The following is a 72,089-nucleotide window of genomic DNA, read 5'->3' as shown; positions in this document are numbered from 1 at the left end:
CACTCGCTTTCTGTTAAGTCGATATGATTTACAAACAACCACCATGTATCAGAAATTTCGAACCATCACTGCCCCATGACGATTTCGTTCTTTTGATTATTTGAGGTATCTAGTTACATAACCTATTGTCTTATATTAAAACTTGATTTTCCGACGATGGGGGTTAGATCGGAGAAGACTACCTCATGAGGGGTGGGAAGTCTTAAAATAGATCACAATTCTTGTCACTATGTTTGCAAGTTTCGGTCAGTAAATAATATTTCTATTAAACTATGTTAATAAATAATTGATAACTTTTAAATAAACAAATATTGTTTCTATTCAATAAATAATCTAGTGAACAAGAATATATGTGTTTGTATGTGAATTCGTTGAGTTGCAAATCTATTTTGCATATCATATGATGAATAGAGTTTACTGTATGATGAAACCCCTTCAAAGACAACATGTAGGTTTTGTTTTTCATAGGAAAGATTGTGTTAAAGAAAAGAATAAAATATTCTTTTAATAGATTGAATGATTAATATAAATCTATATAATTTTGAATGTGCAAGAAACTGATGTCAGTCGAGTAAAATAAATAGATATTAAGATATATCCTTAATTCTACAAAGTGTATTAATGTTTAGAACCCTCCATCGTCGGAATATTAATCTATACATCGTAACCTAAGTTTCACGAATCTAATTCAAGATAATTAAAATATAGGTTTTTGTATTCGTTAAAGACAACTTCATTTGTTTTCGCTTATGTTTTGCTGGGCTAAACTAAGGTACGGATTCTGTTTCTTTTCATCATAGTATAAATTTGTTTCCGTTACTTTGTAGCACGGATTTTGTCATCATCGGTCAGTCTTCATTATGTTATTGTGATATCTTTTAGTCTTTTTGAAAATTGTCCATTAGCTCTCTTTATGTTGGTATTGTCTGTGTTGATTATTAGTATGTTATAGCATGCCATGCCTCAAACTTGTACTCATGGTCGCATGCTCCTGTTGGTAATCAATTTTAGTTGTCTGTAAATTATTTACATGACCTAAGCTTTTGTATTCTGTCACCCGAGCGTTTCTGACTTGTCGTTTGGGCGTCAACGACATAAACACTTTTCGTGACAGTGCGTAATCAAAATCACGACGTCTCTGGCTTGTGCTTGTGTAGCACCTTGGCCCCTTAGAGGCGTATAGATCGATCCTAGTTCTGTTTCTGACTTCAGACTTTTGGGGGATGGAATAATGAGTGCACGCCGCACTCACCATCTCATTGGTGCATAGAGTAGCTACATGTGTACCCCTCTGTTTCTGGCTCTGGGTGCTTCTGTGTTACACGACTTATTTTGTTGATATATCTGTCGTGTAAGTTGTATATGTTTTAGTCTTTGAATATGTTTTTTTCTGATTATGTTATGATAAGTTATGTGTGCATCTGATTATACGTAATCCGATTATGGTTCCGATTGTGTACCGGATTATGTTTCTGATATGTTCATTATTTGATTCTGTTATGTATTAGTTATATGTGTTTTGACTCAGTATCTGTATCGGTTTGTGTCACTCCCGTCTCAGTATCAGTTCGATTTGGATTCAGATTTCGTGTTATACGTTTAGTTTGTATCCGTCAGAATCTTTGTTTAGTATTTGATCCAGGGTCTGTTCTATATTTGTCATCGAATCATGTCTTTGTTTCATGTCGATTGTCCAGATCATTTCAAGAAACTTTATAAGGATTAAATTTTTACACTTTTAAACATAGGTTCTCTAATTTATTTTGTTTATTAAATATAATCTCCAAAAACTATGAAAACAAGTATCTTGATTAAATAGTAACTTTTGAAATATGACAAACTAACAGATAGTGATTTTAATCCAAACATTTATTTAAAAATAATATTTTTGGATGTTCATTTCTTTTAAACGTTATAGGATTTTTAAACCATATTTAAAATGTTTTGGTCAATGTATTTGTTTTTGTTTTTGTTTTTGTTTCTGTATCGGTTTCCCATGTCGGTTTTCAAAATTTATAATAAGTATTTTGTTTAGAAATCTAGGTTATTCAACTTACTCTACTTTTTATATATAAGGTTTTCAAAGTTAGAAAATTGTTATCTTTGTGTAATAACGATTTGCTATTAAATACGATAAATTATTATATTTTGATAAATTTAAATATTCAATTAAGAAAATAGTTTTGCCAAGTACCGCATATTTAAAATAATAGCATTATTAAATGATTAAATGAATACGTTTATACAAGAAAAAAAACGGTTTTAGTCACCATGGTCAACAATGTATAAGTCTCTACATCGGTTTTGTGTTGGGTTCGGAATCGGTCATATATATGACCGATTTCTGTTTCTGTATCAGTGTCCGTTACAGTTTCAGATCAGTTCGTGTATCAGTTTTTGTATGAGTCTTGTGTCTGCATCTGTTTACAGTACCCGTGTCAGTAATCGTTTCAGTTTAGTCTCAGTTATGTTATGTTGTGTTATGCTTCCGCTGATATGACTTTACTTGTACTGTTGATTTCTCCGTTACTGAGCAATTTTAGGCTCAGCCGTATTTTTCTTTTTGTGTTTTTCCTATTTGTTTTACAGGTAATATGGGATGATTTGGGATTTCAGTGAGGAGCGTTAGAAAGTTGCTGGCCAAGATTCTTTATTTCAGTAATGTAATAAATGTAATTAGGATCTTTCATTTAATGTTATGGATTGGTTTTAGTTCTGATATTTGTAAGAGTGACACGTCAGCCCTAGTGGGGTTGGGGTGTTACACATGTGATAGTGATCTCGCTAAACAAATTCCAATGTGTTGGTCATGCTGGTCAAAAACATTTAGAATCAAGCATGATTATCACACACCGCTAAACATGGGTGATGAAATCAAGAACACGAGTTCGGTGAAACAGAGTTTTTTCCTAAACTAGTGTTTGTGGAAAAAGTATTTACCATTTTAGTGTTCTTTAAAAACTATTTACTAAAATAGTGTTTTCCTTATAATTTGTGTTTACTTTTTTATTTTCTAACCAAGATATTATAATTTTTTATTGTTTTTTTTTTCTTTCAACGCTTCGTTATCCCATTTAATTTTTTTATAATACTCTTTTGGGTAAATTACATTTTTTGTCATTTATGTTTGTATTGAATTGCAATGGATAGCCTTTAACTTCAATAATTACAGTCAGAATCCTTTATTTTGAAAACCCATTACACCCTTGGTCCTTTAACACTAACATGGTTAATTTTAAACATTAAGTCATATCATGTGCACATCATGTGAGGGCATTTATGTCTTTTCACAGCTTGTTTCTTCCTTCCTTGTAAAACCCCTGTTTCACCATCAAACCCTTGTTTATAACACCCACCACACCAGATCGCCGCCACCACCACACCAATATCACAGACACTACCGCCATACCACCACCATCTGTAAAATCACATATCTGTCTATTTCGGCAACCACCACCGCCAACACTCCTGCACCACCATCATCATATCACAACAACACTCCTAAACCATCATGAGCAAATATTCATCTGTAAAAGACAATGATGGTCTCTTTTTCTTAATTTAGTCAGCTAGAATCGACGGAGCCAAATGTTTAGGGAAAATAAAATCGATTTAAAACTGATTAAATGCAGGTAGAGAAAAAAAAACTATAAGTTGAAAAACAAGTGAACAACACTGATATCTACGACATTTACTTGACAATGCTACTGTGATAAACTGACATTGCAAATAATTTCATAAGAAGAGAGAAATATGAACAATCATCTGGAATTCGAAGAGCAATGGACAAAATCGAAGTGTATGATCGTAACAAAAACGTTAACCGATTATCATTTTACAAGCATACGATCAGCTGCCAGCCAAATAAGGAAAAAAAGTTAGATAAACAAGTGAACAACAACAGTGATTGAGTGATATCTACTACGTTTACATGACAATCCCACCACAAACACCTCCAATACCTCAGTTGCCTCTTGATTTATGTAATACTTTAGCAGATTTAAGTGATGGAACCAAAATCCCTCCAAAATCGATGCTTGCGGCCAACAAAAAAACCCATAGTGTGGCAGATTTTTTGGAGCCGTCCACAAGTTTGGATGAATCAACAACCCACATCTCTGATTCAGGTGGGAATCAAGCTGCTGGCTCTCTCTCCCTCCAATTTGGGCAAAGCTGCTAACTTCTAGCGCAGCCTAAGAAGTCGAAGTCGGGACCAAGGTTGGCGACGGTGGCTAGGGCGGAGGATTTGACGGAGGTGTAAACGGGTTCGGGTTCAAGTTTTGGGGGTGAAGTGACAGAGAGGTTGCAGCAGAAATATGAGGGTAGACAGAGGTGGGGTGGTGGTGGGTGGGAAGAGGTGGTGGTGGTGGTGGTGGCAGATTGCCTTGAGTTGCAGAGAGAGTGTATTGTAGGTGGAGGTGGGTGGGAAGGGGTGGTGGGTGTGAGTGGTTGATTTATAAATATAAAATATATTTTCTTGAGTTTTTCTTTTTTTAAATATATATTTTATTAAGTAAATAGGTAAAATTACAAAATTACCCTTAAGTGAATAGTCTTAACAAAAGAATTTAACCTAGTTAGTGGTAAAGGACGAAAGGTGTAATGAGTTTTCCAAATAAAGGATTATGACTGTAATTATTGAAGTTAAAGGCTATCGATTGCAATTCAATACAAACATAAATGACGAAAAGGGTAATTTACCCTACTCTTTTTTTATTTAACCAGATTAATAATATTTAGCAATCAACTCTTTATACGTACAAGCCTTTCTAATTGTTTTTTTTTTTCAAATACAACTATAAGAATCATGTTATATAAATTTGTACAATCAAACTAGAAGCATAAATTTTTTGATCAAACATTAAAATTGGCCAGCTAGTGGTCTTAATATCAAATACAAACTAAAAACATATTCATTCCATTTCGTAGTTTATTGAGAGCAAGAACGGTCATTCTTTTCTCGTTTTGAATTATATGTTCTAAAATAACTCTTTATGACTTAGTTTGAATAACAGTAAACCCTATATTTTTATAAATATATTTAATTGTTGTTGTTGTTGTTCAAACCCGCTTGAATAGTAGTTGTTTTTTATTGGTTAAGTTTTCGCTTTTCAGTTTTTATAACAAAGTAGTGCTTATTTTCATCTACATTTCAATGAAAGTTTCGTTTAAAACGAAGTTGTGTGTGATAATGTACAAGTTGTCTAAAACATAGACGAATAAGTCATTAAGCTTTTCTAGTTTTTTTATTTCCTTTTTACGTGGGTTTGTTACCATTTCGACTTAGCTATTCTTTTCTCCCATAATGTTTTACGTTTTGGTCTATATTTAGTGAATTAACACAACGTTCAAATTTTTTGTCCGGTTTAACATATAGCCTCGTTTTAATGTACGGGTTCTTTATACTAATTAAAATACATCATCACTTAATCATTCATAGTCACGTGGCATTGAAAAATTTAATAAATATTAAAAAATGAACTTTAATGATCTTCCAAATAAAAATACCAAGAGTAACAATCAAAATTACTTTTGCTTTCCATTAAGAAAAGGTAAAAATGCAAAGTAACTGTGAAGTGACACAATTCATATCATTCCATTTGATAGACGTTAGCAGACGATTCTTCTAAGGGTCTAACGAGTGGTTAAACACTTGAGAGTGTGTCATGTCAAAGTGGTAAACTATGCTCAAAAGTGTTGCCAATGGTTTAGACACTTGGTGAAGTGATAAACTATTCTTTAAAAAAAAAAGAAAAAAGGTGTGATTGGTTAAGATTGGAATGGACCCCACCCCACACTACCCTCTCTCTCTCACATACACTCCCTCCCCGCATTGGCATTGGCATGCCATCACCGAACGACAATGAAACCGCAACGGCAAAGGGGTCGGCAACGGTGTTGTCGCGCGACAATACCCTTTGCCACTCCCCATTGCCGCACCACTCCGTATACCCTAAGGCTATCCAATATGGTTTCACAGTTTCACTTTATATCGCGCTCATATTATAAAATAACTGCTACTTCACTGGCATATAATCATCTTACTTTCCTTTACTTTCTTTCACTATATTATACTTTGGTTTCACTCTTTTCACTCCACATCACCACACCCCAATCATTTTTTAATCATCATCGATTTATTTAAGTCTTATTTTTTATAATTCATATGTTTATTTATTTACTTACTTATTTATTTAAATAAAACATTTAGATGTCTAAAAAAGGAAGTATCGAACAACCACATAAATATTATACATACTTAAGCCCTAATAAAAACATATTACACAACCCTAATTAAACAATTACACAAACCTATATTAAATATAACACAAACCTAACTAAAACCTATTAAACATAAAATTTTAAGGCATAGCTAAAAAGCCCTAATACATCCCATCCCAATCATATAGGTTGGATCTGGAGATGACACGCAACGATATCACGACCGTCCTACCTCGCATCTCAATTACCGCGTCCGAAGGCAGGAGATGGAGGATACGGTTCTTCGTCCACCCTAGATATGTATTTCTCACCCGGGTCGGTTTCATACCCTTCAGCCCGATGGCTATAAATTGTGTTGGATAGAGGTTTATGGGTGGAGAGTTTGTAAGTTTGTTTGTGTAACACCTCGTAAAATCACGTCCAAGGATGTGTTGACATGTGTACTAAACTCTAATGAAGTGAAACGTTGACTATTAGGGACTAATTTTGCGAAAAAATCAAAAACTTTGAATGTGTAAGGACTGAAAGTGTCAATGTGCACAAACTAAGCCTCTGAATAACCTTACACGGTATTCGTATTCATAGATAAGCCACTTGTTGATCAAGAGGAACCATTTGCGTAATTATTTGAAAGTTTGCGCGACAAAGGGTTAAAAGCGTCAACACGTTAATTCTTACCTCTGAGTGACCTTTTAACAAACCCGGAGCATTATTATATCTGATTGTATTCTGCGGAATACATAATATTGGCCATATAGGGCTTTAATGCCGATAAATGATTATACGCACTAGTTTGTGCGTTAAAAGGGTTAAAAGTGTCAACATGTTAATTCTTACCTCTGAGTGACCTTTTAATGAACCCGAAGCATCGTGATGTTTGATAATACTCTCAAGAATGCCTATTATGAATAACATAGGGCTTTGACGCAATAAAATGATAATGCGCGCAAATTTGCGCGTTAGAGGGACCAAAAGCGTCAAACTTTAAAACTACACCTTCGAGCGACCATTTAAGCGAACCGGAATAAACTGTAGTGTCGTAATATCCCATCATACTCTTGCGAATGCTTATTATTAATCTTGAAAGGCTTTTATGCCATTTTGCGTTAAAACGCACAAGTTCGCAAATTAAAGGGTTAAAAGAGTCAATATGTCAAACTATACCTCTGACTGGCCCTTTTAACGAATCGAGAAGTTTAAGATGCTTAGTTATACTCTTAGATGTGCCTAATATTGGAAATACAAGGCCTTTTGTGCTAGAAACATCGTTACGTAAGAGTTTGGAAGTATACGGGCCAAAAGTGACAACAAATGAAAGATCATGTGTGTTGTACAGGTCCTTACGGACCGTATACAGGACCCATATGGTCCGTATACAACTTACCAGCTCCAGAAAATTGTGTGCAGCCATGGTTTGTTACCTTATCTCACATTGTTGGTGCACTACATCTGCTGATTACGTCTTGTATCGAGTCATTGTTTTAGAACGTTAGATCTGGGCTCGAAATACGAGAAATAGTGAGATTGTATAGGTGATAGATGGTTGGATCGCTCTTAGAGTCAAATTAGGTTGTTGGATCGCCTTTTAGGTCACTTAGTGCTTGGGCCGCTCGAACGGACATGCTGGTCCGCTCGAACGACAAACAAGCTGGACCGCTCATGTGACATCATGTGTGGACCGCTTATTGGGCCTGTCCAATAAGCGAGTCCAGATCTTTATAAATACCTTTAGGGCGATTCCAGTTGTAGTGGTTGTAACAGTTGCGTAGAAATCGTGCCGAGGTTCTGCCGGTGCGAGATTTGAGCTGTAAACGTTTGAAGTCAATAAACAAGTAGTTAAAAGTGATTTGCCTGCTGTTTCTACCTTAGTTTCTTGTTATTCCGCACCTGAAACCAAGGAGAAAGCCTCTGAACGACTTGTTCGGGTCATCACACGATCCTACACACATAATTCGAACCTAGGGGCTTGTTGCTTGTTTTGGACACCTGTTAGGACACATGTACTGATCTTAAGAAGCCCCTAAACACTTGTTGATCATCCAATCATCCTCCAAACACTACAAATAGAGGTGGGTTCTTGCTCAAAACTTGCACCTCTTCTTGATTCTTGCTATCTTCTCAATTCTGGAGGGTCCTGAGCATTTGGCAACCACCATTGAGTAATCTTTAGTCCTTAGGACCAGTTGTAAGTGTTCCTTTCGTGATTAGTTATTTTATTTGGCTTTTAAAGCCGAAAAGTCAAGTGTTTACGATAAATGCTTTGACTTTTAGTTAGACCGTAAATGGTCAAGCCATTGTTCGCTACGAACATGGCTACGTGATCGTAATTAGGTAGGTGTTAAACCCTCAAAAGGGCACCTTCTAAGAATCAAGTTTGCTTGGTCAATTGACGAGTCAACCAAATATTGTTTTAAAAAGTCAACGGGTCAGTTTTTGAAATAAGTACGATATGAGTTTAGAAATGTTCTAAAATACGTTTTATCACTTAAACAACTTGGTAATAATTATTAGAACATGTGTAAACATGTTCGGCTCGTCAATTCCAGTTTTAGGGTCGGTTCGCAACCGAAAGTCCCGAAGTTTGACTTCTTCCTTGACTTTCGATTATGAACAGAATTAGATTAGTTTGCTACTGATTTTAGGTTCCGTTATGATCGTAATATAATGTAGCATAACCCTATAAGGTTATATTACACGATCATACTAGAAATCCAAGTTTTGCGCATGTTCCGTTATTATGCTTAATTTTGACTATTATGCCCTTATGGTCTAAAAACAAGATTTTTAAATATATGAGCATGCAAATAACTTAGTTACTGATATATAAACATGTCTGGATTAATTTGACATAATTTTCTGGTCTCAAATTAATGTTATGCAATATATCGTAAAACTTAACTTTTTTTAATTAAATTACGCTTTTGTGCATAAATCATGTTTAAACCTATGTTTTGGCACCAAACTCATTACCTACTGTTAAGATATTATTTTTAGGGATTTTTGGAATGTTGGGTCAGATTATATACTAACCATAACTTAGAGTTCTTGTATAAATTCGATAATTGACGATAATGCCCTTTTTGTTAATAAAATGAGATTTACATATGATTAACATGCCAAACCATTTCCTACTGGTTTTATATGAAAAGTAAAATATTTTAAACATTCAAGGCTAATCAAAATCTCAGAATTTCATAAACATCGCAAATATCGTCAATTGTCGACTTTTACGCTACTTAGGTGCATAGTATAGTTTAAAACCATATTTAGCACCCAAGACTTGTTACCTACTGAATTTATAAATAAATTTTAATACTTTTACAGTAGATATAAGTCATAAACTCAGACTTCCAATTTTATCCTTAAAAAAATATGTGAAATGACCAAAATGCCCCTACGGTGCATAGTTTGGCCATAAATAGTAAACCACACATATGTATGATATCCTACTGTTATAACATTATAAAATAAATATTTTTACAGTATGTTTTAGACCAGAACATCAGTTTATGTTTAAACCTCTTTTATAAACCTTAAAATGACCAAAATGCCCTTACGGGACTTAAATTGGTTTTGAAATCTTTTTGGGCATAATGGTTGATATCCTACTGATATCATAACATATTTAAAGAATAATAACTTATAGAACTTGTACATGACTCATCCGGCTACCCGTTATGCATATACGCGTTCGGTACGGTTTATGTAACTAGTTTGCATAAATTAGCGGAAACGGGTCAAATCTTATCGTTTTAATTTCAAAATCCAGAATGTGTTTAGTTTACCCATTTTATACAAGTCTTCATACTTGTTGGGTCTAAATCACATTCCAATCTGGTCATCGCTTAATCTCGCGTTTCGTACCGTAAACCTTTCTTTAAACTAACCGGTCTAAGTTTACAACTTAAATAAGACCCGTTATCAATCTAATAGGTTAATAAAACCTTCGTTCCAGATTAGGAGCCCCGGTAAAAGCTGCTTGAACTAGTTTGAATAGATTATACGACTGAGTTACCAAATCTCGCATTTTAAGCTCAGGTAAATACTTTTAACTTATTTTCCCTTATACGGGCTTGGGATACAGTAAAATATAACCGTTTAGTCGGGTGTAGAAACACTTAATCGAATATGGTTAAATGGCATAATCCCGTTTTAATCAGTATTTCTTGATAACAAATAAACATTGGGAGTTAACGACCGTGTCCTGGATATCCTCGGCTCATTTAAAAATCGTAAATTGCCACTACTTAAGCACGTGGTGTAGGCATACACCTGACAATTGCGTATGTAAAGATATACCCATTTGTTGAGGATTACTCACCATGGGATCATATTAGTGGTGTGTCGATTAACCTTGTTCGGCTTTTATCCCGGCCCTAAATGTTTGACAAACATGTAAATCTGATACAAGATTATCATTATATAATTGTCCCAAGTTATAAAAGAATATTTGTGCCTTGTGCATTTAAATCAATTTTCATAAACATTTTCAAATGAGTCAGTTAATTGTATTTACTAGTGTAAACTGACGTATTTTCAAAAGGCTAAGTGACAGGTACTGCTCGTAATTGGCTGGGAGCTGCTTGGTGTCAATAAAGGATCTTGCAAATCCTTAGGATGCCCTAAAGTCTGCTAAACTTCATTTTGTACATTTTATTATGATCCGCCTGTGGATTTAATATTGCAAGCTCGTATGTAATTATCCTTTCGATAATTCAGACAATTGTGTTTGTAATAATATTTTATATTCCACGACTTCCGCTGTGCTATTCTGTGTATGTTTGACTATAATGATATCAATCTTACATCACGATACTCCCCATCGGGCCCACCGGACTGAGTTGTAAATATCGGGGTGTGACAGTTTGACTATCCCCAAGTCATAGACGATCAAATTGGGCTAAGCCATGGTGTAGTTATAAAACAAGTTCAAATCCTCTTTATTTTTCCCATCCCAATTATCATCTTCTAGAGGTGAAGGGAAAAAAGGTCGAGGAGGGTTGACTGCTACAGGTGAAGGGCTGGAAATATGAGGATTTAGACGGGGTGATCATCGTGGCTTTGCTGCAGGTGGAGGGTAGACTGTTGCCGATAGAAGGGTTGTAGGTAAAGGGTTTACACGTTGACGGTGTTGTCGAAAAGGGTTTGCAGGTGGAGGGTTTGATCGTCGTCATGAGTAACACCTGAGGTTTGATGGTTCTTCGTTACTACCCCATATCTCTGGTAGAAGAAGAATTGTAAGTGTGGAGGTAGAAGAAGATGTGCATCTCTGGTGAGGGAGAAGAGGTTAATTTATATGCAGTAGAATATAGCCATTGGAATGGTGCCGTTAGAATTTAAATTAAAACATATAGCCGTTGGAATAGTGTCGTTAGAATATAAATTCAAAATTATAGCCGTTGGAAAAGTGCCATTAGAATTTAAAAATAAAAAAACACAAACAAATAACTTGTGAAATATAATTACAAACACTCAAAGTACACAAGCATAATTAAACAAACTAGATAAATAAACCGAAACAAACTAGATGATTAAAATACATAACTACGCTAATCATCAACCCTCGAACCGTCTGAGTTTGAAGTCGGACATTCAGCTGGACCCAAACAAGGTTGGTTTCTTAATAATTGCTAAAATGATATGTGAGTAAATGTTTGACCGTACAACGCCTGGTATTCCGCACGAGCCTCCGTGATCGCTTCATCCTTTGTTCCAGCGTCACCGTGAAGATTTGGTTAAATTTGAAAACCTTTATTCTCAAATCCCTAATCCTTGAAGCAAAATTGTCTTTAGAGCAGTTGTTTTCGCGTACACGCTGACGAAATTCTTGAAATGCAGTTTTTCGAAATGAGACGGTTCTTGGTGGCCCATTCTCGGAAACATTAATCCAATCCATGACTACTGCGACATCTTCTTCTTGACTACAACCTCTTCTTGCCATTTTTTAAGAACAATAATAAAGATAGTGAGAATTGATTTGAGTGTGATGTGTTTTTGAAATTGTGTGTGTATAAAAAAATGATTATTTTAGAAAGTAGTCGTTGGACATAGGGCTCACCATCACCTACACTCTCATAACGTTACCATCTCCACGTCGGCCCCCTCCCACACCCCTAACCCGCCCCTTCCGCCGGTGTTCCCTGCTCTACAACGCCGTCCTCCATGCCACATGGAGGGGGCATCATCCCATAGTGGATGGCCTATGTATTTCCCCTGCCTACTTACATAGTTACTAAATTTCATATACTACTGCTTGAACTATAGATGGATGCCATGTAACATCCACTATTTTTTTTGGTTTCTTTAATATATTTTCACAAGCTTTATATACAAGTTTTTATTGAATATGATATATTTTACTTTTGGGTGCTACTAAATACACCCCCTAATTACTAAATACATCACCTCCTCTCACATACTTAACGATGGGGCATGTGTGAGACCGACACTTTTTTCTCTTACACTGGGATATAATTAGTAAGAAGGGGATGCATTTAGATAACCCTTTACTTTTCTTCACTTAGAGTATTAGTAAAGTTATAAAATAAACCTTTATGGCTTAGTTTGGATAACAATAACTCTATATTTCTATAAATTTATTTAACTATTATTATTGTTGTTGTTATTATTATTCAAACCTATTTGAAAAGTAGTTATATTTTTATTGGTTAAGTTTTCGCTTTTCAAATTTTATAACAAAGTAGTGCTTCTTTTTATCTACGTTTCAATGTAATTTTCATCTAAAATGAAGTTGCACGTGATAATGTACAAGTCACCTAAGCATAAACAAACAAGTCATTAAAGTTCTTTTCTCTAATTAATTTTTGTTTTGGTCTATATTTGACGAGTCACTGTTCTTTTTTTTTTTTTTTGCCTAATTTAACGTATAGGCTCGTCGCAACATACGTGTCCTGCTCGATACTAGTTGAAATATATCATCACTTAATCATTCATAGTTATGGGGTATATAAAATTGAAGGAAAATGACAAAGGCAAGAATAACAATCAAAATTACTTTTGTTTTCCTAAGAAAAGGTTAAAATGCAAAGTCATTGTGAAGTGACACAATTCATATCATTCAATTTGAAAGACGTTAGCAGGTGATTCATCTAAGCATTTCCCCTACCTACTACTATAAAAATTATCATACTTGTTTACAATCTAACCTATTGTTAAATATATCTATACTTGCATCTTGTGTGATTTAAACTTCATCCTTAAAATAGAAGGAAGACGATGAAACACTGGTTAACACTTAGGCTAACCAGTTGGTTCGTCTCGTGTGTGGGGTTCAATCTTCTTCTCCACTCGCCGACTAATGGCTTCCTGGAAAACAGAACACCGGTGACTCGCCACAAGGAGGAGAATAGGGGGGTTCTCCTTGTGACCACCCTCCGGCGTGAGAATAAGTACCGTTCTAAGGAGAAAATAGTGTGTGCTATAGGTGAAATGTGGAGAGAGCAAAATGTAAAACCTGAAAGAGAAGTGTCTTATTTATAGCCGAAGGATGAAGGAGGGAGGAGAGGCCTTGCCAGTTGCTACCGGGTGCCAGCTGTCCAACTAAGAGGAATATCCTCTTGGTCTCCTCTGTTGTACTCAGAGTAGTGGATGACGTGGCGCGCCATTATTTGTCCAGGTAGGAGAATTGTATCAGCAGCTGTCAGCCTATCCTAGGATTGCGTTGCAGGTCCAGGTGGCGTCCTACCATTGGTGGCACATATTGTCCTTTTTATCTGGAGGAGCATCTTTGGTGTCACTTGCAATTTCTTCCAGAAGCTTCTTGTTGATGTAGGCGCCATAATGGATAAAAAATGGTGTGGTCCCTGCCATGTGTGTATGGACTTGGGACCATACCTCTTCAGAAGATAACCTATCACCATACGACGTTCCTTGAGAACAAAAATAGTCATACTTGTTAGATAAAATCTAATTAATGATAGTCATAGAATTACCCAACCACCCTTCTAACCCCCTTCCAAGTAGTTAACGTGCTTTATATAGACCGTAAAGACACGAATATGTGAATAAACTACATATGAAGAATGGTAAAGTAAATTCGCCTTCAATATAAAAAACTAATTATTAAAGTCATTAATACATACCCAATTAAAAAGTTGCCAAAGATTGGAAATCATAAAAGAAAATACATACAAGATATGTCTTCACCAAGTGATGCAAGAGTTTAGCCAAGCATGGCCTTTGTTTGACAAAGACTCTTACTATCAATCTTGGATCCCGAGACTACACACACACTCTAAAAGATGGAAAATGGATGATGAGGCTGGATGATGGTGTTGTAGTAGTGGTGGAGTGGTGGCAAGTGAGAGAGAATTGGTTTGCCAAGGGAAGGGTTGGAGTGAAACCAAGCACCCCTATTTATAGCTGTAAACAAAACGTCCACCATGGCCGTGCCCGCTTGGCACGGCCCCGTGGCCATCAGTCTCTCTCTTCTACATTAACTGCAGTATCAGACTTGTACTAATACGGCCCCGTGTGTCAATGGCACGGCCCGTGGCCAATGTACTTGATGTACTTCTTCAGATTCTGGAAATCATATATGTTGACCACGCCTCGTGTTGCTTTAGCACGGCCCCGTGTTGAGCTTGGAATTTGTCTTTTGCTGTTTTCTCTTTCTGTTGTAGTGAATTCCCACCGGGCACGGCTCGTGCTAGGTGAGCACGGCCCCATGCCAAAGCTTCTGTTTTTGTTATTTCTTGGGTTTGGATGTGGATGGAGGCTCGGAAAGTTGCGCCAATCCTTTTTCATTGCATTTTATGTTGGTTTTTGCTGTCTTTTTGCTTCTTTTGTTCTTTTAAGCTCTTTTAACCCTGTTTATTAAGAAACGAGCTTTTTCCAACATTAGTGCTGAAAAAGGGTTGATTTTATGCCGTATTTGATACAATTTATTTGTTGTATTTTAAGCATATCAAATACCCCCACACTTGAATCTTTGCTTGTCCTCAAGCAAAACTCTTTATTGTTGATTACACACCCAAACGAAATGGGTAGAAGAGAAAGTTTTGGACCTATCTTTAGAGTGACGGGAATCTAAGTTCTAGTTCATTTTGTTTTTATTTTATTTACATTCTTATTTGATCATGACTTATTTACAACACATTTTAAGAAAAATTATTTGTTTTTGGGCATAACATGCCTTTATAAAATTCTTTTTGATTATATACACGTTTTACACATCTCACAAGTAATCACTCAACACTTGGCCGAGAATGTATAAGTGAGAATGCTCGTACCCGATTTGAATATTACTTCTTGTATAGGCTTGACAAGTAATCAAACCTCCTACTTTTTGACGTTTTTAATCCTTGTACGTATCGAGAGGGCTTTTAAAGGCTAGGCTATGGCTCGGGTATGTGTGTTTTATTTGAAAGTGGCTAAAATAGCAAAATGTCGGCTTTTTGAAAAAAATTATTTTCTTGTGGCTTAGTTAAAACTACATTTTTATAAGCAATATTATTTTTGCTTATTTATTCGAAGTAGTTTTTTTTTTAAGATAAATAAGTCACTTATTTTGTAATTTTCAAAAGAGTCGCATTTACTGAAAATAAAGTGAATATAAAAAGGTTGGATTTTTGGGGTGATGGGTGGCTATTTTTGCAACATTTTTGCGGGTTTAAGAAACGAAAAGTTTTAAGGCTCAAAATAGTATGTCTAGGGGGAGTATTGTTGGGAAAAGCAAGGAAAGATAAAGTTTTTGGATGAAAATGGGTTTAGTCCTAATGACTCTGTTATTTACTTACTTGGATTAGCGTCGGTAAGGACTTGGAATGTATTGCTTTGGCAAGTTCTAGAGTTCTAAGATCCAAATGGGCTAATCACACAAGAAACGAATATTTGAACGATTAGTATAGATGTGTATTTATGCTCAATAAAGGCTCAAAACTCTCTTTTTGTGGGAAAGAAGGTATAGTGTAAAAACTTATCTATCTATACTATTATAAAAAGGAGAAGTGATGTACCAAATTGTAATTTTATTACAAGTACAAGTTATTAAGCAACATTTACAATGGAGTGCAAGCCAATATAATAGGGATTTGGCTTTATTTTTAAGACGCCGTAGGGTTAAAAATGGGATTTCACCCTACAACTCATCGGCCGTTGTTGAACATCAATCGCCAATCTTTAATGCGACCTTTGGGTACTCCGCAGTTCCCATCTCCCCTATAACCTGATTTTTGATTCTTAGAGATTCCATCAATAGCGATGAATCTCATCTTCTCCCTAACCTGTTTTTTAAATTCTTACCTCAATCGACCATATCTCATGACATGGGAACTGCTGAGTTCAAAAAATCTATGGTTCGTTGTCAGAATTACAAGGTGAAAACGAAGATTCAAGTTTATTTGAGATCCACCTATGAAGATTCAGAAACAGGTAACCTGTAACTCTAGGTGTTTGGTTTTTTGTTTCTCTATTAATTTGATTTTGATTGTTTGGAGTGTTTATTGGCTTTTGTAGATTTGATTACAAAACCCTAAAATCAATCAAGGTATGTGAATTTGGATTCTTTTGTATCTCTTGTGTTTCCTTTTTTTTCATATGATTATATGTCTAGGGTTTGTTATTTGTTAATTTGTTTCCCTGGTTTAATAACTATTGACACTTCTGTTTATTGTATCCAAACGGCATACTGATGGTTCATTGCCAGTTGAAGGCTTTAATCTTGAATTGGAGAATTAGAATGGAGAAAAAGTGAAGCTGGGTACTGAAGACGACCAACGGTATGGTTCGTTCGTAATTAATCGCTCGGATCCGGTCTTTGGAAGACGACCGACGCCGTTTAAACTGTTGTTTATTCAAGTTTATGTTGGTGGAAATGTGAATATGTTACTTGTGTTTTTAAAGTTGTTGGTCTTTGGAAGAAGAGGGGATCTTACTCATTAGAGAAGTAAACAAATGTTCAGGTTTGTAAGCTTCTTTCCTCCAACAAATTGATTGGCGATTTGTAGATTGCTAATTGTATGCTTTACTTAATAATTTTTACAAACCTGTTCACTTGGTGGTCCGATGAGTAACGGCCCGCCAGCGTTTGGACCGCCACGTGGTGTGCAAGGTGATCCTCAATATCCTTCAGGTGGAGTTATGCCAAGACCTTCGACTGGACCTCTATCTCCGACACAAACCATGGCGTCGTTTCTTGGAGGTCTTTTTGATAATCAGCTAAGAGGGCCTACACAAGTGGCGCCACCCCTGTTTTCAGCACCTCCGAGAGGTGGCATGCAGTTGCCTTCAGGGCCGCCATTGTTTTCGGCTTCGGGACAAGGTATACCGCAACCGTCTTCAGGGCCACCGATGTTTTCAGCTCCGAGACAGGGTTTACCGCAACCATCTGGTCCGCAATTTGGGGCTCAACCGTGGCAAATGCAACCAAGACAAGTAAGTTTTAAATTGATTTTCGAACTGTTAATGGGTAGTTGGGTGTGTAACATTGGTAACGTCTTGTAGAATGTACCACCTCTTCCAATTTATGGTTCTGCACAACCACCGAGAACATATGGCATGGCTCCGCCTCTTTCTAATCAACAAGCTATGGCTACAATTTCACCTGCAGCATGCCCCATTGGAAATGCGGTTTCAGGCCCATCAAAAATCTATCCAAACCAAATTCCATGACCCGTTCCAAGTTCTTCAGTCCTTCTACATCTTTCTTTATTTCTACTATTTCTTTATTATTCACAGTTTTCCATATGTGTGTTTATACTGTCTTATGACATGTTATGATGTGAAGCCTGCTACAAGCGAATTTATTTTACGGGATACCGGAAATTGCAGTCCTCGCTACATGAGGAGCACCATTAATCAGGTAACGCGTGTTTCTTTTCGCATATACTTTTTTTTACAAAAATGTTTATTTTGCTTACACTAGGTGTACAATCATTCTGTTTCTTTTAACCAGATCCCTTGCACTTCTGATCTTTTGAACTCATCTGGCGTGTAACTGGCTCTGTTGGTCCAGCCCTTGGCCCCACCTCATCCGTCCGAAGAGCCTATCCACGTAACAATTGAAAATTGGAATTCTTGATTTTTTTCAAAATTTAGCAAACCCTATAAAAGTTTATGCAGTGTAACAAATTAATTATGAAATGGATACTTTTGATTTTTTTCAGATAGTTGATTTTGGTGAAGGAGGTCTCGTTCGTTGTTCACATTACAAAGGCTACATCAATCCGTTTATGAAGTTTGTTGATCAAGGAGGACGTTTTATCTGTAATTTCTGTGGCAAACTGGTGCAACCGCAGGAGCATGCAGTGCTATTAGCTGCAGGACGTTTTATCTGTAATTAAACATGGGTTGTAATTGTTGGTAAGTTTTTATTTTATTGTGTTATTTTGTCTTCGTATTTCTTAATCGAGCTTGTGAATCATGTTAATTTGACGCGTCATTTATATTTTTGAACTGCTTATATTCAACCATGTTCATGGTTTTAAAAAGTCCGCCTGAGACGCATGGCCTAGGCGCAAGGCGACCTCATACGCATGACCCATCTTTTTTTAACATCCAAACATTGTATAACTAATAGTTGTCGAAACATGGTGTGTGAATGAAAAAGTTGCAGATTTTTATTGGTGAAAATGAATTTTTCAGGTGAGATGGGAGTGAAGAATGATCGTTAGAGTTGGTTGGTTGGTGGGCTGCACCTTCAATTGTTGCATCTCACTTTGTAACAAGTGGTGTTACTGTTGCTACAACCATTGGCATATCACATCCATAAGGTTTCATCTTTCGGTTATTAATAGCGTTATTTTTATTATTATTTTCCTGTTTGGATGCACAGATATATGTTATTTGTTGTGTTATAATGAAACAATTTAGTAGATTGTGGTTTTGTAGTCAAAGGTGCCCAGGAGGGTACAAAAAGCACCTGAACTGAACTGAATAAAAGCAACTAAAAAGTTAATGAACATACTTTTGCAGTTGTTATCTTTGAGAGCTACTCCAAAAACTCGATTCATTAGGTGTTTTGTCTTCAAATCACATGATAATGATCTTGAGTTTGTTACCATCTTCGACAATAATTCAATTTGTGTACGTTTTGGACCTGGAAAATATCCAATTTGGGCATCAAAAGTCATGAGTTCACCCAGATTTGCAGAAATCATACTATTGTGTGAAAAGTTCATAAATGGATATTGATATCATTTAGAATTAGTTGAAAATATGTTCAGCGAGTACATGCGAGTACATGATCAAAAGTAGGAACATATATAGAAACGGAGGTGAGCTTTTATCGTTGGTCGTTAAAAGAAAAATAGCCTAGGATTGTTGTTTTTTATTTCAATTCTTTGTTTATACTCAATTGCTATATTACTTGTGTTAACAAATTGGTTTTAAAAATAAACTATGTGAACTCGTTGGGCAACGTGCGGCAAAAACTTATAAATACCCGCGGCAACGCGCGAGCCTTCCCACTAGTATATAAACAAGTCAATTTTTATAAAAATTGGTTAGGCCCAATTTTAACTGATTCTTTTTATCATGACGTTATTAGGTGTAAATTAATAAAAACATTATTTTTAGAACTTATTTTCCCAACTTAAACCAAGATAAGTAAAAAGAAGAAAATAAATATTTTGAAAAAGTTTGGGGTGTTTAGCGGTTCCAAAATGAGTTTTGTGTAAGGTTTGTTTTAGGACAAGTGATTCAAGGTTTTAACCCCCCCCCCCCACACACACACACACTTAAATTACACGTCCCCAATGTGTCCCAAAAAGGATTTATTTAGGTTGAATGCGTAAAAAGTGCGGAAAATAACAAAATTTCACAGCTACTGAGCATTGGACACAGGGGCGTGTTGGATGAACACGGCCTGTGCTCAAAGTGCTAGTTACTAGGTTTTTAGAAAACTTACAGTGGAATGAGCACGGGTCGTGCCTGGTGGGCACGACCCGTGTAACTTTTTGGAGAAAAACTTTTTGACATTAGTGGACGGGGCACGGGGACGTGTTGGGTGAACACGGCCCCGTGTTGTTCGTCTGTTTCAATTAAAAATGCAGGTTTAACATTTGGCTCCTGTTTCCGGGCTTAGATACCACTATGCTTAGTGTGTCCAAGCCTCTCATAGTACCTGCGTTCTACAATACTACCACAACACAACATAATACAACAAAACCATCATAAAACCTACATTACCAACGTTTAAGTTTAACCATCACCACATCATCCAAACATAAAAACTAAAATGCAGAAATAAAATTGTCTAACGGAAAGTAAATTGTCTTAACGGGACGTAGCCCAAGGAAATGTTAAATTTTTCGAAAGGGTAAGAGATTTAACATGCACGATAACCACATTGCCCACTACCACCGTCGCCTAATCAGAATCCATCCGCTGCCCCTCTTCCTCCTCCTCCTCATCATCATCTCGAACCACCATATGATCCCCGATGTAGGTGATATCATTTTGCATGGAGAGGATGTTGCGTTCCATGCTGCCGATCCGGGTGCTTGAGCTTTGGCCTAAGCTATAAGCATTCTTCGAGACTTAGAGGGTTTCCTACATAATGTTATACAAATTCATAAGGTTAGGAAAATCAGCCCCTCCTTGAGACGAGGACCCTGGGAATTGTCTAGGACGAGGACGGTTAGGGATGTATTCGATTGCCAGTATCATGTCCAGGTCCTTAAGATTCCAAGCATAACCTCTTGCATCCTTAAAGCGCATGGTACCGTCGGGGCAATCGATGATAAGATTCATGTTACGGCATACCGCGAGATCAACCTTTGTAATACCAACACCCTTGTTGAATGACGATGGATTTCGCTGAATGAAATGCTTGAATAACTTGGCGATCCATCCTCCATAGAAAATCGGCGTTCGGGTGTCCGCGGTGGCGTTGGCAGCCATGTTCCGAAGCAAGATGTGGGTGACATCGATGGGTTGGTGAGTTACGAGGCAATTGAGGACAGTAAGTTCTCGTAAATCACCAACCCACCACTGTTATCCCTTTGGCACAAAGAACCACTAAGGACCCGGTGAATGTAACGGATGAGCGGGTCCCTAATTTTAGTGCTCTTTGTGGAGCTTGGGTTGTAGTGACCGTGTCCAATCAATGCTCATGCAGCTTGGCGGAGGTTTTCTGGTAATTCGCGGCTGGCTTCGGTGAACTCTGGTTCAGCCGCATCCTCCTCGGTATATAAGCCGATATTGATACTGAATTGGGCGACTGAAATGCTATACCATTCTGCCCCACACCTAAACTCGACTGCATCGGAATCAAACAAATCCGGCTCGGTCCTTTTGAACTTTAGTGTGCTTGAGAACTCCATGTTGTATTGATATATGGACCGGAGTCGTGTTTCTAGAAAGATTCGAAGTGGACCAGTCACAAGTGCATCGTATCTCTCCCTTTGTCCCACAGTCTCGAGCGTGTTGTAATAAACCTGCCTAGGGGGGCTCTTCATGTCGCGCTTGCAAGGTTTTGAATCGTGTTTGGTTCTCCAATTCAGAGGTTTTGAACCTCAAGAACTTGTGTGGTGCCATCCTGCAAGAAAGAACCAGTAAGACGGTTGATACGTTCGAAAAATATGTAAAAAATGGTATCAGAGGGTCTGGACACGGCCACGTGTCTGCCTGACACGACCCTGTGTCTGAGGTTTTAGGTTGGGCACGGCCTTGTGCTGAGACAGCACAGCCCCGTGTCGAACAGTTTGTTTCTCCAAAATTTAAGGTTTTCGAGCTGGCTTTGAAAAATTCAAAATTTTTGGTTCATCAGTAGCGGTTTACCCCGATTAACAAACCCCAATAATCACTTTTACCAAAAACGCCCGTTTACCCTTCCGATTTTAAGATTTTCCACCAAGAACAAGGGTTTGGTTGAAACAGTGTGAATAATTCGATTTCCTCAACAATGTTCAGATATTCACTTCCATAAACACTAATGCTAACTACTACTAACAAGATGTAAACAAAAATTTGAGATTGGCACGGGTCTAGTTCAAGAACCCTAGATTAAACTCGATTTTTTAATGTTAAACTACATGCAAATAGTTAAACTATCTACCATGATGTTAGAATCATACCTTAAGGTCGGATTGGAGTGATCGAACGTTGAAAACCGTCGGAAAATCGGCAAGAACCGGTGTGTCAGAGAAAATGGGTCGTGTTGTGTTTGAAAAAGTGAAGACTGGGGGTTTTATATCCCAACAGTTAGTCGGCCACGGCCCCGTGCTGATGCAGCACGGCCCTCTGCCGTGTTTTATTATTTTTTGGTGGTATGTGGGCGTTTGGGCACGGGGGCGTGTCAGTTGGGCACGGCCCCGTGTTCAGACTGCCAGTAACCTTATTTTTTTTATCCGTGCACGTGTGTTTGATAGTTTTTCTATGGCTCCTTTGGTACTTACGTGTTTTTCATCAAGTCTTCATGGATGATGCTTTCCAATTGTTCCTACAAGATGATTATAAAAAAACTTTGCAAAATAAACAAATAAACATTTGAACGTTTTACTGATCATGTGTATACCTCTTGAAGATCCATTTCAATTTTCTCCTCCTCAATGAAGCCTCGATAGAGTTTAAGCCTTTGTCCGTTTACCTTGAAGGGTACACCGTTTGGAGGCTTAATTTCTACCGCTCCAGGTGGAAAGATTTGGGTGATGGAAAAAGGTCCCGTCCACCTTGACTTAAGTTTACCTGGAAATAATCAAATCCTTGAATTAAACAATAGCACTTGATCCCCTTCCCGAAATTCTTTAGGTTTGCTTATTTTATGATGTATATATTTCATGTGTTCCTTATAAATTTCGGAATTGGAATATGCTTGCTTTCTCAACTCATCTAGTTCGTTTAATTGACAGAATCAATTTTTAAATGCAAGTTCTTAGTCTAGGTTTACGTTTTTTTAACGCCCAATAGGCCTTGTGAGCAATTTCTACCAGGAGGTGACAATTTTTAACATAGACGAGCTTATAAGGGGTGGTGCCTATTGGTGTTTTGTAGGTGGTTCGGAAGGCCCATAAAGCGTCATCTAATTTATCCGCCCAATCTTTCTTGTTTTGACCTACGATTTTTTCTAAGATTCTCTTTAGCCTTCGATTTGTTACTTCGGCTTGACCGTTGGTTTGAGGATGGTAGGCGGTTGAAAGACGGTGGTAGACCCCGTATTTTGTTAAAATTTTGTATAATTGATGATTGCAAAATTGGGTGCCTCTATCACTAATGAGTGCTTTTGGAGCACCAAAGCAAGAAAATAGTCGTTTTAAGAATTTTATGACAACTCTACCATCGTTGGTTCGAAGAGCTTCGCCCTCGCCCCATTTGGACATGTAATCAACCACTACAAGAATGTATTTGTTACCTTTTGACGGTGGGAAAGGTCCCATAAAATTCGTATCCCAAACATCAAAATTTTCAGAAATAAGAATACCTTTTTGGGGCATTTCATATCTTGTCGATATTTTACCTGTTCGTTGGTATGCATCACAAGTTTTAATGAAATTGTATGCATCCTTATGGATGGTTGGCCAATAAAATCCTAAATCGAGTACCTTTCGTGCGGTGCTTGCGACTCCATGATGTCCTCCATACGATCCTTCGTGACAATGTCGAAGAATTTGTCTTGCTTCTTGACCATGGATGCATCTTCGAATAAGTTGATCGGCACACATTTTAAAAAGATATGGGTCTTCCCAAAAATAGTGTCTTCCATCGGCAAAGAATTTTGTTCTTTGTTGATGTGACCAACCTTTGACTAAAATGCCACTAGCGAGTTAGTTAGCATAGTCGGCGTACCATGGCTCTTCTTGGTATTCAACCATTTCCAAAGATTTATTGGGGAACTTTTCATTGATGAGCTCTTCTCGAGTCGACTCCAAAGCGGGATCTTCTAAGCATGACAAATGGTCGGCGACAGTGTTTTCGGCTCCTCTTTTATCTTTTATTTCAATGTCAAATTCTTGGAGGAGGAGAATCCACCGGATCAAACGTGGTTTGGCATCTTGTTTCTTGAAGAGGTATCGAATGGCGGCATGATCGTATAAACTATTGTTTTAGAAAGAATAAGATAGGAACAGAATTTATCAAAAGCATATACTACGGCTAGTAACTCTTTTTTTGTTGTTGTATAATTTTCTTGAGCATCATTAAGAGTTTTACTTGCATAGTATATTGGGTGAAAATGTTTTTCTTTTCGTTGTCCTAGAATGGTTCCAACTACAAAGTCACTTGCATCGCACATGATTTCAAAAGGTAATTTCCAATCGGGCGCTATCATGATTGGTGCATTGACTAACATTTCTTTTAAGGTTAGAAATGCTTTGTTGCATTCCTCGTCAAAGACAAAAGGTGCGTCTTTTTTCAAGTAGATTTGTTAGAGGTCTAGATATTTTCGAAAAGTCTTTGATAAATCGCCTATAAAATCCGACATGTCCTAAGAAACTTCGAATGGCTCGAACGGAGGAAGGTGGAGGTAGTCGGGAAATAGTGTCTATTTTGGCCCGATCTACTTCCATTCCTTCGTTTGAGATCTTGTGACCAAGTACTATTCCCTCCGTTACCATGAAATGGCATTTTCCCAATTAAGGGCGAGGTTAGTTTCCTCACATCGGGATAGCATTCGTTCAAGGTTATCGAGGCATTGATCATATGCATCTCCAAAGATAGAAAAATCATCTATGAAAACTTCCATAGTTTTTTCTATCATATTATGACATATGTGCTTGTAATCATTGTATAAACCTTTAACAGTTCAGTTATTAATAAAACAATGTTATTAGATCCCAATATTTGTTTATTTATCTTTGACATTTTGCATGTTTTGATTTTTGTTCAATTTCAAGCTCTATATCGCTTTCTAGAGAGTTATACGCAAACCGATGCGTAAACGTAATCAGTTTAACGCGAAAAACACTCCGGAACATCAATATATGCTTAACATACCTTAAATAACCTTTACATAACTTAGAAATAAGTTTTGAAGGCTTTGGTATGGCAAAATCAAGTTTATTCGCTTACAGGGACTAATTACGACAAACTGCAAAAGTATGCCGATTCGTACTGTAACGAATAATCCGGAAAACCATACTATAAATATCCTCTACATAGCTTAGAAATAGGCTTTGAGGGGTTCGGTGTGCTCAAATAAACTTTTTGGTCATTCGGGGACTAAAAGCATCAAAAAGTGCATAAGTTTGCATTTTCGCGCATATCTTACGTTCTGAATACATCCGGACATCCAAAAATTTAGGTAATCATTAAAATATTGTATTTTAATGATTGGCATGATAAAATTCCATTCATCACGTAATTTGGATCGTTTTTCACGTCCGTTCGTGTTTCATCGTAATTAACCGAATATCGTGACCATACGACCAAACGAACTGACATCCGACATATTTTTGAGCATGTTTCATGTCCCCTATGTTTAGGCATCATTGTAGAGCCTTGAAAATGGCTTAACGGGCCTTAAATGAGTCAAAATAGGCCTTATACATGTGCAGGGACCAAAACTGCAACTTTTAAAACATGTTTGCTGATCTGCAGCGGACGCGGGCCGCGTAGATTGGGGTTAGCTCTTATGCGAGGTGCGAGCGACCCCCTAGATCTGCAAAACCCGCTGATTTCAATCAACAGCTGGGTTTTCTTGTTTGCAAATGGTTTTTAAACATTCTATGGGCTATTTTGGGGCACCCATGGTATTCTAAAACCATGGGCACATTTGTACGGCTTAGATCGAAGCTCGGTTTTCGAGGAATGATCTTAACGGTTACCCGAAAACTATAAATACCCCAAGTTTTCATTTGCAACTCACCTTTGATCTGATCATATTCTCTAAGTTGGAGTTCATACACTCCATAACTGAGAAATTTTGGATCAAATCCCCATTGCTTGGACTTCTTGTAAGTATTCTTTCGTGCGTTTATGCGTTTTTAGCATGAAAGTCAAACAGTGTTTGACTTTCTGCTTTGACCAGTCAATGGTCAATACAAAGTTCATTTGAACTTCGCAACGTGAGCGTAATCACGATGGTCATAGTCCTTTGTGACTATACCTACTGATTACCATGTTATTTAGGCGTAGTGACGAGTCATAGTTTCGGTCAAAATGCGTATTCTTGCGTATTTTGCAACCAAACTATTCTTGGGTATCAAAACCCTTTGTTTTGATATCAAGCTTGTTTTCTAACTTCGTTAAACATGTTTTAACATGTTTAACTCGTCACTTTAGGTTTAGTGCTTATATAGGGTCGTAAGATAAGCGGTCTAAACAACCGTTTAGACTTTCGAACCCGACCTGTTTGGTTGATCGTTAGGATCCAACCAAACACATTTTGTGACCATAGTTGTATAGGGAATAACCTTCCGATGTTATACCTTATGGTCACTTCGTTTAGTTAGTTGTATGATAGGAAATTATATGCCTTAGGAAAAATGACCAAAATGCCCTTTTACGCCAAATTTCATTTTAAGCATATGTAACATAAATTTTGACATCTAAACTGATTAGGCAACATTATTAGACATGTTAAGGCATATATTACTTATCATAGGACTAGTTAGGCGGTCCGAACGCGTTTTACACAAACGACGCGTTAAAGTAGTGTAAGCTACCTAAACGAGTCGTAATGGGTCGTAAGCACTTAGGATAGGTTCCAATTTAGAATGTAGGCTTTGTTAAACCGTATTACATGAGTTCCTATACTCATTTGGTTTACGAACCCTCATTTTATCCGATCCTCCGATTTAGGTCCGGTTTATCAACGTAGTTACCTATATTAGGTGCCGATTGATTCCGTGATCTTTCTAGCATTGCTTGGTTGTTATCCAAAGACTATTGAGCAATCTCAAGTGAGTACATAGTCCCCTCTTTTACTGTTTTTCAAACATTTTGGGGTGAAACACATGTGCCTACTTGTTACTTTCGTGCTTTTCATGATTTCATAACTCATACTTGCTATGTTCATTAGTACACGTATAGTACATGATTTTATCCATGTTTTTGCTATGTATGTTCATTTATTGCATACTTAGTACATTGTTTTACATCACATTCTATGTATGTTCATTTATTGCATACTTAGTACATTGTTTTACATCACAAGCTATGTATGTTCATTTATTACATACTTAGTACATTGTTTTACATCACATGCTATGTATGTTCATTTATTGCATACTTAGTACATTGTTTTACATCACATGCTATGTATGTTCATTTATTGCATACGTAGTACATTGTTTTCACATAACATGCTTACAATTTGGTATGACATTTGGTTTGTTTAAATGGGACAAAAATACATTCATTAACATTGATCACGCCGCTTGGTAATAAGTAATGGTACCATAGGAATTGACAACTCCCGTTCCTGAAATCCTAGGTTTGTTTGGGTGGAAGGAATGACTGAATCCAATATACATAATTTAGATAAACCTTTAGTTTGTTTAAGGGTTTGTCGCCACAGTCGCAAGGCTTGAATGTATGCATTTAACAATACTGCATAGATGTTTGTATCAATAGAGCATGCAGTTATTTTTCAAAACATAACTTTGATTTATTTCAATACCATGTTTTGTGCATTTTACCTATGGCTTTAGTTGACATATTTCACTTGCCATACATGACATTTGGTTACACATTACATGATTTACATGGTTTACACATAAACATTTTGACATTGGTTTAAACAAGACATTTTGTTGGTTTGTTTGTTTAAGTGATTTAAATAATGAGGCGTGTGTAATGTGATAAAAGCATTGTGGATACGCCGCTGGTACTTCCTATATATAAGTGATTTTATGATATTACATATCGTTGCATTATTTAAACCATTTCAATTTAGACATATTACATTTTTTCACAAATAACATATCTTTACAAGACATTGTTTTACAAACAATTTATTTTATACAACTCATTTTACTTGGTTATTTAATTAACCATACACCTTTTCTTTTATATAATCTGATTTCTTATCACATTTTCGTATGATTTATAAAAGAAAACACTTAACAAGATTCATGACTAACTTTTATTAAACATTTCTTTAAACATAAGTCATGAATTCTATTTTAACAAAACCTATGTATCTCACAGGCATTTTTATGCTGACGTACCTATTTTCACATGTGTTTTCAGGAGCTGATGCATAGTTTTGATCAGGATACACTAGGGAGGACTCGGGCCTTAGTGATATAAAAGAAGCAAGATTAGTTTAAATAATGTTATGTACTCTTGTTAATAAATAAAACAAAACTATAATTGCCATGGTTGTGAAACAACAATTCTGTTGCTACACTCCCCGACGTTTCCACCGCGGTTTGTTGTTTTACGCGGTCGGGTGTGACACATATCATGGAAGATGGCCACCATGTAACGCTGAAACGTAGCGGGGGCATTGCATAGACCAAAAGGCATGCGTCGATAAGCGAAAGTTCCGTAGGGACATGTAAAAGTTGTTTTTTCTTGGTCCTCTGGTGCTATTGGAATTTGAAAATAACCGGAGAAACCATCAAGAAAACAATAAAATTTATGACCGGATAGTCTTTCTAACATTTGGACGATGAATGGTAAAGGAAAACGGTCTTTCCTTGTTTCTTCATTTAACTTACGATAGTCGATATAAACCCTCCATCCGGTGACAGTTTTCATTGGTATTAGTTCATTTTAATCGTCTGTTATTACCGTCATACCTCCTTTATTTGGAACTACTTGGACGGGACTTACCGATGGACTATCGGAAATGGGATAGATAAGCCCGGCGTCAAGTAGCTTGATGACTTCATTGTTAACCACTTCTTGTACATTTAGATTTACCCTACGTTGTGGTTTTATTACCGTTTTTTAGTCATCTTCCATCAAAATTTTGTGGGTGCACATGGATGGGTTAATGCCTTTGATATCCATGAGCCTCCATGCGATTGCATTTTTTTGTTTTTTCAAAAGTTTTATTAAATTTTCTTTTTCAAAAAGTGTTAGTTTAGAAGAAATGATGATGGGGAACTTACCATGTTCGTCTAAAAATGCGTATTCTAGATCTTTAGGTAGTTAGTGAGTTCAAGTGGCGGTGGCTCTTCAAGAGACCTCTTATTTTCTTCTTTATTAAGGTCGATGGCCGAAAAGGTTTGTTTAATGGCGATTTCCTCTTCGACGAATTCTTCTTCTTCTTCCGTCTCAGGTGGTTCCGTTTCATCTTCGATTAGGGGGTCGTCATCATGAATTGGATATTTCATTGATTGGTCAAGATTAGCGTACCTTTTGTCGGCCCCTAATTGAAGTGGGAGGTTGCTTTACTTCCGTTGCGTCAAGGCTTGATGGGATTTTAGAAATGGTTGTCCCAACACGAGGTGGGGTATCATTTAAGATGACAAAGTCGGTTGGGACTACCTCTTGGCTTGTTTGAACTAAGACATTTCCGACCATTCCCGTGGTATTAATCGTTTTGCGATTTGAGAGAAAATAGGAATTTTAAGGGGAGAAAAATCACTTGTCCCAGTTTTTCGAAAATATAGTTTGGCATTATGTTAACGCAAAGATCTTTATCAATTAGCACATTACTAACAAAGACGTTTTGAAAAAAAAAACATGGTACCAGTTTTATGTTTTATGTTCATTTCATTATATTCATCTTTTATTAGCGAAGTTTGATCATTTCTTAACGTGACGCTTACTAATTCTTCGATTTTAGTAGAAGTGTTCAACTCTTTTAAAAACTTAGCATGTGAAGAAACCAAACAATGATTTTCAAAAGAAGGTTGTAAAACGTGAATTTCTGAAAAGTTTGATCTAGTTTAGAATCGTTAGTTTTAGACTTACCTTCTTCTTTAGTTGGTTCATGCGAGAGTTTTTCATTTTGTTCTTCTATTTTTACCTCTTCGATTATTACATGTTTAGTACAAATAGCCTCTTCTTTTTCACGAGATCTCTTAAGTAAGAGTTCTAGATTTTTGAGACCTTGTATGAGTCTTTCAGCTTCGGGAGTGATTGTTGGTGGTGTGTCGTAAGTTTCAAATGGATTGGCATCCCAATCAAAGTATGACTTTGGGAGCTCAAACCTCAGTTCTTCATAAGTGGTGTATGAAGAACTTGGTGTGGTGTATGAGGTTGATGGTTTAAAAAGGTAACAATGTTGTACCGAATGGGAGTTTCCGCAAATGGTACATTAAGGTTCCTCATAATCATCCTCAATATAATAGGTGTAGTCTTCTGAGTTGTAATCCATTGTATTGGAAGATACCCAGAAGAATAACGAGCCTCGGGATCGAAAACATAATTTAAAAATTTAACAGAAGATTGACCATGGCCCCGTGCTGAACTGGCACGGCCCCGTAGGCAGCTCTGTATCTGTGAGTTTTTAAAAGTTTTTAGAAAAGTTTCCTGCACGGGGGTGTGTCCCAACAACACGGCCCCGTGTTAACCTTTTGTAAACAGAAAAAATTTTAAAAACGAGCGCGCAGTTTTGAAAAAATGTTAGAATTTGATTAGGCCGCCGATTTTAAGCTTCCTTAAAATCCTTGTGTCCCCGGCAACGGTGCCAAGAACTTGACGTGTGTCGGTGTGAGTATATTTTTAGTTATATTTTTAGCTCTTTTTTTAACTCGCCGATTTCAAGTTTTAAATTTATAAAACACCATATTTTACTATCACTCTACACACGTTTGGGCAAGTGCACCCATCGCGGACGTAGTATAGTGACGGTAAGATACCGAGGTCGTCTAAGGACACAAGAGCTTTTAATACCCGCTTATCGTCAACGTCTAATCGAACCAAACTTTGAGAAAAGATTTTTAAACTAACAAAAAGATAAAAATAGAAAATAAAATAAAATAAAAATACATAGACAAGAAAGAATCACTTGGATCCGACTTATCTTTCATGTACCTTTTTGATGATTTCCGTACTTTGGGCATTTTAAGAGATTATCTTAGTTATAGTAGTAGGCCCCTATTGTGAAAGCTACGTTACCCTCAACCTAGTGGTTTGAGTCAGCAAGAATACAATCCCACTAGGCCGGATTATTGAAAGATAATTAAGTAAGTTATTAATGCAAAATGTGGTGGGCCCCCTTCCAGGCAACGATCACCCTCAACCCATTGGCCTGAGTCAGCAGGGATACAATCCTCGCGGGGTTGGTTTAAAGTTTTAATAATAGTTTATAAATAAGGGATTTAAGCGGTTTCTGATTCTCAGTCGGGCCAGTCATTCCAGGCCAATCCATGAAGTAATACTAAGCTTGAACCAGGTTCTCGCAGGATCTATACACTGAACGAGACATAGAATTACCCAATCACCCTTCTAACCCTCTTCCAAGTAGTTAACGTGCTTTATATAGACCGTAAAGACACGGATATGTGAATAAACGACATATGTAGAATGGTTAAGTAAATTCACCTTCAATATAAAAAACTAATTATTAAAGTAATTAATACATGCCCAATTAAAAAGTTGCCAAAGATTGGAAATCATAAAAGAAAATACATAAAAGATATGTCTTCACCAAGTGATGCAAGAGTTTAGCCATGCATGGCCTTTGTTTGACAAAGACTCTTACTATCAATCTTGGATCCCGAGACTACACACACACTCTAAAAGATGGAAAATGGATAATGGGGGTGGATGATGGTGTTGTAGTGTTGGTGGAGTGGTGGCAAGTGAGATAGAAGTGGTTTGCCAAGGGATGGGTTGGAGTGAAACCAAGCACCCCTATTTATAGCTGTAAACAGAACGTCCACCACGGCCCGTGCCCGCCTGGTACGGCCCCGTGGCCATCAGTCTCTCTCTTCTACATTAACTGCAGTGTCAGACTTGTACTAACACGGTCGCGTATGTCAATGGCATGGCCCGTGGCCAATGTACTTGTTGTACTTCTTCAGATTCTAGAAATCCTAGAGTTAACCACGCCCTGTGTTGCTTTAGCACGACCTCATGTTGAGCTTGGAATTTGTCTTTTGTCATTGTCTCTTTCTGCTGCAGTGAATTCCCACCGGGCACGACCCGTGCTAGGTGAGCACGGCCCCATGCCAGAGCTTTTATTTTTGTAATTTCTTGAGTTTGGATGTGGATGGAGGCTCGACAAGTTGCGTCAATCCTTCTTCATTGCATTTTATGTTGGTTTTTACTTTCTTTTTGCTTCTTTTGTTCTTTTAAGGTCTTTTAACCCTGTTTATTAAAAAGGAACAAAGAAACGAGCTTTTTCCAACATTAGTGCTGAGAAATGGTTGATTTTATGCCGTATTTGATGCAATTTATATGTTGTATTTTAAGCACATCAATACGAATATCAACAACTACCACACTTATATCAAGCACGCACCATTTTGGCCTTTTATGGATAGTAGTGCCAACACCGTTACATTGAACGTGATTAGTGATAGCCAAATCACTAAGTTCAAAATTTGTTCAAGAAGCGGTCTATAAAAATCATTAAAATCAATGAAATATTTTAAAAAAGCTATCTGAAATTGATATTGAAACTACGTGGTTAAACGAAGAAAATTGCTTTAGAATTCCAAATCAAAGCCAAAGTTCTCTCGGAGGTCAATTCTCTCTCACTTGAAACTAGGAAAGATGTTGTACGAAAGGCAAATTCACACTAAGATTTGTCCAAGATTGATAGAAAGGCAAATTCACACTAAGATTTATAGAGCCATTTGAGATCACGGACAAAATCAAACATGTCGCTTGCCAATTCAAACCTTGTCAATGACTCAACATAGTCCACGACTCGTCTCACATGTCAAAATCAAAGGAATGCCTTATATACGAGTCAACTCATATACCTCTTGATGAAGTTCGTATTTAAAGCAAACTTCTTTGTTAAGAAAACTTCTAAGACCACAAGAGATTAGTCTAGAAAAACTACTGAGATCAGAAATCACTAGTCAAGAAAACTCAGGCATAGTCCCCTTATATAGTTATAGTCCGGTGGAACTCAAAGCTTGATCCAAAATTCACGTTGAAACTTGAGGATTAGTTCAAGCTTGAATATCCACCACCATCTAAGGATGAACCTATAAAGGACTTTACGAGTTGAAATTCAGGACGTAGATCTTTAAACTAGGAGTGACTATAATATCCACTAATTTTCAGATTCATTATGATCATTTAGATACGGTATAGACCTAGTTTTAGAAAATAATTATGTATATTAATACCATTTGTTGGACCTACAAAAAGAACAAATGATATTCAAAAGGCAAAACATGACCAAAGGATCAAGAAATAAACAGTAGATGAAGAATTATCCTCCCAAAGATAGTGAATCTTGAACACCTAGATCAAAACATCTGTTGAAGACATGCTATCCACTGTTTGAAGCCTTGAAACCGTTGTTGATGAAGAAACAAAGTCTGCTCATAACCAAAGCTCTGTTGAAGCAAAGGTCTGCTCATGAAGACCAAGCATCTGTTGTGGCCAAATAGATGTTTGGAACAAAGCAACAGAGGTTGAAGAACATATGTTTCCTAATGTAACAATATTAGCTAATTAACAGTGTTTAACTTAGTTAAAAAGGTTTTATTCCCACAGATGTGATGTTTGCAACATTTGAAGAATCTTTTCTGTTAGGAATGTTAGATGTTACTATCTGGGTGATGTCAACCAATCATAAACAGACCTTTAGATCTCAACTGTTAGAGATCTATTTCATCACTTTACACACATTCTCTTTTGTATGAATGGATTTGTGAGTGATCGGGCTAAGGGGGAGATTGTAGAATCATTACATTGTAATTTGTTATCATTTGATTCAATGGAACAATTGTTAATAATATCTTCCTGCTTGTGAGTTTATTATTTGAATTGCAATCATAATTGCTTGTTTTAACTGGATTTAATTCACAAGTATCAAACTCAGATCCTAACAATTAGTATCAGAGCATAGTCACATTAAACTTGATTTGACAACCAGTTTAACATTCAAAGATTAACTCACAAAGATCCAATCTGTTCGTAGCTCATAGTTGCAAAGTGTTAAATTCAAAAAGTATTTATCACATACCTTGTTATTCTTCAAAAGAACATAAGAGAATGGCACATAACAATCATGACTCCCATATCTCCGGTTACAATAGTAAACCACCGATGCTTGATGGCTTAGATTATAACATCTGGCAACGTCGGATGATGCACATACTTGCTCAACAAAACATAGGATATTAGAAGTCTGTAATATTCGGACCTCATGTTCCAATGTTACCAAGTACCAAAAATCCTAATGTTCAGGAGCCAAAGAAACCAGTCGATTACTCTATGCTAGATTATCAAAAATTTGAGATAGATGCCAAAACACTTAGCATTGTTGCAAAGGTTCTACCAGATGATATCTACGCCGAGCTATTACATTGTAATAGTGCAAAAGAGCTATGAGATGAGCTAAAAGAAAAATTCAGTAAAACCAAGAAAATTGTTAAAAACAACCAAAATACTATCAACAAACAAAATGTTGAGAGTGCATCTAACACAACACAAACAACAGACTGTGAAAAAGGTTGATGCAAAAGTTATAAAAAACAATAATCCTTGGAACTCAACTGACGATGAGAGTGATTGTGATTGTGCATTAATGGCCACAAAAAACGGAGCCTCTACGTGCCTAGATAGCCTGTGGTATGTAGATAGTAGATCAAACTAATATCTAAATGGAAAAGAAATTTAATAGATTTACAAACTAAACGAACTTGGAATCGAATACATAAACTCTAAATTGACTTATTGTTTTTCAATGATGGTTGTGGACTAGAGTGGAGCTATGAAAACGACTTTGTGAACTAGCTTCAAGTGCTATAGAGGGTTGATTTAGCGATGAAGTAGGGTTGTTCAATCATTCATCATTTATTCACTAAAGTGGAACTTTGGAAGCGGGAATGTGAATTCTATTTTTTGGAAAGTGGAAACAACAAGCGATAAAGATTAGAGGTTTAGAGCCAACTAACTAGATGAACTATTTATAACTAACTAGATGAAGTATTTATAATTGTTGACATTTAGTAAGTTTAGGGTAACTATAAATGAGTTAGATGAGGAATTTCCTTTAGGGAGGGGTCTAAGGCAAGGCAATCCGTTATCCCCATTTTTTTCATTTTTGCTTAGAAAAATTTAGAAGTTTTCATGCACAGAGCTGTTGAAGGAGGTCTGTTTTCGGGCATCATTTTTTCAAATGGGGGACCCACTATTTCACATCTATGTTACGCTGATGATGTGGTGTTCATGAGTGAGTGGTCTGGATCGAATTTAAAAAATTTGAATTGTATCCTTAGACTTCTTTACATGGCTACGAGACTAAAGTGAATATGAAAAAGAGTTGTCTCTATGGGGTCGGGACAAGTGATGAAAGATTTGAGAATACGACTGCAAAAATCAGGTGTAATGTTAGTTCTTTCCCGCTAATTTTCTTGGACTTCCAATTAGCACCAACATGAAGCGCATAGCTCATTGGCAAGTGATTGTGGAAAGGTTTAATTCCAAACTCTCTTCTTGGAAAGCTCGAAATTTGTCTATGGCTGGGCGAATTACCCTATCTAAGGCGATTCTAGGTAGTCTTCCAATTTTCTATATGTCTCCTTTTAAAATCCCAAAGAAGGTGTTGGATATTCTGGAAGGAATAAGAAGGAAATTCATTTGGGGTACTAAGGGGGAGAGACAAAAAATTAAAATGGTGTGTTGGAAATGCATTACTAAACCGAAAGATGTCGAGGGACTTAGGTTAGGGGATTTGAAGAGTCTTAATTGGGCGTTAATTTTTAAATGGTTTTGGAGGTTCAAGCGTAATCAAGATGCTTTATGGGTCGATATAGTACCTTATGTTCATCGAATGGTCGCAGGCTCAGAGTTGGTTCCAACTAACGGTCAAGTTAGAGGCATTTGGAAAGACATAATATGCATTAATAAGGAGTTTGTTTCAATGTGGTTGGATCTAAAAATGTTTTTTATTTTAAAAAAACAAGTGGTTTCGGGAAGGAAACAAAGATGGAGAATTTTCGATGGCTAATCTTAGGAGGCAAATTATTAAGAAAGGAAATAAGGATTCGATTGGTGTGGCCTTGAGGTGGAATAAGTGGATCCTCCAAAGGTTAACTTGTTTTGTTGGAAAGCTTTGATGGGTAAAATTCAGTCTAAAACGGGTTTGATTCATAAGGGAGTTCAGATTCAAGATCCTTTATGCAGCAGCTGTGGTTTGGAAGAGGGAGATCCAAATCATATCTTATTTTCTTGTCTTGGGCTAAGGCAATATGGTGGAACGTTTGGGCTTGGTTGAAACTTCCTAGCCCAGATCCGTAATCTTTAGGGGTTGATGCCACAACAAGATTAGAACCTTAAATGGCTCTAATGATTGGAAACAATTGATTGAAGCAGTGTTATTTTCTACCATATTGGAAGTGTAGAAATGGGTAGATTTTTAAAGGCAAATGGGAGTCGGTTCCTAAGATGGTTGAAGAAATTAAAGAGGAGTTATTTCTATGGAAAATAATAAATCTAAGCTTGGAGAGATTAATTGAGTTAGGTGGTGTGATTTTAACGTAATGGATGTAATAACTTAATGTTTTTCGTTTTTGTTTCATTGTTTGTTATGGACTTCCAACGCCTAGTTGGCCCCGTTTTATAGTAATAACATTTTGTTATTAGATAAAAAAAAATTCGAACTTAAATATATTTTTTTGAACGGCAATTTTCTTGTGTTTTGGCCACCGCACTCCCCAAATTGGAGAGCATCGTTGCCCACTTGACAGTAGTTATGCCACCACAAGAGCATGACTCTCTGGCGTAACACACGGTGGGACGAAAATACGAGTGGGTTCAGGACTCGAACTGACAACCTCGTATAAGACCTAACTCAAATCCTTTATTGCCTTAATCCATCAAAAAGTGACACAACAAGTGAAGATCGAACACGAGTCTTCACTAGAAAAAACTAAGCCTCTTACCACTAGACCACAAGAGGATGAACTTAAACACTTAGAATCTCTTATTTGTATACTATTAATTTGAAACATTTGTATGCATGTTTGGTTGTAAGTTGAGCTTAAATAGTTGTACCTTAATCAAATATTTGTTGTAAGTTGTGTTTAAGTATTTAAGTGTTTGATTGTAAGTTGAGCTTAAATAATTGTACCTTAATCAATATTTGTTGTAAGTTGTGCTTAAGTGCTTGGTTGTAAGTTGTGCTTAAGTGGTTGTACCTTAATCAAATATTGGTTGTAAGTTGTGCTTAAGTGGTTGTACCTTAATCAAATATTGGTTGTAAGTTATGCTTAAGTGGTTGTATTTTAATCAAATATTGGTTGTAAGTTGTGCTTAAGTGGTTGTACCTTAATCAAATAATAGTTTCATTACCTTACAAAATTCAATCTGTTTTGTATGCATGTATGGTTGTAAATTGTGCTTAAGTGGTTGTACCCTAATCAAATAATGGTTTCATTATCTTACCACATTCAATCGGTTTGATCCATTCAAAGTTGTGTTGTTTTATTTGTAAATTATTATTATTTATAATAATTTAAATAATTTAGCCAAAATCTTGTATAAATATAATTTGCAACATATTGATGCAATAGTTGTTGTAATGTATGCATTATGGTTTGTATAGTGGTAATGATATATATTATATATAGATTACGATGAACCTGTCAAACTGGGAAAAATAGACGTGGGTTCATTGTAACACGCGAGTCCTAGATCAACTTAGTTATTTTATTCTATGTTTTACGTTTTGGTTTAATTTCTTCGCATTAACAACGCAACTTCAGTGTCGGTGGTCGCTGACAGTAGTGTGGCAGTAGTGCTCGCCCCCCGCCACAACGCAGGGGTGCTTAATACTAGTTATATTTTGTTTTGTATAATGAAAGTAAAGTAAAATATAGGGTAAATTACTTTTTGAGTCCTTGTGTTTTATGGGTTTTAACTAGTTGAGTCCAAAAGCAAAAAGTTTAACGACCTGAGTCCCTATAAGCATTTTCTTTAACCATTTGAGTCCAATTTTCTAACTCCATCCATCAAGTCTGTTAACTATGAGGGTAATATTGTCATTTACACACAAAGTACAAGTGCTATATGCACATGACTACAAGAAACAAGTCTTTAATGCATTAACTTTTAATATATAATATATATAAAATTAAATTACACCTCACCATCACTAAATTACACCTCACCATCACCCCCATCTCTCTTGTTCATACCTGTTCTCCATCTCATCTCACATAGAGAGTGCAGTACCATCAATCACCCTTTCAATGGCAAGAAAAATTCCAAAAAATTCTTCTTTTAACACCCACTATTCTTAATCATGCATTTTCACAAAATCTTCTTCATATTTCTTTAACCATCGATCACCCTTTAAATGGCAGAAAAACTCCATATTTCTTTAACAATCTTCTCCGGTGATGATGGTGATTTCATGGGTCACTCTCCTCCTCCAAGCCCAATTCTTTCAATAGCAGATCCAAACCATCTAGGTGAGTTGAGAATTTGGTTTGAAATTGGGTGGTGGCGTTTGAGATTTACTCCAGATCTACCGGCGGTTGCACAAAACGATCGGTTTTTCGTCAACGAACTCCGGCGCTAAAGGTGGATATCGGTTACAAGTCCAGATCTCACCCCCTCCACCACCGCCGCCGCCACTCCTCCACCGCCACCGCCACCGCCGCTGCCCCACTGCTACCACCACCGTCTCACCACCACCTCCAAATTAACACAAAAAGTTCAACCATCCAAAACCTAATTACAGAGTTGTTGAAAACACAATTAACAAATCACATATCTGTTGGAGATCGTGGGGTTTGGATGCTGAATTTGTTCTTTGAAGAAGGTAATTTGTTCTTTGATCTGTGCCCTATATCTAGTGAATAACGAGAGTGATAGAGACATATGAGATTTTAGTAGTGAGTATAAGAAACAGAGATGAAATGTTATTTGGGGGAAATGAAATGTGTTTTGTTAATTTTTATCTTTTTTTGGGGTGGTGGGTGTTGTGGTGGTGACAGTGTAGTGGTGGTGGTGACAGGGGGGGTGCAGTGGTGACGGTAGTGTTGAATTGTTGATGGTGGAGGTATGGTGGTGAGATAGAGGTGGTTTAAGTTTTGAGAGAGAGAGAGAGAGAGAGATGCATCTGGTAAAGAAGATAAATGGGAGGGAAAGAGAAAACTAATAATAAATTAGTTTTTTTTATTTATTTTTTAATTATAGGGGTAATTTGGTTACTTAACAAATTTTAACAAGATAATTCTAACAGTGTTAGAAAATTGGACTTAAATGGTTAAAGAAAATGCTTATAGGGATTCAGGTCGTTAAACTTTTTGCTTTTGAATTCAACTAGTTAAAACCTTTAAAACATAGAGACTCAAAAAGTAATTTACCCTAAAATATATAATTTCATTCGATGAATTCTTATTCTTATTTGAATACCCTTCAACCTTTTCTTAACCACAATAAAAATCATATATCATGTAATATTCATAACACCCTAAATAAAAAAAGGGTAAATTACTTTTTGAGTCCCTGTGTTTTAGGGGTTTTAACCACTTGAGTCCGAGATCAAAAAGTTTAACGCCCTGAGTCCCTATAGCCACTTTTCTTAACCATTTGAGTCCAATTTTCTAACACCATCCATAAAGTCTGTTAACTACAAGGGCATTTTAGTCATTTACACATAAGATACAACTATTTAATGCACAAAATACAAAGAACAAGTCTTTAATGTATGATTTTAATTTTAATATTATATAAAAAATTAAATTATATATAAGAACCTCCTTTGCCCATTATCTGCATACACACTGTCTCTTTCTTCTCTCTCTCACTCCTAGATACCACCGTTACCACCACCGCACCGGACCATCATCACCCTCCCCACCATCATCCCCACCGTTGCAACAAGATCAACCGGAGGTACACCGCTGCACCCGCACCATCCGCACCATCATCACCAACCACCACACCACTATAAACCGCCGCCGCTACACCACTACCACCACCGACCGGTGCTTCTGCGTCGCCTGATCAGGAAAGGAGTAATTAATCTGTAACTTGTGTGTTGTAGCAAGATCAGTCATGTAATCATACAATCTGTGGAAATTAAGGAGCTGATTAAACATGGTCTCCGTGATTGGATTATGCTTCTTCGTCTTCTTCCCCTCTTGCTGTCGATTGTATACATAGAGGACCAGAACAACAGGAGATGTTGCTGTGATTACTGGTATGTAGGCTGTGTTTGAGAGAAAATCCATGGGGGTATGGTTTCGTTTACATCTTCTGCTAATCCACCTGGTTAATTGACAACGGATTTGATTATAATGTGCAGTTATCGATACAAATTGTGGTGAAATTTGTATGATACTGATTGTATGTAAGTGAATTTGTATGAACGAAATTTGGGGGTTAGGGTTAGTCTGATATGATAGAGAGAGGAAGATAAGGAAGAGAAAAATATTAGGTAGGGGTAATTTGGTCATTTAACAAATTTTAACAAAATAATTCTAACAAAATTAGAAAATTGAACTTAAATGGTTAAGAAAAGTGGCTATAGGGACTCAGAGCGTTAAACTTTTTGATTTTGGACTCAAGTGGTTAAAACCCCTAAAACACAGGGACTCAAGTGGTTAAAACCCCTAAAACACAGGGACTCAAAAAGTAATTATAAAAGCTTAAAACGTACTTGTCACCATTCCATATCGCCCATCGGATCACCGCCGCACTCCACCACCGCTGCCCCTCCGTTGCCGCCACCGTCTCCTCCGCCACCCTCCGCCTGCTACTCCTTCTCACGACACCCTCCAACCGCCGCTCTCTCCGCCAATCGTCGCCTCCCTCCGTCGACCGGCCGCTCTCTTCAACAGGTAAACTCGCACAAACCCTAATTTTTTTCGCACTTCATCCGACTACATACATACGACTGGTCTAAATCTCTATGCCCTAGAACGATTGTGCTATCATACGATCTTTATTCTGCTCAGAAATATATCCAGTCGGACGACGTCGTTTTGATTATTAGCTTTATGGCTCTAGCAATCTAGTTTTTCTGTAAGTTTCACCACATGATTTTAACTTGCTTGATTAGTGTGGCTGTTTATTGCTACATTGAGATAAGTTTTATAAATAAGGTTTGATACTGTTATTGTTTTTATTAAGTTTATTTAAGTGGTTACTGGTTAGTTGGATTGTTTGATTATTCTTAAATAAGTGGCTTTACATATGGTTGATTAGTTTCTAGCTGACTAACATTGTCCTGTGTTTTAAATTCCTAATTTATAATCCTAGTTGGGTTGTTTGATTATCTTAAATAAGTGGCCTTAGTTCTAGTTTCTAGGTGACTAACATTGAGTAGTGTTTAGGGTTTTAATCTACATAACATGAGTTTTCGGGTTGCAATCGCATATGCTGTTGTAGCTCTGGCTTGGTTTTAAAAAGCGCGCCCTAGGCGCAGGGCCTGGGGCTTTTTTGCTTCTCGCCTTGCGTAATTACAGGAAGCGACCAAAAGGCGCATTTTTTGATGTTTTTTTGTGGGCTTTTTGGCCTGAGGCGCGCGCCTCATGTAACTTAGGCGTTTTACTGCATAAAAATGTTGTACCTTGGGATTTTTGACTTGTACATGTAATTAAAATGGTATAAAAGCCTTACTTATAGCTATATTTTGGTTAAAGGAAGCTAAAAACCTATGGGATATATAAAAAAAATTAGATAAACATCTTGCGCCTCGGGTACGAAAAGCTCACCGCTTTTGCGCTTTGCGCTTCGCGCCTCAATTTTAGACCTCGTCGCTTTTGTGCGCCTCTCGCTTTTTAAAACCAAGAGCTCTGGTAATTTGATTATTTGAATCATAGTTATTAAAGGCGTTAGGCGCACTCAAGGCGCATAGGCCTCGCCTGGGGCCTAGGCGCAAGGCGCAAAAAAGGCGCGGGCCTGAGAAAAAAAGCGTACCACAAAAAAAAACTTAAATTATTTTTATATAATAGAAAATTAATACTATTCTTCAAATAAAGTAAATTAAAGCTATTATATAACATTTAATATCGTCTATTTAGTACCAAAAGTTATAAAATGTTAGTTTATTAGTGTAGAAAAGTAGTTTTGTTAGATAAAAGTAGAAATTTAACTAGAATCTTGCCAGAATTTAGAGAATTTGGCCGAAAACTCTCAAGAATCTAGGAATTTCGCCAGAATTTGCGCATGAACCATCACCTGGAGAATTAAAGCGCAATTACCTTGACTTAAGGCGCAATTGCCTCGCCTAGCTAGGAAATTGGGCCTAGGCGCAAGAGGCGATGGCTTTTAACAACTATGATTTGAATATGATAGGTATGTTATAGGCCTGGCAAAACAAGCCCACATATTCCATTTTGGGTTTATATGGGCATTTTAAATTTCAAGTTGGATTGTTTTGGGTCAACAAAATTAGTCGTTGGGTTCTGAATCCCTGAACTAAAATAGGGAGCGGGTCAGGATGGGCAGGGAGGGAATAAATACCAAGCGGGTCAGGATGGGTAGGGAATAAACCTAACGCTTCATTCGCTTCAGTCTTCTCCAGTTCGTCTATCTCCAATGGATTCAAAGTATAAATCTTTGATTGCACTGATAACTATTCGTCGGTTTTAGTAGAAATTGACGGTGTGTATCTATTGTTTTATCGAAATTATGTCAATTTTAAACATAGTTTATGAATTTTCGATTACATTTGTGAAAAAGTTATGCTTTTGTAACTTGTGTATGCGAATTACGGGGTTTTGTTTGAGAATAGGTATTTGATCATGCTAATTTTCTTTTGATTGCGTTGTTGGTGCGACTTTGGAACGTCGTTTTGATTTGATTTCTGGTAATCTAACCGATTTCAACTCATATACTTTTTGCATATTGTTTATCAAGGTTGTTAGTTGTTTTACTTTGCAATACGGCTCTTTGATTCGAAAAATTAGGGTTTTTGGTTATTTATTAGGCTATATTTTGCTGTAATAATGTAATAATATACAGATTTTATATTTTAATTTTTTTAAACATCTTTCCTTTTTCTTATATGAATTATATATACAAATTAGATTTTTTTTTTTTTTTTTACATTTGTAAACAAAATATTAATGTAATAATTGTTATTACTTATTATTAAACTAACCCTAAACAAGTATAGAACATGTCTAAAACCTCTAAAAATAATATATTTATACTATGCGTCTCGCTTAAAAAAGCCCTTGCTTTTTAAGCACCTTGCGCCTAGGCTCCGGGCGAGGCCTATGTGCCTTAAGTGCGCCTTGCGCCTTTGACAACATAGGGTGGTATTTGATATCTCTGTTAAGTGTAACTTTGTATTTATTATTATTTTATTACTTTTATTTATTTTTTTTTAATTTTTGATATATTCTTATTTTTCTGAAGTTTTTAATGTTTTTAATTTTTTCCTAAATTTTTAATTTTCTATATTTTTTAAAAAATTATATATTTTTTTCTAAATTTTACATTCTTTTTATTTATATTTTTTTGTTTTTTATTTCATCCTAATCCAAACTCATCCTGACCCAAACTTATCTTGACCTTTTTTTAATATACCCATCCTGACCCAAACCCTTCCTGTCCCGAACACATCTTGACACATCACCCAAATCCACCCAACTTGCTCACTTTGCCACCCTTAGTATTAGGCCTGGCAATCTTTACCCAAACCCTTGGGTTTGGGTCATTTTGGACTTTAAATATAAGCTCTTGGGTAATTTTGGGTTAGGTATTATTTTGAAGGAGGTCTAGATGGGTAAATTAAAAAAATGCTTATCTAATCTAACGGGTCAAGATGGGCCATAAAAAACAGGAGGATGGGTCAAGATGGGTTAATGCCCTAACCAACTACAACCCAACTCCCCACTAAGTCAGATTGGGCTTAACTAAAAAGAGGAACAGGATGAGAGTCAGGATGTTCGATACGCTGGACAGGTAATTCATTTTCTTCGTTCTCAGTCAGATTGGGTCTGCATTTGTCAATTAGGGTTTATGAAAAGGTATTTTGACTATTTTATTCGTCATCTTTTCGTTCTTCTTGCTGATTAGGTTTCTGATTAGAGCTTTTAAGTTTATTCTTCTTGTTCGATTCTCATTAGTAGTGTGATGATATGATAATTTCATTTTGAATCATGTTTATTGGTTGTGAATTTGGGGATTATCGACATGATTTAGTTTATATTTTTTTTTGTCTAATTCAGTCATGCACGCCACATGTTTGATAATATGTCTATATGTGAGATGTTAGTTTTCTTGAATCAATAGTTGAACTCCAGGTTTGTAGTTTATTGCCATTTGTAGTTTGGTCATTTGGGCTGATGTATGAAGCATGTTGGTTGATCATTGCTGTAAACTTTTGAGGCATGCATTTTAAATAAAAAAAATCATGTTTGCTTAGTGTTGGCACAATCATGTTTCATTTTAATTATCTGCATTGTCTTAATTATATTTACAAGTTTCTGATACATGCATTTCCTTGAGTCCCATGCCCATGTTGTCATGCACTCCAAACATCTCTAAATAAACGTGGGTTACTAGATTTGTTCCTTTCTTATTATTAGTAAATAAATTCTTAAGTAGTGGCGTGGGTTAGTGTTTTACATGTTTCTGTCGGTTATTCTTTTGTTTGTGAGCGTATAAAATAACATTAATCAAACTAGATGGAAGTTTTGTTCATTACTTTGCTTCTAAATATGACTTTGGTTTTAAAGAGAAGTATTTTGACTTTGAAGAAGTCAAAGACATTGAAGGATTTCCATAATTCTTATTCAAAACAATGACACCACTGGTCACACTTCTTGGCCTTTTACATAAGTCTTATACCTTTTAGAATATCCTTCTTTACAGTAGATGTCATTCCCTTAATAACCATCTTGCATATCACATTTATGAAATGGTGGTGCTTCTGTATCATCAAACAAACACCTTACTCTTAGTTTTAGATCACCTTTTTAAAGTACTGCAAGATGCATAGTTATCGATAGCGGCCATAGCGACCGCTATCGCGAATAGCGTTGCGAATCGATGGACCTGCGCTATTTGGATCTCGCGGCTGAAAAGCGTGAAAATAGCGACCTCCGGCGATGAATTCCGGCGCCGACGCTGCTTTTTGGCCGGAAACATGTGAGAAGAAGATGCGACCAGGAGAAGAAGAAGCGACCAGGAGAAGAAGATGCAGGAGTAGCGGCGTGTTTAATTCTAGGGTTAGATAACTTCCTAGGGTTAAATAACTTTAGGTATTTTAACATTTAACCCCTCTATCTTTCACCAGTTTATACTTAGCCCCCAAAACTTATAACTTTTACATAAAAAAAGTGTAAAATTAGTTTGTGTATTTAAACATTTAACCCCCTCTATCTTCACTAGTTTACATTTGGTCCTTAAACTTCTGAATTTATGCATAAAAAGTATAAAATTAACATCATATACATATATAAATTATAAATATCTATATTTTTTATTTTTAAAAATTTCTACTACCTTATCGCTATACATGAAATAGCGAGCGCTATTTCATCGCTATCGCTACGTAGCATATAGGTACCTTGTCGCTATTTGTCGCTATTCGCTATCGATAACTATGGCAAGATGTGAAAATAGGTCCATGTAACTCATTTTGACTCACCTGTGCACTTGGAGCAACTTGATATTTAATAGTACTTTTATTAGCACATCCATTTCCACCTCTAGTAGACCCCTTGCGTTACCATCACCCCAACAAAATATATAACAGCAGGTCAGCATTGAAAGAACTAGATTATATTACCAAACGAAGGATCATTGTTCCTTCCTAGAGGTGCAAACGAGCCGAGCCCGACTAACTAGACTCGTGCTCGATCTCGTTTAACTTAAGAAAGCTCAAGCTCGGCTTGATTCGAGCTTTGTTCCTAAAGCACGAGCTCAGCTAGTGGGTAGTTTTTCAAGCTTGTCTTGGCTCGGGCTCAGCCAAACAAATTGTATTACCAAACAAATTGCTATACGGTTTTCTATTTTTTTTTATAGTTTTTTTCATTTCTTCTTGTTTTTTCTATTTTTTTAATTTTTATATAGATTTTTTTAACTTTTTATTTTTTATATTTTTATTTTTTGATTTATATATTTTTAAATTTTTTAGATTTTTTGTTTTTTTATATAATTTTTATATTCTTGTAATATTTTTTTTTTGAATTTTTTATTTTTTCTAGTTTTTTATTATTTATTATTTTTTTGTATTTATATTTATATTTTTTTCGTTTCTTTATTATTTTTTTTCATCTCATTCTAACCCGTACTCATTCTGACCCAAACTTATCCTAACCTTTTTTATTATATACCCATTCTGACCCAAACCCATCTTAACCCATGACCCAAACCCACCCAACTTGCCCACTTTGCCACCCCTATTTAGTATGTTACTCGTATGTTATATTTGTTTCTGTATTCGGCTTTTATTCATGTTTCATTGACCAGGTGGATATATAAAGTACAAACCCTCGAGTTAGTTTTGGTTTACCTGTGTATTTTGTTTGCTATTTCAAGTGTTTGTAAAGTGGGAACTGTTTCTTTTTTTGGCCATAATTTAAGTAGAATTGTAATTCTTAATTCCAAATTTCCACATTTGTAAACTGAAATGGCTAAATTTGTTGTATTTTACTCATGAAACATGAACTTCGGAGTAGTAATGACTAATGCAAACTTGCAGTATGTTTAAAAGGTTCACACAATTGTTGCTGGCATGCAAACTTAGGTGTAGTAATGACTAATTTCATACCGAGACTATATTTTTAAAGTTGTTTTGGTCATAGTTATCAAAGGCGCGAAGCGCACTCTAGCCGCATAGGCACCGATTAGGGCCTAGGCGATAGGCGCAAAAAAGCGTGGGCCCGAGGAAAAAAAAAAGCGCACTTAAATATAAAAATAAAACCTGAATATTGATAACACGAACTGAACAGTCCTGATATTAAGAACTGAATAATCTTGGTGATAATGTGATATACGAACTTAAACTTACAGCCCTATAAAATGCTGCAGAAAAAGTGGAAATTACCAATTAAAAAAAAAAAATAAAAAGCATGAAACAATAAATACGCATGGGATGAAATGTCTGCGCCATAATTACCTAGGAACCATAAGCGTAGTTAATGCGAGTTGCCCAGAAAAAGCGCCTAGGCGCCAAAAGTGCTCGCTTTTGATAACTCTGGTTTTGGTAAATTGATGTGCATGGAATGGCATTCCTAAGGTTGAAGAAGTTGTTATTTGTTACTTTAACTACGTGTTTTTCAGTGTGCTAAAGTCATTTACTTAGATTTTCATTTAGCTTAGGGACTTCAGAGCTGTCGAGCGATTTGATTTTAGACGAGTTTTCACTAATCTTTTCTGCGTGCTGATAATATAGTTTTTGAATGGACTATGGAGTATCTTTGGCCTTCTAAGATAGTGATTTAACGCATTTTCATTAATTATGGCGATTACACTTATGCTTGATTTATAAAAATTGAATATTATCGTGTGCACTTACTAATAAAAATAACGTTTCATCGGATACAGAAGTTAAACAAGGATAATGGTAGCTCCATCATCAGGGTCAAGCTCACTCAAGGAGTATCTAAAAAGATATCAAAGCAATGACGACGAGGAGCAAAAGAAGAAGAAGAAGAAGAAGAAGAAAAACAAGAGCAAAACCAAGCCTACTATGAACGGTCTTGTTGTCGTTGATGAGGATCCCGTTTGGCAAAAGCCAGTTCAGATCGAAGAAGAAGATGACGAGTCACAAGGTATGCAACTTATATATTCGGTCCATATGATTATATTAGTAGTTTAGTATTCAATTTTTTTCTTCAAGAATGTAAACAAAAGCAACCTTTTTGTTATACAGATGAGGAGAAGCCACAAGTTGATGAAGATATTGAAGTCAAACGAATGAAGAGATTAGAACAAATTAAAGCCCGACGCCCTTTTGGTTCCATTTCCGAAGACGGAAGCGGTTGGGTTTCAGTGTCTGATAACGCTAAAAATTCGACTGCAGATGACTCGAATCGTGATATCTCACCACCACGTAAACATAAGGCCCACAGTGACATCACTGACATGTCATCGCCTAGACATGAACGCGTTCCTTCTACATCTGTCGTAGATTCCGACATGTCGCCACCTCGTAAACGTAGGGTTCGTTGCGATACACCTTCCCCAGAACCGAATGCTGATGACATGTCACCACCACGCCGGCGCCACAGGAAATCAAGATCACCACCACCACGTCGCGATGACACCGACATTTCACCTCCTCGTAAGCAAAGGGCTCGTTTTGATACACCGTCTCCTGAACGTAACTCAGATCCCGATCTTTCACCTCCTCGTCGGCGGAGTCAGCATAGGACGGGCCCACGCGCACCTGCAGTCGATCCAGATCTTTCTCCACCAAGAAAAAGAAGAGATGATACTGATAGACACCGACAATCAGTTTCAGCTTCTGATCTTTCTCCACCGAGAAAAACCGTGAAAGAATCTGATCGGCCTAAAACTGGATTAGTTAGCGGTAAAGATATAAAAGAAGAAATTACTAAAGCAAAGAAGGAAGACTGGTTGCGGTAATTATCTATATTCTTTGTTTCGCTCGATGATTATTATACATCTAATCGGTAAAACTGTTTGTAGAAAGTCAAATTTACCCTTTACTGATCAGTTAAATTGCTTGTAGGTTTCAAAAGATGGATCCGTCTATAAGTGGCAGAAACGCTGAAGGCATACGACGTGACAAGAAAACAGGTTTGTTTGAAATTTCTAAACATTTTTTCTTATTTTTCTGTAATCTGAGTATCGTGTAAAGTATAACGTTGTTACACTTTGGAATCTTTACAGGGGCACGCTTGACAAAAGAGCAGATTGAAGCACTTCAAAAGAAAGATGAGAAGCCAAAGGTACTGCACTACTTATTTTAATATTACATAAATTCTCTAAAATTAGAGTAAAATGCCATTTCGTTACTGAGGTCTGACCAGTTTTGCGACTTTCGTTCAAAGGGTTGTTTCTCCGCATCTGGATCCAAAAAGTTTGAAATCTTGCCATTTAATTCGACTCGTTTAACTCCATCCATTTCTCTCTTAGGTCAGAGGTGTTTCGTCTTTTTGTGAACTTAAAGGGCAATTTGGTCTTTTTACATAAAGTGGAAAAGACCGAATTGCCCTTTAAGTTAGCAAAAAAGATGGAAGTACTTCTGACTTAACGAAGAAAAATGGATGGAGTAAACGAGCCGGATGAAATTGGCAAGATTTCAAACCTTTTGAATCCAGATGGAGAAAAACAAACCTTTGGACGAAAGTCAAAAACCTGGCCAAACCTCACGGATGAAATGGCATTTTAATCCTAAAATTGTTAGTCTATGTTTTTTGAAATTTGTTTTGATATTACATTAATTCTCATTTATGAATGGGTTGTTTTGGGTTATGTTTTTATCTCTAACATGTCAAATGGGCAAAATTAAAAGACTTGGATAAAAGGGTCAAACGGGTTAAAAGGTCATTCCAAGTGTATTTCTAATGCGTACAGTCACTAAATGGTTGCATTTAATATTCTTAAAAACACTATAATTTGTGTTAATATCTTCTCATGCAAAAGATTACGTAAATTATCAATTTTTTATTTTTATTTTTTTTATAACAGGAGATAAAGCTGGAATGGGGCAAAGGTCTGGCACAAAAGCGGGAAGCAGAGGCAAGACAAAAGGAATTAGAACTTGAGAAGGCAAAACCATTTGCAAGGACTAGGTATATCCTGCGTTTTAATTTTCAAATTGGTCGCTAATGTAACATATTCAACGTGGACCAAAGATTTTCATTTTTTTAATCTTACATGTGGTTGCATCTTTTGTTTTCAGAGATGATGATGATCTTAACGATATCCAGAAGAATGCAATCAGATGGGGTGATCCGATGGCACATCTAGTGAAGGTATATAAAAAAAGTATTCGGTACTGAATAAATATAGTTTTTGTAATTATATTCAAATTAATCATAAAGTTTTAAAAAAAATAATTGACAGCAAGAGTCTCAACCCAAACAGAAGTTACCATTTTGACCCGATTTTGTTGTTGGCCTTATATTTATGGTATGATTTTATTTACAGATTATTTGATTACTTACGCTCTTATTTTTCATACTTTTCAGAAGAAGCAATCTGAAGTATTTCTTCCAGATATAGGAGATAATGAGAAGATGAAAGAGTCTGGATTTATAGTTCCTCAACAAATTCCTAACCACAGCTGGTTGAAAAGGGGGTTAGACGCTGCACCAAACCGCTATGGTATCAAACCAGGACGCCATTGGGACGGTGTTGATCGTAGTAATGGTAAGTCTTAACGTCATTCAGATGCTCGACATTTGTATTTTTAATTATTTTTTTCATTTGCATTTTTACTTCTCAAGAAACAATGATAGTATTCATTTTAATTAACATATAACATATTTTGTTCTATGGTTATGCAGGATTTGAGAAGCAGATGTTCAATAGACAAAATGAGAAGCAAGCTACAGAAAGAGAAGCATACCTGTGGTCAGTAGCTGATATGTGAAAAGTCAAATTTCCGATGCTCATGAGTTATTGATACTCGTCTTGTACCCGAGTTGCGGTTTTGTCACAACTCACATCTATGACACCTTTACCAAACCTTTGATCGCCCGGTCTGGACCTTTGATCCTTGTTTTTGCTTGCTTTACACTGAGTGGGACTCCAATGTTACTTTGTACCTAGTTTTTGGAAAGAAATGTGTAATTTGATTGTATGCATTTTACTTTAATACATGAATGTAGAAATGTTTGATGGAGTCGCATCAATTCGGGCTCTAGCGCATAACTCACAGTATTCAAAATAAGCTGGAAGTTAAGCTCAATGTTCATCTTGTTTGATGACTTGGTTTGGGTTGTTTTTTTACTTTATTAGGTTTGGTGATATGGCGGCTCTTAATTGATGGGTGTTGTTTGGGTTGGTTTTGATTGGTTGATGTTTATTTTTTTTTAAACGGCACTTTCATGCCCCTCCCACTTTGAGCTTTTTTTTAACCACGTCCCTTTATTGATGTGGCCGCCACGTGGCACCTAATGCCTCCCCTCTTCATGCACTCCTACACAACACCGTACAGTCTAGGGTTGTCTTGGTTTTTTAACATTGTCAACTAGTCCTACTCATAGAGGCCTGGTTGTATGGTGGCTGTTTTCTTTGCAAATATGGAGAGTTCAATGTCATACAAGTGCAATTATGATGGTATTTTTTTTTGTGACGGTAAATTTATTTTATGCTCTGTTGTCTGTGGGACTTGAACTCAAGACCTATTCTTCCCAAGGTGTTTAAAGGCTTTGTATTTAACAATGAACCACCACTCCATTGATAACTATGATGATATTTAGGTGTAAAAAATGTTGTTAATGTGTCTCGTGTACAAGCATAAATAATCCATAGCCTTGTGAAGTTGGCTTCTTTAACCTACAACCCAGTTTATAGGTTCTTGTTTCAAAAACTTTGGGGGTGGATCCTTTAACCAACATTTATTATTAGTTTATGTATTAAATATAAAATCAGTATCTAATAATGAATATGATAGCCATATGGAGTGTTTGTTGGACAAATATATTGTGAAAGAGAAGGTTAAACGATTATTATAGTCATGTATATCACAATTATAGCTACATATTTTTATACGATTTTTACGATTTTATTCTTCAAACTATTCGGGCACTAATTCTAACGTTATTTTACCAATTTCGTGAAAATAACGTTAAAAGAGGCGGATGGTTAATCATGCATCATGTGGTGGCGTTGATAGCCGAAAGACAAAGGGGTACATGCACTAATCGGCATTTGTCTCAATTGCTGAGTGTTATGTGCCTTATGTCTAAGGCTTGATGCAAAACTACAATTGAGTCGGGGGTCTCACTGGAAGCAGCCTCTCTATTCCTACGGGTAGGGTTGTGCAACGGTTCAGAACCGGACCGAACCGAACCGGAACCGTTAATTGCTAAATTTAAGAACCGGAACCGAACCGTATCATAACGGTTCTGGTTTGGTTCCTAACCGGTTAAACGGTTCTCGTGTAAACGGTTTTCGCGGTAACCGGTTGACAATTAAATCGTAAAATTAGCAATTCAATAAAAACAAATCAAACCATTTAAAACATTAACTAAGAGTTGCAACATTCAAAGTTAAAACCAACCAAAATAAAAGTAGCAAAGCAACAATAAAAAATTTCAAGTCATAAAACAAACTCTAAATAAAACTATTACAACCATCGTGTTAACAATTAAAACAAACATCTTCAAACTTGATTCGATCTTCATCCTCTCAATTTTCTCATAAATATCTAAACGAAACCAAGGGTTAGCAATTAAAAAAAATAAACGAATAATGCATCTACTGTATTTGGTTCACGTGAATAGATTGTGTTGATAGGTTCTGTTTAAACATAATGGAAAACATGAATAACATACCTGTTACAGCAGACAGGCCAGCAGAGAATCCAGTCAGAGATGCAGCCATTGAGTTTGACATACTTGTCAGGATGATCTGGTTCCTCCTTAGGGTGTAAGATTATGATGGTGATGAACCGAAACTAGGGAGGTTTCGATTAGGGAGAGAGCCGAATTTGATGTTATTAGGGTTGTGGAATTGTGTAATTGTCTAACCGTCTAACCCTTAAACTCTCTAATATCTCTTTATATATACACCCAAGAGGAAACCTAATTAGTTAATAAGGGTAATATGGTCCATCAACAATTACCAACTAATTATTAATAGGTTATTAATATATTTTGATCTATATAATATAAATGATTATAATGGCTACAAGATTAAATATTATAACAATAATATATTTAATCTCACATTCTCCCACTTAGCCGAGTAATCATTTATCATGAGTATTAGATGAGCCTGGCCAGGAGTTAACACTCATTTTAGCCTTAAACCAAGAACTATAGCAGAGAAATACAACAGTTGAATCATCATTCGACTCAGGACCCCCATTAGTCATATTATAGCCTCAATTTAAAACCTAATAGTTATGATCAAAATACGCATAAGCCCTTTAGCGTCTGATTTGTATTTATATTTGTCTATATGTCATTACACCGGCAGAACATATGTTAGAGACATACAAAATCAAATTGAGGAAATTTCATTAATTAAAACATAAGCTAGTACAATATGCCATTAAATAAGGTCTTTAGTAAGTCCCATATTCGATGCATGTTCTTCGAAAACTTTAAATGGGAGACCTTTAGTCCTCGGATCCGCAAGCATATCTTTAGTACTAATATATTCAATACAAAGATTATTTTCCTCAACTCGTTCACGTACGAACAAATATTTTGTATCGAGATATAAACCAGCTCCAGTCGAACTGTTACTGTTCGAGAAACTAACGGCAGCTGAGTTATCACAGTAAAGCTTTAATGGTCTAGAAATGGAATTAACGATTTTGAGTCCAGTGATCAGATTTCTAAGCAACATTCCATGACAGGTTGCGTTGTAAACAACAATGTATTCTGCCATCATTGAGGAAGTTGTAGTTAACTGTTGTTTATGACTCTTCCATGAGATAGGTCCGCCTGCTAACATAAAGATGTAGCCCGAAGTGGATTTCTTGTCATCTTTGCGTTTGGCAAAGTCAGAATCAGAATAACCTACCACTTCTAAGTAATCACTTCTTCTATAAGTCAGCTTATAGTCTTTCGTCCCTTTGCAGATATCTAAGGACCTTCTTAGCTGCTTTCCAGTTATCTAGGCCAGGATTATGATAGTCCCGTAACGATCCGATTTTAGTCTCGGTTCGGTGAAAAATAGCGAGACGGGTGATTTTGAGCCAAGAATCAAGATAAACAATAGAAAGATAGACAAACATAAGATTGAAAGAAAGATATTTTTCATTGATAGTGACAAAAGATTACAAGATAATCATCCACCCCGGGTGAGCTCCCCCGAGGTGGTGGCTCACAAATGCACACCTCACAAATGAGGTTTACTTTACTATTTATAGAACCTTGAGCCTTGTTCTCCAAGCAAGCCGCCTCTTGCTTGGAAAACCTACTAAAATCACAAAAACACACGCGACTACAATATCTAAAATATCAAAATACTAATCCTAAAGTCGCCACCTCATACGATTAACAAAGTCGCTAAATAATGTCGCCTTAATTGATAACATCATTCTCAATTTGACCTAACAATATTCCCCCGAGAATGATGCTATCAATTCTTCAAATGATCTTCAAAAATAAATTTGACGTCGTCTTCGAATCTTCAGAAATAGGCTGAAAATAAAATATCTTTCATTGTCGTTTCCCCCGCAAATTTAGACCCACCAAATTAATTCAAGATTCAAACTCAGTCGGCAACTCCCACTTTGTGTAAGCTTTACGCCCGATTGAACATCTCTACTATAACTGGCATGTGATAAAGGTTCGAACCTCCAATGATCGAAATAAAATAATCCGTTTCGTTTTGAAAATCTTCAACTCGGTCAAAACTTTAAAGCCCCAAAATCGCAATATTCTCTTTCGGCCCATGTAATAATCTTGTACTCCCGGCCCAATCAAATCTTAGCCCAAAATTGCCTCAAATATCTAGGCCCACAAATAAACTTCTAAGATCCGGCCCATTTATAATCCCACTTCAAACAACTCACATCCTTATAATAATCAGTCAACCAGAAGCTAGCAGCCCAAAATAATTACATACCTTGGCTTGATCGAAATGCACCCACATTCGTCTTCGTAAATCAGGTCGGCCCAAATTTAATTGTATTGGTTGACAACAAACAGGAGCCTGGATATTTGCTAGTGGGCCCAAGTCATCATCTAACATGAAACGCAGATCTCTGTATGCATAAGATCACATAAATTACTAGTTGGGCCCAAGTTCATTATTACATCCAGTGATTAAGTAATCATTTGTTAGTGGGGCCCAAGCCCATGCACACTCAAACCTTGCAAACCCTAGCCGCCACATTCAAACCCAGCCGCCATCTTCTGTTTCCTTCTCTCTCTACGATGATCAACAACAGCAGCCGAACCACCGTGCTCCGCCAAATTCAACCACCGTGCTCCGCCTTCCGCCTTGCACCACAGAACACCACCATGGTCCGCCACTCTCCACTGTAGACTACCATGCACTTCAGCGGTTGTTCTAAGGTCACCGACAACCATTGGAGTAAACTAGCCGTCACCAACATACCGGAACACTGGCAACAACCATAGAACATATGAAAACCAGTAACAACAATCGTTAACCCCCAAATTCGTTGTTGTCTACCTTGCAAAACCCTTGTTTTACTGCTGATATCTGAACCCGTAACCACCACAAACAACCATTTCACCGGTAAACATCCGGCTCTCAACCGGAATCGACGTGCACATCCTTTAAACAATATAACATCTGACATACGTCGGTGAAGGGCATTGTGGATGAAATAAGCCATTTTAAACAAACAAACCAAGACCATCGAAATACTGAAAAATCGAACCAAGAATAGAACTTGTTTTAAATAACATAAACCAAACCAAATCTAATCTCGTACCATCGTCATCCAGCATCCCCTCCATCTCAAAACCGCTGATAAACCCATTGTCAACAACCAGATCTGCAAAACCGCTGATCCAAAACTTTGTCAAAACCCAGATCTGCAAACGCTGTTCGACGGCGGCGAGAGGCGGAGGAGGAGGTGGTGAGTGTAGGGTGGCGGTTAGTGGTGGTGGAATGGTGAAACGTGAGAATAAAACCCTAGAGGAAGCTGCCGCCATCAGAGTCTCCGGCCAAGCCCTCAGACGAGTTTTTCTTGTGCTGTGTTGTTAACCATGAATTTTCCGGCGGAGATAAGGTTGTGTACGGCTGAAAAGTGGAGAGAGAACATAGAGACACTTTCATTCACACCTTTGGTGTGTGTTGGCAGAAAAGAATGAATGAGCACATATCCGCTGCCACCCATGTATTTTAACCAAAACTTTCAGAATCTGTGGATGAATAAAATCGCTGGTGAACAAAGTCGCCGGATCTGAAACATCAACAAACAACCATCGATCATACCAACTTCTCTCACTATTTCTTCTACAAAACCAGATATGAAACAACAAGAAAAACAATGAAAAATCTTCAATCTGCCATATTTTAACGTCTCCGGCGGTTTTCGGTGAAGATCCGACCCAACCGAAAGCTGAAACGAGCCACCGAGGCTCTGATACCAAATGATAGTCCCGTAACGATCCGATTTTAGTCTCGGTTCGGTGAAAAATAGCGAGACGGGTGATTTTGAGCCAAGAATCAAGATAAACAATAGAAAGATAGACAAACATAAGATTGAAAGAAAGATATTTTTCATTGATAGTGACAAAAGATTACAAGATAATCATCCACCCCGGGTGAGCTCCCCCGAGGTGGTGGCTCACAAATGCACACCTCACAAATGAGGTTTACTTTACTATTTATAGAACCTTGAGCCTTGTTCTCCAAGCAAGCCGCCTCTTGCTTGGAAAACCTACTAAAATCACAAAAACACACGCGACTACAATATCTAAAATATCAAAATACTAATCCTAAAGTCGCCACCTCATACGATTAACAAATTCGCTAAATAATGTCGCCTTAATTGATAACATCATTCTCAATTTGACCTAACAGATTAGTCTGATAACGGCCTAGCATTCCAGCAAAATATAAGCGATATCTGGGCGAGTACAGACTTGAGCATACATCAAGCTCCTGACTACTTACGCATAAGGTATCTGACTCATTTGCTCCTTTTCAACCTCTGTTGTCGGACACTGGAATGAACCGAAAACATCTCCCTTAACTACGGGAGCGACTGAGGGTTTGCACTGTTGCATGTTTTAATGTGTAAGGACACGATCTATGTAAGTCTTCTGAGACAATCCTAAGATCCCTTTGTGTCTATCTCGGTGAATTTCGATGCCAATGACGTAAGAAGCATCTCCGAGATCCTTCATGTCGAAGTTATGCGAGAGTAACCGCTTCGACTCATGCAACATATCTAAACTATTACTTGCCAATAGAATATCATCTACGTAAAGGACAAGTATAGTAAAATTACTCCCACTCATCTTGAGGTATGTGCATTGATCCACTTGATTCTTCATAAAACCTTGTCTGTTCATGACTTCATCAAACTTGAGGTACCATTGACGTGATGCTTGTTTTAACCCATAAATGGATTTGTTCAACTTACAGACTAGATGCTCCTGACCTTCAGGTTTAAAGCCTTCAGGTTGTTTCATGTAAACATCTTCGTCTAAGTCTTCGTTAAGGAAAGCAGTTTTGACGTCCATCTGATGCAGCTCCAAATCAAAATGAGCTACTAGGGCCATAACGATCCGTAATGAATCTTTACGAGAGACAGGTGAAAACGTCTCTTGATAATCAATTCCCTCTTTCTGAGTGTAGCCCTTTGCAACCAATCTCGCTTTGTAGCGTTCAACGTTCCCATTCGGATCCAGTTTTGTTTTGAACACCCATTTACATCCTACAAGTTTAACACCATTGGGTAATTCTACCAAATCCCAAACGTCATTTTTCTTCATGGATTCAAGCTCATCAATCATTGCTTTCTTCCATTCAGAAGACTGATCACTGCTAATGGCTTCATTATAAGAGATAGGATCATTGAGCTTTCCAACATCCATTTCAGTCAGGTAGGTAACATAATCATCCCAATTAATATGCCTTCTTTGCCTAGATGACCTCCTGAGTTGATTTTCGGTTTCAGCGTTGTCTTGGTTTTGAGCGTTTGATGTGCCTTCGTTATGAGGTATAATGGGTTCTGATTGTGGAGATAGAGTTTATGCAGTAGCTTCAGGTGCAGTTGTTGCATTGGGTACAAGAGGAGTAAACGGAGTAATGGTAAGCGACTAGTCTCCCCCCCCCCCCGCGTCTTGTACTTCTTGCAATTCTTCGTAAGGGTTGGTACTGCTCCCACTGACCTTGAAATCCGCCAGGAACGCAGCACACTTGGTTTCAACAATACGGGTGACATGGAAGGACAATAGAAACGATAACCCTTTGAATGATCAGGATACCCGATAAAGAAACAGGTAACTGTTTTAGGGTCAAGTTTCCTTAGGAAAGGATTATAGAGTTTTGCTTCAGCAATGCAGCCCCATACTTTCATATATTTAAGACTCGGTTTCCTTCCTGTCCAAAGTTCATAAGGAGTTTTAGGGTCAGACTTAGAAGGAACTCTATTGAGTATATGAACAGCTGCTTTTAACGCTTCAGTCCAGAGGAATAATGGTAAATTAGTGTTGGCTAACATACTGCACACCATGTTCATAAGGGTACGATTTCTTCGTTCAGCAACACCGTTCTGCTGAGGTGTACCAGGCATGGTGTCTTGGTTCACAATCCCCTGGCCCTTACAAAACTCATAAAATGGACCAGGAGCTTGACCCACATCAGTATGTCTTCCATAATATTCACCGGCTCTATCTGATCTCACAACTTTAATCTGACGATCTAATTGCTTTTCAACTTCAGCTTTATAATCTTTAAAAGTTGTAAGAGATTCAGACTTTTCCTTGATAAGATACAAGTACATATAACGAGAATAATCATCAATGAAAGTGATAAATGAAGTATGTCCTGTTATGCCAGCGATTTGGTAAGGACCACTAATGTCAGTATGAATGAGTTCTAATAGATTAGAGCTCCTAGTGGCACCTTTCTTATTCGCTAATGTCATTTTGCCTTTAAGACATTTGACACATGTTCCAAAATCAGTGAAATCAAGAGGAGGTAAGAATTCATCCTTTACGTGACGATTTAATCGTTCTCTTGAGATGTGGCCTAAACGTTGATGCCACAACATAGATGAAGTGTTTAAGTCTCGAATCTATTTAATCTTTGTGAGTGATTCATTGATATTATATGACAACAAAGATTTGGAAAAATTATCATCTAGTTCTAATCTATAGAGACCACCATCCAGAATGCCAGTACCATAAACAACAGAATCATAGATAATAGAGAGTTTGCGATGACCATGGGAAACAACAAAACCGTCCATGTCTAATTTTGGTTCTGATACAAGGTTCCGAGTTACCTCAGGAACATATAAGGTATCACAAAGTTTAATACATAAACCAGTTTTCAAAAATAATTGTAATGTTCCTAGGGCCTTCACTTCTAATTCCCGATCATCCCCAACTTTAAGTGTTCTTTGGTTTCTTCCCAGCTTCCGGATTGAAAGGAATCCCTGAGTAGAGTTGGTTACATGAACCATAGAACCAGAATCAAACCACCAAGAATTAGCAGGAATATTTAAATTAAAGGACTCAAGTATCATGAAAAAATCGTTACCTTTCTTAGCCAGCCACTCCTTGAAGTCAGGGCATTCCTTTTGCTTATGTCCTATTTTCTTACAGAACTTGCAATAGGGTTTGCCTAAGGAGCTCTTAGAGCTGGAAGGTGCACTTGTATGAGGATTTGGCTTTTGAACTTTAGAAGCATCCTTCCTTTGATGATTGTTCTTCCTCTTCTTAGAGTTGGAGGTGGTGAAGTTAGCAACATCAGTAGTGCGATCCATCTTCATACGCTCTTCCTCCTGTACGCACATAGCGACCAGCTCACCCATCGTCCATTTGTCCTTCTGAGTGTTGTAATTGATCTTGAATGCTTCATAAGATGAAGGAAGCGAAGTGATGATAAAGTGAACAAGAAAACCATCACTGATTTCCATCTCTAGCCCTTTCAGCTTATTGGCCATGTCATGCATCATCATGATGTACTCGCGAATGCCGCTCCTCCCATCATACTTAGTCGTCACTAGCTTGAGGATAAGAGTGCTAGCGTGCGCTTTTGATGTTCCTTTGAATTGAGCCTCCACATAAGCCAGGTAGGTTTTAGCATCCTCAGAATCAGGAATAGCTCCTCTAATTGCATTATGAATGGACTGCTTCATGAACATGAGAGACATATGGTTACACCTAGTCCATTTTTCATGAACTATCTGCTCAACAGCAGTACTTTAGGTAGTAAGGTCCGCTGGCTTATTCTCTCTTAGAGCATAATCAAAGTCTAGCAATCCAAGTGTAAGCATGAGGGCATCTTTCCATTCAGCAAAGTTATCACCAGTCAAAGGTGGAATCCCGCAATTGGGTGCTGATAGCGGAAATAAGATGAGCAAGTTATGATACTAAGAAAAAGAAGTCCTAGTGTGATCTAAGGGCATGTTATACGAAGGCAGGCATAAATAATGACCATTTTAATTATGAAGTTATGATATTGTCTATTACTAACATCAAAATAATAGACTTAGTTAAAATTCTACTTAAACGAAGACAAATCAGCTTTGGCCAGAAGTGTAATCATTTAAGTATGTGTGCAAAGTAATCGTGACAAATCAGCTTTGGCCAGAAATGAGACAATCACTTTAGTTATGCACTTGTCAAGTATGCTAGACATAAATGAATTAAAATCAGCTTTGGCCAGAAAATAAGACATTTCACTTTTGTATTGCATACTCAACATAGCCTTTTATAATACTTGAACAATAAATAGATGTATTAAATCAGCTTTGGCCAGAAATGATACATCAGAAGCTCATTCAAGTTAAGCTATTTTAGTTTTGTAAAAAGTTATCTGATTAGGTAATTAAGTGTTAACAAAACCAAGTATTTAATAGCAAACCACCTGTTAGCGCGGACAACGTGCCCCCGCACGGGGTTCGGGGCGGAGCCCCGAGCTGAATTTTAGTTCACATGAAACAGCCTAAAATAATGAGGTTTCGAGTCAGGTCTCGACTAAGTTATGAGATCTCGAGTCAGTTATGAGGTCTCGAGTCGCAATCTTAGTGTCTCGAGTCGTAATCATGGTCTCGACTACTGTGTTTTATGAGATCTCGACTCCATAATGAGATCTCGAGTCGCAACCACGGTCTCGAGTTGTGAAGATTGAAGCCTTTAGTCGAAAACTCAGTGGTCTCGAGTCGAGACTGTTGTCTCGAGTTGTAAAGTTTTGAGAACCCTTATGATTTCGAGTCGAGACCTTGTGGTCTCGAGTCGAGATATGATGGTCTCGAGTTACAATCTGATGGTCTCGAGTCCACTGTTAACAACTGTTATTGTGAATAACTGAAAACTCGAAATTTTAGGGATTGTGGGATAATGTTTCCTGTTTTATTGCTGATCTAAACTTATCAAAAGATTTCGAAACATATAACTGATTATCTTTTAACAGTTTCCGAAAATTTCAATAGGTAAAATTCAGATCAAAACAGTAAAAACACCCACTAATCCAAATCATATTCCAAAACTTAAGGAATTTTCGAGTTTTCCTTAGAACATATGATGAACCCTAGAAAATTAAATCATAATTCTGGGATCCGAAACCTGAATTCTAAGGCTTTTGTTAATAGATTTCGGACATAAAATTAACCCATATTAGTTTCGTGTGACACGATTAATCACCCTTTCCTGAAAACACTGATTTCGGTACAATAAAACCCGAAACCAGCCGTGACATTATAAACTTGCAAAAAATTTTGTTTTCCAGATTTTTAATCCCAGAATAATGGATACGAAAACAGAACTGGTTTATCAACATATGCTCTGATACCACATGTTGATCAGTTCTGTTTAAACATAATGGAAAACATGAATAACATACCTGTTACAGCAGACAGGCCTGCAGAGAATCCAGTCAGAGATGCAGCCATGGGTAAGGATTTAAACACATGCGTAGACTGAGAAGCGGGAACTCGGATGAAAGTCAAAAGACTCGGGTCTTGAGTCATGACTAAAAGACGATAAGATGATGTAAATAGATATTTTGATAAATTATGTTCAACTATTTTAAAGTTGAATGGGTTGAACAAAGAATGAAGTTTGACATCCATACGTGATAAAATTTCACACGAACAAGTCAAAGGAAATATAAAAGCGAAAATAAATGATTTTGAACATAAAAAGGGTGCCTTAACGCCATATACATTTGTAAATGTATATACCTTTGAATAAAGACTTGAATAAAAGATGATCTACGGGATTATCATAACCTACGAGATTATAAATGATGCTAAGGTCTACGGGACCAAAAAGACCCTGGGGTCACAAATAGAAAGAACGAATTGTTGGGGTCTCACCTTAATAAGGTAAAAAGGTGAAAATATAAAGAAATAGCCTACGATGCTAAGTGAAAGAACCTACGGGTCAATAGTATAAAACAAGGAATCTGGTTGTAACTTCCCGCGTAAAATAGTAACGGAAGATAAAGTTTGTATAAAAGCGACGGGGTTTCGCTAAGTTAATTAAATGGGTTAAAAGCGAAGAATTGTGAAAGGTCTGGTTGACAAAAGTGAAGAATTTCACTAAAATATTTAAACGGGAAAAAATGACAAAATAATTCACAATTATTTAAATTGTGTTACGTCACAAAAGTGGGTGAAGTCATTACCGAAATGACAACGGAAGGGGATAAATCCTTGGACGTAAATTCCTTGGAGTTGACATGAGTTAAAGAGAAAAGCGTTAAACTAAAATTCAGTATTAATGAGAAAAAACGCTTTAACAAATATGAATATTATGAAACGAATTCGGAAAATGATTAATATCAAGGAATATAGATCTTAACACTGATAGGTGCAAGGCGATACATTCGAAGGAAAGATTTTCGATAATAAAAGTCGACATAAACTTAAACAAAATGTGATGTGATCACGGTCACAAAAAGTGATATAGAATATAATCAAATCGTAACGTGAGTTACGAGATATGAAAATCAAAAAACACGCAAAAGGCCGGGTCGGCAATAAGATATACCCGAATGACGGGGAATAAAGTGACGGCGACTAATCAGTCTAGCCGGTAAAACCTTTTAAAGTCGGAATAGTGTTGCGACTTATACAAAGCGCCTGTTGAAATAAGATTAGCTTGAAGTAAACATGTTGAAAATAAATACAACCGAGTGATCAGATGACAACACGGTCAAATAAGTGACTAAAATAAGAAATACAAGCTGAAAGTAATGGCCTACGAGGCCTTACACATGAAAGGCGCATACGTCATACGCTTTAAAACCAAAACATATTACCATACTTTTTGGTGAGATTATTATCTGCGAGCAATGCGCAAGTAGTTGCTGAAACCAAGTCCGTAGAGTTGAACCTAAGGCACTACGTAAGAAAGGTTTCGGGGTCGAAACCTCTTTAATGGGGGTAGACTTGTAACACCCCAAAAACGGGTTTGGTAATCAAACCCCGTTAATACTAAAAGATGGGTAGAGTACCCTTAGTGGTAAAAATTAAACTGGTAAATATTAGGACTTAAATAAATAAACCTAATATTGAATAAAACATGAGTAAAAGCTTATGAGGAAAATAAAGTCTATAAGAGGCCCGAGTTAACGGGACTTAAAATAAGACTTGGTCATAATTTCCCCGAATCCACCAAGTTAACTAGGAATATTGAACCTAGTTAATAATTGAGAATATTGTTAAAAATAAGTAGGATGTTGCCAACTTAATAACGAACCAAACACGAGGGGTTAAATTGGGATAACTTAATAAGGTTATTTAATAAAAGAAAAATCAAAACAAAACACACACTTGAAGTGTGTGTTCTGCGATCGAACATGGGCGACACCCAGGAGCCAAACTGTGACAACCCGAACCTTTGACCTGCGTCTCTACATTGTGCACCACTGAATGTTTATGTGGTGATCAGTTATTACGCCAGAAATAACTAAATGTGTTATGTGTGTTATGTGTCATTTAATTAAGTTAGGTGATTAACTAGATTGAACCGTGAAATTACTTGATGCATTTGGGCCACAAACTCGCTTAACACACACACCCACTTTGGACCGGAGGCCACACCTCTCTCATGTTTCCTTTCCTCGGCACACATCACTCGAAACCAATCCGAGCCCACCCACACACCCTTTAAAATACGGATTGCATGTGGTTGTTGCCCCATAATCCTCGAATACGCACATAAGGTCACACAAGATCACAAACCCTAGAAGTTGGACGGCAGCCCATCTTCTCTCTTTCATTAACAAATCGGTTAGTATAAAGCCCTCTACTTGATTTTCATTAATCGATGTTTTGATTAGGGGTGAATATGTTGATGATTGATTGAATACTTTCAGTTACGAACAAGATTGATTGTTTATGCATTCATCAGATTTTAATTGGTTGCTTATCATTCACATAACCACATTAGGCTTAAATGGGTAGATAATTCATTGATTGTTCATTGTAAACTATTGTTTGTGATATGTGCTAAGGGGTCCGATTATAGTTTTGATTTCTGTTCATGGATGGTTTATGCATGATTAGGGTTACACAGGATCTCGACGGCGGTTCAGGAACAATGACGAAAGACCTCGACGACGAAACCTCATGGACTTTCGTCACCTGTGATCATGGCGAAACATAAGTGTTTCGTCACCTGCAATTCTGACGAAACATAGGTGTTTCGTGACCTGAAATGCCGACGAAAGAAGATCTTTCGTCACCGGGATATTTCGTCGTGTAAGTAATGGCAGAACTTGAGAGACACGTGATATAGAACAAAAGTATTGGACTGATGAACAATTTAAGATTCCACTGACTTTTGTATTGGGCCGAGATATTAATACAATCTTATTGGACCAAATCTGTTAAACCTTATCTCTTGAATTGATTGTCATCACATGCAACTTTGATTCAAATCACATGCACCGAGGACTGAACTCACATGTTCACATGAATCTCTGTTTGAACAATTAATACCAACAAACACTCGTCAACAATTCAATTGATTAATGGCTGACAATATTTTAGACAGATTGATAATATTCTTGATAGATTACATGAGTTAACATGGCCTGAATTAGATATAGACATTCATTATGAACGTATGACATAAATGTGTGTTGGTATATACATATATGTATACATGAGGACAAACTGTTATCATAATCTCAAAGTGATTAAGGAAGTGGAATCCATGATCTCTGGTAGCATGTATACTAGATTCTGTTAAGTGACCATATGTTATGTGATTTAGATTAGGGTTATTGTTTTGATGATGATGACAATGATCAAACTGGCATCGTATCTGTGAATGTTGATATGTGTCATAAACATGGGGTGTAGACTGGTTTGGGAATAAAACACTTGTTATGTGATTTTATGACAAACGTTATAGATCAGTGGACTGCATGATTAACGGTTACGATTTGTATAAGCACGTGTGTCATACTTGTCTACTACTTGTGCAACGTGTGCGTTAGATACATGATATGTGTGAACATTATATTGATGTTGATTGGTAACCACGATAGGGTTTGGTTGACCAACTGGGAACGGGTAATGTAACGTAACATACCGAGCAAATCTAAGGTGAGTTCACTGCTCTTTTTCCAAGCATGCGTCCCGGGGAGGGACATCTGGTAATCGTTCCGGGGAGGAACGTCGGGTTATGGGATGTTTGTTAATACTCGCATATCTATCACCTAAGTCCCATCTACCGATTGTTGTCGGAAAGCAACGCGGTATTAGTTAATAGCGCTATTTAGGTTTGGCAACCTCACACCGCACCGGGGAGGTCGGGAGTGAACTAATGATCCCAGTCTTGACCATTGCTTTGATAGAGGCAATGGGGTTTGGGCAAACAAACTTTAAGCCATCAGCGGTAAACGAGTTATTACAACATCAAATCATTGAATCGTTTTATACTCATATCTGGTAACTAAACACGTTAACAAAACTTTGAACTCACCAGCGTCGTCTGACACACTTGTCTGCATGCTTGCAGGTCTGTAGGTTTATATCATTGGGACTTGCTGTCTGGGATGCTGGAGTGTTCATGGGTCGAGATACATGGAATCGCAGTACAAGCTTAATGGTTTATGTACACATGATTTATGAAACACGTAACAATTGAGTTATGCTTCCGCTGTATACAAGGAATGATATGTAACGTTTGCAACACTTTATGTTAATGAATGAAAGTTTTTATTTAAGTACAATTATGAGTTCAATGTGATTGGTGGCTAGATCCTGGTACACCACATGCCCCGTGGTGTTTCCGCAGGTGGTATTTTGGGGGTGTGACAATTTGGTATCAGAGCCACTGGTTATAGTGAACATGGTTTTAAAATGTTTTTGTAAAACCAGATTATAAGCGCATAGTTCTGAATACGTGAATACGACCATGACACTCAGCTCCAGTTTGCAAAGTTCATTTTCCTTACTTGTTGCATACATTACATGGCTAGTACACATTTGTTTAAGATGTAGCGTACGGACACACACTTGTCACTATAGCATGATTACATGAATTGCTTGCTTACATTATGATGCATTGGTAGTATGTCATAGTCTTGGGATTTCTATGATCTTATCGATTTGATAACCTCTGTTTGGCACTCGAGTTTGAGGAACCATTTGACATGAGTTAGGAGGAACTGAGATGAGCATGCAAATTGCAATATTATTATGGGTGCACACATAATAATAATGTGGGGTGCATGTGAGTCCCAGTGAGGCTTAACAAGTGAAAAAGGGGTTCCGTTCCGTTATTTGTTTGATGTGAAACATAACAGTCTATAGGAGTCATAGCAATGATTGTCTCCTACTTGAATGTGATCTTTTCATTTCCCTCTGAAACCTTTCGAATCTCGATGCTATCGAGTATTACCTAAACACCCACCTGAATGCCTAGCGAACTGTGTAGAATGTTAGGTGCTTGTACGAACGTCCCCGAGTTGGATGTTGCAGCATCAATGATTGGTCTATACCTCTCTCGTTCCTCTTTGTTTGTGGGAACTCAATGTACTGACGACTTAGACTCTGAAGTGCGATCACTTCTACAACACCTTGGAAACATACCGTGTATTACTCCGTCAACTTGCAAGGACGATGGACAAGAGGGTAAACGTAGTACTTTACCGACCCTAGTATTTGGACGACCCTGATTTCCGGCAGCAAACAATAGCAATTTGACTTCAATTGAATCTTTAACGCTAGTCAGTGGCTCATGGGAAGCAACTCTTACGAATCAATCGGGGCATAAGTGAGGACAACTGACGGTAGTATGGAATGTGTGACCTCCAGTACGATGAGTAACGCCTTAGGACGTGACGCGGAATGTGAAAAGATGGACCTTGTCGGTGAAAGATCCTAGGGCTCCGTTTCAAGCAACGACATTAGAGGCAACAGTCACGGCGACATCAAGATACTCGTAATTGTAACCAACAGTATGGAAATGGAGGTGCCAACAACATGGGTTGGCCATGGTTAAATTAAGACGACAACAACCAAGGAAACGACGTCAGTACTGGAAATCCTCGTAATGATAACAACAACACTGGAAATGATACCCATGGAAGGGCATTTAGGATTGGCGTGGGCGACGCCAGGATTATAGCAACATGGTAGCTTGAATGGGAAGCTAAACGCTTCATCTCTGTTCTATTTAATCCCGATGTTTCTTGAAACCGAACCTGTTATGGAATCGGCTGATGACAAGACAAATGGGACCTCATATGTTTGTGGGATGCAAACTCGACTTCGTGGGACAAGTGCTCGACATCGACCTTCCTACTACTATCCTTAATGGTTTTGATGCAGTAGTTAGTGTGGATTGGTTATCAAGAGATCGCGTAGATAGACCCTGTGAGGAGAAGATTTTGCATATCCTTCTCCTTAGTGGAGGATTGTTGTATGTTCTAAAGCGTCAGAGTGGTGCAAGGGTTAGCGCCATTCCAGCTATGAAGGCCTAGAAGTGTCCACGGAAGGATTATCCCGCTATGTTAGCACTCGTTACTGATGTTAAGGCTAAGGATAAGAGGATCGAGGATCCACCAATTGTTCGTGATTTCTTCCTAAGTGCTACCAGAAAAACTATCAGGTTTACCTTCACATCGTCAGGTGGAGTATCAGATCGATATCATGTCAGAAGCAGCCCTTGTTACTAGTATTCCTTATTGTCTTACATCAGGAAGGTTGCTGGAACTGCCTAATCAACTTCAGGAACTATTGGACAGGAGTTTTCTCGGATCTAGTTTTTCGCTTTGGGGAGCCCCAGTTATACCTGTGAAGATAAGCCTTTTCGTATGTGTACTGATTATCGAGAACGTAACAAGGTGACAGTTAGGAACTGCTTGTCTCGACCATGTATTGGCCACCTGTCGACCAGTTGCGAGGGACAAGTTTCCATTCGAGGATTGGCTAGCGAACAAATTATCATCAGATGAAAGCCCAAGAGGAGAATGCTCTTAGAACAACATGTCGAACGCAATGCAGCCATTTCGACTTTGTTCACCATGATCATTGAGTTGATCAACACACCAACAGCTTTAGGGATCGCATGAATCGGCCGTATTTGTTGATGACGTTCAGAATCATTACCAGGAGAAAGGAACACCATGGGCGGCATATGTCCTATTTTAGCGCTCCTGTGGGAGGAGCCATTACGTGCGAAGTCTTGTTAAATGTCACATCTAGATTTGAGAGACACATTTTGATCATGTAACCAACGGAGTGGGAATACACGTGGATCTCGCTAAGATGCATCTTGTTAAGAACTGATTGACACCAAAGATTCCTTCGGGGATGCAGCAATTCCTTGGTTTCGCTAGATACTATCGCAGCTTACTCGCAGGATTTTCGAAGGTCGCACAGCTTAAATCTCTTTAGCACAGCAGGGTGCTGTGTTCGTGAAAGACGAAACAGGAGGACGTCTTTTCAGCTTTCGAATTCCAACTCTGCAATGCACTGAGCATCATCTTTACCCAAGGGTGCGGGTGATTTAGTGGTATACCATGATGGTCCGAATCAGAGTCCCAGTTACACACGGACGCAACACGAGAGAGTGATGACTTACGTGGTGGAGTTACGAAGAGGAACTGCACGACACACAACCGGCGGTGAAAACCGTGGTCTTGGGATTTTAGATGGAGGCATTACTTGGACGGTACCAGATACGTTATTTAGACCGATCACAAGGGCCTCCCGTGTACCTTGGCTTTGAAAGAGCTAAATCATTTAATGGCATCGCTGGAGGGAACTTTTGGATGATTACAACTATGAAACTTGAACGTGCACGAGCTTTGCAGCTCACTATCTACTCTAACTTACTTGATCCGACTCGCCCTGTTCAAACTGGAGAACTGAAGGAAGAGGATTTTCAAGTTGAACCCATGTGGAGCATGGAGAAGCAACCTTGGCAGGTCAGACAATATTCGCTACCTCATGGAACGAATATGGATTTCATTATACAATAACTGTAGGAAATTTATGCTGAGCAAAGCACACCGGCCTCGATATTCTAGTCGTCTGGGTTTTGATGAGAGACATTAGGATTTATAAACCTTGTACTAGTGATCGGGCATGAAGGCCCACCTAGCTAGGTATAGGAGTGATGTTTGACTTGTGGGAAAGTCAAGGTGAAGTATTAGCAACCAGAAACACCCATATGGAAATGAGAACAGACTTCCATGTATTTTGTCACTGGGCTACCTAGAACTCGAAACGGAAACAATATCACCTGGGTGATCGTTGATTGTCTCACGTTACCAGCACACTTTCTTGCAATCAAGGAAACTGACGAGTCTTCACAGCTGTGAATGGACCTCTGAGAGAGGCGGCTTTCAGGCACGAGGTGCCAACTCCTGTTACCCCTTATTTTGTACTATACTGATTTATGACAGGCGACACACAACACCCTTGGCTCACATCTAGGCATGAGCATTACTCGTCATTATAGGACAGATGGTCAGAGTAAACGAAACCCCCTAACACCCGAAGACATGCTGCGAGCATGTGTATGATTGACTTGGTGAAAATTTGGAGGACACATACCTTTGGCTGAGTTCTACCATCGCAGTCACCATTCTAGTATTCAGACAGCTCTGTTTGAGGCATTGCACAAGCAGTAACGTTAAACTCCTTGTTGGATTAGAATGGGTGATAACCTAATCACAGGTCTAGGACTTGTACTCAAAACCCCTGGAAAGGTTGATCAGATCTGAAATCGTTTGGCGGCAACGCGTAACCGTCCAGGAAGCTGTTAAGCTTAGGAAACACTGGGAGTTCGCTGCAGGAGAACGAGTTATGGTTGAAAGTTTCACCCTGGGAGGGTGCGGTGCGCTTTGGGGGGTGTGGCAAGATAAATTTACGTCACGTTGAGCCATTCTGTTAGTGCAATAACGTCTGTAGCTTCCGTCAACATGTAGTCATATGTTTTGTATAGTTGTGTATATGTTTTGTATGTTTATATGTAAAGAAGGACAGAAAACGGTGAAGTTTTTGTTAAGTGCTCATGCTGCCAGCCGATCGAACAGGCTGTTCGATCGGTTAGCATTGTCAGCCGATCGGCTAGTCCAGCCGATCGGCCAACACTCTCTTATTCTGTCCTTGCCTATAAATAGCTGTTAAGTCAGTTTATTTAGAACCTTTTGACACTTTCACTTTCTAGCTACCTTTTGTAAGTCTGAGTTCTTTCTGATTCCTGTACACTTTCACATCATTCAATAGAATTTCAGACGGTGATTCAGAGAAGAATGTTGTCTTTGTATATCTGCTATGTGATTACATGAATTCCGCGCATTAATCATTTACGATTCAACTACGTTTTCGAACAAGAAGATCCCATCCGAGGGACCAACAAGTGGTATCAGAGCTTTAGGAAGCTGAATCGAGACCTACAAAGACGAATTCACCGGAATTTGAGCTGTTCTTATTGATTCAAAGACGAATTCACCGGAATTCAAGCCGTTCTTGTTGATTTAGAGACGAATTCACCGGAATTCAAGCCGTGTTTGCTGTTTCAGAGACAAATTTCGCCGGAAATTTGTTATATCTACTGATTCAACTCAAATTTCACCGGAAATTTGACCGATTCTTCTCAGATCTAGTTTTATTTTTCACTTTTACATCTTAAAATCAGAAAAACTTAAAATTCAGATTGATTTTACGGTTAAAATTTGACAAAACTGCTATAGATCGATTCGCAATCATTAGAATTACAATCCTACAAAGTTTCACAATCAAATTCAACCTAAAACTTGTTCAAATTGATCAAAATCTATGGAAAACTGTTCATGTTTGCTGATGTCAGCCGGTCGAACGACCTAGCCGATTCATATACTTGCTGACGTCATCATTCTGTTTGCATAACCGTTCAGATATTTTCAAGTGTTGCTGACATCATCAGTGTTAGCCGATCGAACAAGCAAATCGATCGGACAGCATTGTTGCTAGCCGATCGAATACACCACTCGATCGAACAGAAATTGTACTGTTTGCACATTTTCGTCTGTCAGCCGATCGAACGAGCCATTCGATCGAACGAGCCAGCCGATTGTGTGTGTGCTGATCGATCGAACGAGCCATTCGATCCAAGTGTTCTTGTGTTTACATCTTTAAAATCCAAAATTTTTCTAAGTGTTTGATAAACATCTCAGGTACTTAACAATGGAAGAATTCATGAACCTGTTCAGTGAAATGTATGCGTTTGCTGGTAACAGTGGAGATGATTCAACAAACCGAACGAATGAGAATACTCCAAGTACGAGAAAGACGTTGTCGGATGCACTTAGTGTGGAAAGCTCTTATGGAACCTATAATAAGCCACCAAAGTTGTTAGCAATTGAAGATTATAATCGGTGGGCAAAACGATTCGAGGAATGGTTGAAAGCCTTCGCGTACCCCAGTTGGAAAAGCTTAAAAAACGGTTTTAACAATGGAAGAGAAGATTTTGAAAACATGTCAGAAAGGGAAGAGATTGAATACTTTGTGGCCGAACAAAAATGTATAGCTTTGATTAACCAATCAGTGAGAGAAGATATAATCTCACTGATTGAGTATTCAAACGCAAAGGATCTTTGGGAAAAATTACAAAAGAAATGTGTCGGTACTGCAGAAATCATTAAAAACAAAAAGAAACTGCTAAAAAGGAATTTGATCTGTTCGGATGTCTTAAAAATGA

General features: G+C 37.4%; 1 protein-coding gene and 1 non-coding gene across 7 annotated transcripts; both read left to right on the top strand.

Annotated features, from left to right (window-relative positions):
• The first annotated feature begins 16,298 nt into the window (after nt 1-16,298).
• On the top strand, nt 16,299-19,174 carry LOC110895136. Its single transcript, XR_004891279.1, has 8 exons — nt 16,299-16,614; nt 16,699-16,729; nt 16,889-16,961; nt 17,086-17,616; nt 17,686-18,043; nt 18,137-18,235; nt 18,348-18,543; nt 18,826-19,174. It is a non-coding gene; the product is annotated as an uncharacterized LOC110895136 (transcript).
• A 20,755-nt stretch (nt 19,175-39,929) lies between these two features.
• On the top strand, nt 39,930-51,017 carry LOC110895137 (BUD13 homolog). Of its 6 annotated transcripts, none has more exons than XM_035988987.1 (10): nt 39,930-41,003; nt 47,671-47,897; nt 47,999-48,332; nt 48,366-48,710; nt 48,821-48,888; nt 48,982-49,040; nt 49,783-49,886; nt 49,997-50,069; nt 50,286-50,466; nt 50,604-51,017. In XM_035988987.1, exons 2-10 carry the CDS (start codon nt 47,687-47,689, stop codon nt 50,687-50,689), a joined length of 1,461 nt encoding a protein of 486 aa, XP_035844880.1. In that variant the 5' UTR covers nt 39,930-41,003; nt 47,671-47,686; the 3' UTR covers nt 50,690-51,017. The 6 variants fall into 6 exon arrangements, with proteins under 6 accessions (XP_035844880.1, XP_021998108.1, XP_035844878.1 ...); XM_035988985.1 differs by having other exon boundaries at nt 39,935-40,363; nt 40,755-41,003; nt 47,999-48,710; XM_022142417.2 differs by adding an exon at nt 43,958-44,079 and having other exon boundaries at nt 39,935-41,003; nt 47,999-48,710.
• The last annotated feature ends 21,072 nt before the right edge of the window (nt 51,018-72,089 follow it).

Source organism: Helianthus annuus, chromosome 4, assembly GCF_002127325.2.
Source record: "Helianthus annuus cultivar XRQ/B chromosome 4, HanXRQr2.0-SUNRISE, whole genome shotgun sequence".
In the NCBI taxonomy this organism is placed as follows: domain Eukaryota; kingdom Viridiplantae; phylum Streptophyta; class Magnoliopsida; order Asterales; family Asteraceae; genus Helianthus; species Helianthus annuus.
The sequence above is the reverse complement of the archived record's forward strand: the minus strand, read 5'-3'. Positions and strand labels throughout refer to the sequence as shown.

Bases quoted from the DNA above. Each gene is read 5' to 3' on its own strand.
- LOC110895137 (XM_022142416.2), top strand. From the start codon at position 47,687: ATGGTAGCTCCATCATCAGGGTCAAGCTCACTCAAGGAGTATCTAAAA. The intron at 49,887-49,996 runs GTATATCCTGCG...TTTTGTTTTCAG, and splicing joins AAACCATTTGCAAGGACTAG to AGATGATGATGATCTTAACG. The intron at 50,070-50,285 runs GTATATAAAAAA...CATACTTTTCAG, and splicing joins CGATGGCACATCTAGTGAAG to AAGAAGCAATCTGAAGTATT.